The sequence below is a fragment of the Crassostrea angulata genome, chromosome 1 (assembly GCF_025612915.1).
Source record: "Crassostrea angulata isolate pt1a10 chromosome 1, ASM2561291v2, whole genome shotgun sequence".
NCBI lineage: Eukaryota > Metazoa > Mollusca > Bivalvia > Ostreida > Ostreidae > Magallana > Magallana angulata.
The window spans coordinates 45,579,610-45,651,698 of record NC_069111.1 but is presented as its reverse complement, the minus strand read 5'-3'; the positions used below and the strand labels follow the sequence as shown (position 1 = coordinate 45,651,698).

Genomic DNA, 72,089 nt, shown 5'->3' with positions numbered 1-72,089 from the left:
CATGTAATGTAAGCACCTTTTTAAGTATGTATCCCTGCATGCCCCAGACTGCAAGTTAGTTTTATCACCTGGTTCGTCACACCTGTATTGAGATGCCCCACACGATGTCAACATACTCATGGAAAAAACCAACGTTTACGTTTTCCTGAAAAAAAATCCCTTTCACTTTATTTATTTGATAGTAAATATAGGTTTTAAAGAAAAGGGTCCTAAAATATTTTTATATGCAGTAGATGCGTCACGTCACCCATATTTATTGCGAAGTAAATACAGAAAAATAATAAGAAAAGGTATATTTAAATCCATATCTATCTATCTTGTGCCATGTTGTCCCCGATATAAAATTATACAGTCTGTTTATCACGGGAAATGTTGATCGATTTCGAAATACATAAATTTTTTAAACAATACCGGAGATATTTTGGGAAATTACAGTAAATGCGTTTCATCCATTGAAAATATATGCTCATTTGCGGGGAAAAGAAATGTACATGTATTTCAAGACAATGAATTTTTTTTTAAAAAGTCAAAATAAAACATTAATTAATAAATTACAACATGTAGTATTTCAGTTGATCTTTAAAAAAATGAAAAATAATGAAAGACAGTTCTCCATTTTCGTTACTGTATTGAACTTAGCATTTGCAATAGATTGTTATTGTTAAATTATTCGGAAAATTGAAATTCATAAAGATTGTATTTTTTCTTTTATTTAGACCATTGTATTTTTTCTTATATTTAGACAATTGAATTTTTTCTTTTATTTAGACCATTGTATTTTTTCTTATATTTAGACCATTGTGGTTTCTTATATTTAGACATATCGTTAAAAAAAGAACTATCGTGAAGTGTTTTCTTTGTTTTTGCAAACTTGTATAACCATTATTTGTTATAACCAGGTTGTTTTATTGTTTAATTGCATATGCCCCCGAGGGCCCTTGATTGGTGAATAAACATATCTTATAAAATAATTTTTTACTCCTCTCTATCTATTTACAAGATAGGTAAATTGAATTTCACTGGTTGGCTTTCAGGTGAATATAACCAATAAGATCCCGGGCGCTGATTGAGTTAAATCCTGACACTCACTTATTTACTGGGATATGAAGGTAAGCCATCCCTCGCACGTAAACATCATGTACTTTAGAGAAAACTCAAGTGCGATTTACAAATAAGGACAGAAAATTAGATGTCAGCTTATTCATGAACATTAATCGGCTATGGCTCTTAAAGACTTGACTGTAAAGTACAGTGCAGTACTAGTGCAATTTTGCCAAATTATCTTCCAATAAGTAACTCTATAATCCCTAAAAACAACAGCAGCCAACATCCGAATTGTCTGTCTGTCTGTCTGTCTGTCTCTGTCTCTGTCTCTCTCCTGTGACTTTTTATCTTTGAAGAAGTTCGGCACCATCCTTCAAGGTCCTTTTTGATACCAATATAATTTATGAAGAGCTTTTCTACACAAGCCTGCTAGCTTATAACTCATCAATATGCAATGATAATACATGTACCTCGCGTAGTTGGACACGCCTGCTACATGTAACATATGAATATTACACATTGTAGGGTGTATTGTTTTAGTGCAAAGATAATAAATCGGATTGTCAGGCAAATCTTTATAAAAAGCTGCTTTGAGTCTTCTTCAGTATAGGTAAACTAAAAAATATATTATCTCTATTACACCTATCTGACGCAACACAAATACATGTAAATCATATATTCGGAATAATGGCACTGTATTTATGAAAAATATCTTTCATCAAAAAGTCGTTAAATAAATAAAGTCATAAAGAATTTATCGCAAAAGGAAACAGTTTTTAATTTTTTGATAATTATTTCCGGATAAAACACATTAAACTTTGTCAAGTTTCAACTTTGGTAAATATAGTTCATCTAAAACATATATATATATATATATATATATATATATATATATATATATATATATATATATATATATATATATATATATATGCGCTTTGCAAAAACATTTAGAGGTTTAAACTCATAAAAAATACATAACAACAGAAATCATTGGGTGAAAGACAACCAATGATGAATAATGTAACATATCCTGTCTAATAAGAACCTGTGGTATTATAATAATTTTATTTACCGAAGCATGGCAGATATGGTTTATTGCGTAGTAATTATTTTTTTTTTAACATATTTTCGGCAGTTGTTACCAAAAATAATTTTGTCTTGAAATTAGTTTGAAATAATTCAACCTGAGCACAAATCAAGATTTCGGTCCTTGATTAAAGCAAAGAACTGAGTACCGTGATATCAACTTGATTCCAAGTAGCAACCAGTTCTGGAGTCAATCTAACGAAAAAAAATTGGACACAGGTTAAATGATTAGACCAATGAAATTATTCCTACATATACGTGACATTAAAATTTTAAATCCATTATGGTAAATGAACATTTTAGGTTAAAAATTAATGAAAGGTTTCAATTAAAATCGATATTTTTTTAAATTCAAATAAGCATGTTTATATATTTGATATTAAGTCTTTGATTTTTCTCTCAAAAAACAAACCTCATTGTACAAACAAAGAACTCTAATTAAGAATTAAAAATCCTAAAATCTTATCAACTTGAATTTTAAGGAAATTTCAACAGAACTTGACGGTGATGGGCTCTAAAGAGGTGCTTTAGGGTGACCACAACTCAAGCCAAGGTCGATAACTCTTGACCTTGAGGTTGGTCAGTCCTGACCCTCTTGGTCTACTACAGTGTGGAATGCACCGTGTCATTCCGGTCACTTCATAATAATACTACTTGACACTTTACAATGCCCCATGGCCGTGGTTGTTTGTCGTCTAAGGACGCTGGATGGTCAGCGAATAAGAACCATTTTATCAAGAGCTTGGACTTTGGGCCACTCAACCATGGCTCTTTGAAATCAACAAGATTAGTCTTGCTTTTGAGCCTGAAATCGCGTCATTTTTAACTTGTTTTGACGCAAGAAATAGATAGCTATAGTCCAACCAAAAGTCCAAGGTCTTGTTAAAATGGTTCTAGCCATCACAATTACCTTAAAATTTTAGATATAGGATTCCTCTAGCGAAAAACTGTCATTCAGCAAAGAAAAATTCCAAATAATTAATTGAGCTTTAAAAATTGAATGTTTTCCATGTATATTTTTGTATAGAGCACTTCGTCTCAAAAGGATTAATTCTAGGGATGGCAGTCACTGACCGTTTATCGATTACTCGGTCGGAACGATGGTAACCGGTTACAAAATCAGTAATCGGTTAGTCGTATAAGGTAAAAAAAAAAAGTGTATATTTTTAAAGCAATTTCAAAATAAAATTTAATTTTTCGTCTTTTCGAGATTATTGTCATAGCAAGTTGAACTGGAGATCGTTAAGACCACAGGGCTAAGCTCTTGGAGAGAAATTGGACAGTATGTGTCCATTTCAATAATTATTAGAACCATTTTAGCAAGAGATTGGCCTTGTGTAGTTGTGTCAAACAGCAATGTGACGTAGGCCTGTCTATTTCATTGCTGGCCTCTCAGCCATTGCTCTTTGAAATCAACAAGATTTGTCTGACTTTTGCGCTAAGACTACACAATCGGTGTACATTGCCCTTAAAACCGCCTCATTTGAACTTGTTTTGACGCAAGAAATAAAGAGCTATGCCCAACTGAAAGTCCAAGCTCTTGTTAAAATGGATCTAAAACAACGTGTCACTGCCTTGTCTGTTCAGCTTTTCAAAAATCATTAACGAAGGATACTAATATCTTTCTTGTACCGACGATCAATGTGTTTATTTCATGTTTTTACCTTTTACAGACGACATCAATTCATCACATACATGTAGAAAATGCAATTGTCTAAAGCGGACACATACATTGTACATGCTACTTCGATCCGGAAGGATTATTATTTTAAATGGGGATCTATTACATGTAATGGCCAGACTTTGTTTTGAGAAGTCAATCTAACTGCACTGTGAAATTTCGGCATGTGGGCAGTGAAGCTACCTCATGACCGTTTGCTCGTGATCGTTGTGTAGGATTTCTTTTGAATATTTATGAGTTTATTTTCATTATATAATATTTTAATTAGCACATAAACAGAGTTTTTCATCGTGGTTTCTGTGGTTTTTTTGTAATTTATTAAAACTATTAACACGTTTCTTAAAAAAAAAAAAATCAGCGTATTTTGAAACGAGTAACCGGTTGAATCGAATTACGATTAACCGATTAGCAATTCTTTATTTACATGAACAAATATAAGTTTTTTCTAATTAGCTTTTTATCGTACATTACTTTATTTTTTGTTTAATAATCTAATCATGGTTTAAAACTTTTCTTACGTGCAATAATTTTAAAAATTGCTTTGTTTTTCTCTCTCTATCTAACATACCATAACTTTTTTACTGCATTCTGAAATACATGTACGTGTAATATGCGTTAACTTCAGTTTTTATACTGACACAAACAGTTAACCTGACTGTGACCTTGAGTTCAATGCATGACCTTGAAGTCTACCATTTATTGATACATGGGTATATCATCCGATCTCAATGGTTGTCATATGTCCATCCGTTTTTGTTTAAGAGCTTCATCAAATTTTAGATACAAAATGAACACAAAATTAGAAAAAAACGTGTTCCTACTTTCCGATCTCGTGGGAGTAAATAAAATGACGCTGTTTTTTTTTAACAAGGTTGACCGCAAATGTCATAAACGAAATGCCATGATCTACTCATGTATTACCATGTTAATGATGCAAGTTCTTAGTCAGATAGTAACAAATTATTTAGTGATAACTGTTCTAAGACTACAAACAAACCCACTCAGATTGTGTCTGTTTGTTTGTCCGTTGCTTTGTTTCCTTGTTGTATATATACAAACTTATTAGTTGTAAAATTTCCGTGTCATTTTTTGCCCACGTAAAGAGACAAAAGTTCGTCAAAAGTTCGTCAAAATAAACGGATTATAGTCAAAAGTCCACCACGCAGCCTTTTGCAATTAAAATCAATGACATTTTAAATCAAACTTAGACACAACATTCAACACCAAACAAACACAGGTGAAATCTAGGTGCAATGGATTTCACCGTTATCAAACTGACCCCAACCAGGTAAAAATTGACAGACACTTCGATAAAGACGGAACGTGTACCGAGTGGCCCACGAGCTAGACCTACGGGTGCCATCAGGTGCAACTGTCCAGTACCACTACAGCGGGGTCACACTGTAGGCCCTACATGTATTTTCATACGGCTGCCATCAAGTGCAACTGTTCAGGTCCAATACTACACTGTCGTATTATAGACCATAATTGTATGTCTGGAGGTTTCCGTGGTTACTTTGAAAATACAGACAAATTTTACGGTATATGGCAAAATTCTGATGTAAAATTTTAAACGGAAAATATTCTATTCTACAAAAGTTTTAATTGCCCCCCCTCCCCCACTTATTGCTATCAAATGGACACAGTTTGCAAAAAGGACTGTTTTTGTATCTATCTGTAAGGCTGTATCTTGCACCTTTCAGTTTGTACGTTAAGCTTTTTTCGAAGAAATTTCAGGTAATCATTTTGCGCTAATCTATTTACTGAAAAATTGCCTTTGAGATTTACATCTTAAATTTTCATACATACCATAGAACTACAATAAAATATTTTGGCAATCGCTTTTCTTTCATTGCTGAAATTGTGTCGGCATGGTATGTAGTCATGATGTTAGAGTCAACTAACAAATTATTATTTTCGTTTCTACAAATTTCTCAGAAATTCTCGGGTAGTGTCTTTAAAAATTCATTGAACTTCTGGAATGCCCCATTATACACGAGTGCTGTTACCCCTTCCCGCTATCATATCCAAACTTGGCCTTCCACCTGTGTTGACATGCACTAGGTGCAAATACCTGGCAATGTGTTTTAAGAATATTTTGTTCTATGTTTAACCCCATTTACACACGTGGCAATACCGTCATATCGAGGTCAGATAACGGGTCTCAGTTTCTACGTAGTTGCTCGATGAATTTCAACTGTCTAATTTATACGGAAAACATGAGTTTGTCCGAATGAGTTTCAATACTTTTGGGTTCATAGAGAGTACTTGGAAGTTTAGGTGATTAAAGTTTATTTTCAGTCTCTTTGATAAATCAAACTAAGTATACGACGACTGCATTATCGTCAAGCAAAAAGGCACTTGCTTTTTCGATAAATTTTATCCCATACTATAGATTACTACGTATAATGGTCCAAACGGTAGGCATGCATAGCAAAGGATCCTGCATCGTTCCGTCCGATGCCCAGTGCTGCAGTCGTTGCTGGCACGATAAATTAGGATGACCTAACTCTTTCTTTTAGTCTCAGTCTTGGTATCATTGATAAATTTTACATTTTGTAGCCATTGCATCAAACTGGTAACGTTCCGACTAGTATTTCCAGACTAGTCCATCGAGCCTGGGGAGATACATGCACATGTATAGGTGAAGCGTAGCGCATCAGAAACCCTACACCACAGAAATGTTCACTACTACGATCGAAGACAACAGACATTTATTGTACACGTAAATTAAGCAATTTTTTTCTAGTGATTTACATCTACAGCATGTATATTTGTATAAAATCAGAGTATTTCCATCAACTGAAAATAGACGCTATATTCTTGAGCAAACCGATTGTTGTTCACTTTGCTAACATAATCAGAATAAACCAATTTTAGATGGCTCGAAAGTATTGGCTATTTGAGGGGTATAATTGACGAAGAACTCTTTTTAAGATACAGGAAATGATTTGAATGTGAATGCTTATTTCTTAAAAAACTGAATATTAGTTTATGGTAAAAAGAAAAATCCTCTCTGAAAACTTAAGGCAGATCTGACGGGTAGCTTGTTAACTACACTGCCTCCCTACAACCATTTGTCCGCGAATGAGTACCAGTTTTCTTGAACTGTTTGAAACTGCTTTTAACTTATATTACCTACCGGTATTGTTTAAATATAATTTATCATCAAATGATTTTTTCTTTTTGTTTTAAGCGTTCTTCATGATTTGTCGGAATCATAACAAGAGGCCAATTGGCCTTAATGGTCACCTGAGTAGCATATCACCCATACACAAACTTGTCGAGGAGTCTCATGCATTTAATTAGTTTTCATTCTGGAGTAGAAAAATTATAAATCTGTAATGACGACCACCTCCCTGCCTGAAAGCTTTCAAAAAAACCCTATGAAACATATAATTTTGGTGAAAAACTTAAAGATTTGGTCTATAAAATCATGAATTCAGGTTTTTTTTTTTCAGGTGTGTAGGAGTAAAGAAGATAATTTTTAAACATTATATGCATTAACACCTATACACCCATTTTTACCCTGCCCTAGAGTCAAAACCCATACTCCAGGGGACATGAAATTTTAAATTTTAGTAGAGGATTTTTAAACATTATATGCATTAACACTATATCCCCCCCCCCAATGTCCTGAACCAGGGGCCATGAATTTCACACTTTTGGTAGAGGAGTTAGTGGACATCATAACATTGTATTCAGTTTTTTGCCCACATGTGTGGGAGTAAAGGAGATGAAGAGTTTTTAAAGATTTAATACATTTTAACTGTATGGCCATATTGGCCCCACCCTAGAGCCCTATACCCTGATACAGGGGTCATGAATTTCACAATTCTGGTAGAGGGCTTCATTGGCATTATAACCAGGCATTTAGTTTTTATCAAATATATATGGGAGTAGAGAAGAAGATTTTCTAAGATTGAATACATTTAACTATATGGCCATATTGGCCCCACCCTAGAGCCTGAACCCCTGACACAGAGTTCATGAATTTTACAATTTTGGTAGAGGGCTTCATGGACATCGTAATCATGCATTTAGTTTTAACAAATATATCTGGAAGTAGAGAAGAAGATTTTCTAAGATTTAATACATTTAACTCTATAACTATATTCTATAACTATATTGGCCCCACCCAAGAGCCAGTACCCCTGACCCAGGAGCCATGAATTTCACAATTTTGGTAGAGGGGTTCATGGACATTATAACCATGCAACCAGTTTTTTCCTCACATGTGTTGGAATAGAGAAGATCATTGAAAATTTGGCTTTTTTTTTGCATATTTGGCCCCATCTGTGGTTCCCCAGGGAGGGTAGAGCCATGAATTTCACAATTTAGATTCCTCTTACCATAGAGATGTCTCATATCAAAAATGGAAACAATTTGACTTGTAGTTTAAAAGAGGAAGTTAAAAATGTAAAATTGTTAACGGACGACGACGGACGAAAACTGATAGCAATAGGTCACCTGATCTGAGTATACTCAGGTGATCTAAAAATTGAATTGTCCATAATGTATACTTAAATTTAGCGTGAACTTTTATGCCCCTCCCCCTTAAAAAAATACAACTGACATGAGGAAAATTATTTCATTGTTATTTTCCAGCTGTTTCTATTATCTTTCGTCGAAATCTTGTTTTTCAGGGAAATTATTAATAATACAATAAGCCTGGCAAAATACCTTGATAATCAACTGCCGCAATATACGCTTATTGCCTTATCGTTAAGATTTATCTAAGATGTTGCTTCTGTCATTTTTAATAGTTCTCTGCCAAAAAATGAAAATGAAAATTACATCATTTTAGTGTGCAATTTTTAGGATTTGAGCTCATGTTCACATTTTATATTTAGAAAGATAAAGCCGATCAAAAACCGTATTTCGCACATACTGTAGAAAGGCTTTCATCGTTTTAGTTTCGGTATAATATCTGATGGTCTTAATGTACACTTAATGAGCCCTTGTAAAATTTAACATCAAGTGCGTAACGTGTAGATCATGATTTATTGTGATAGAATTGCATAATCTAAATTTGTAAACTTAATAAATTAGTCATTAAGCGTCACATTATACACAGGGGAGTTTTTAAAAAAGATAATTATGGTGATTATGTCTGTTTTATATCGTTTGTACGATAGAGACATAGAACCTTCCTATTTACATGCTAAATAATTTTCTAGCAGGCAGTTTTTTTTAATAGTATTACCTATGCTACATAAACATGTATTTGCAATGACAAAAAAAAAAAAAAAATTCTTTTATCAAAAAATTTACCCCCCCCCCCAAAAAAAAAAAAACCCCGAGTAAATCTGGCGTGGGCACTTATTTGCATAAAATGCAAGGTTCAGTTATTTATAAACTAATAAAGTCAACCAAGCGTGTTGGTCCTGATGTTATATACATTTTGTAGATCGCATGTCTTCGAAACATGCATTGCAGCATAATGTAAAAATATAAATGACGTCTTTACATAAATAATTTGTATGTAACCATATAACATATAAAATAGAATTTCGATCATGATACAGCCCTATTCAGTTACTTTTATTTCCTCAATTTATGCTTAAAGAAGCTTTTATTTATGCTTAATTTGTGAATAAAGTTAAAATTAATTAAAAGTATAAAACGTTAAGAATCAAAACATGAAACGTTAAAATCAAAATCACGGAATATGAATTATTTTGAAGTAGTTATTGATTATTTTTAAGTAATGAAACACAACACAGGTGAACTACTATTGCCAAATGTAAAAAATGAAGAAAAAAGTTGATGATGTAAACTTCTGTCTCGCACTTGTAAACCTTACATTGTACATTTCGACAGACTGTTAAAAGTTGTATTTCTAAAAACAATCTTCTATTTCAAAAGACAATTATAAGTCATATCGATTCGATTTTGCTTAACTTTCCAATATCATGCATGATGTTAACGTTTAAATTGAAACGGAAAAAAGCATTAATTTAAGTACTTTCTAATGCAAGTATTCACAGACGAAAAGCTTCAGAAATAAGAAAACTTTTGAATCGATGCATTTTGTAGCTTTGTTGTTGGTTTGTTTGTTTGTTTTTTTGGGGGGGGGAGGGGGGGGGGGTTATGGTGGGGGCCTTGATTTATGTTTTAGAGTAAAAAGTAAATTAATTTTGCAAAATTGTAAGGTGGTATTCAAATCTGCACTAAAATTGCATTAAAACAAATAATACAATAAAAAAAAATTAAAAATAATCGAAAACTATAATCAACAATACCGAATATTTATAAGCATATTTTTACTGACAAGTAATCACTATAATACAATCTATTAACATACTCCTGTTCTTAAATATAATGTATGTCATGCATTCAAATGATATATATTAAATATTATACAATTATTTAATGCTTGAGCAGTCAATAGACCAGAATATTTTTCCCGAGGTGTAGGGAACAGCTCAGTATGATCTATTGCCCGAGGCCAACGGCCGAGGGCAATAGATCATACTGAGCTGTTCCTTGCACCAAGGGAAAAAATTATGGTCTATTGACTGTTCAAGCATTAAATAATTGTTTTATTACCTTATTCCTTTTTTAGTTTTCTGGGTTTACATTTTGCATATTGCAGATGGTTTTAATGCCATTTTGCAATATACTAAGATTTTTTTTCATCTTTTACATGCACCAAACTTGTTGCATGCATTACAACATCTCAGTTTAATATTAGTTACACAAAGAAGGAGGAGTCTTCAACCCATTAGATTTTAAATAGTCTTTTACCTTATATGAGGCTTTAAAACTGTTGATTATTTGACACTCCATTTTGATAACATTGAATTTGGTTTCACCAAGTACTAAAAAACAGCGTTTATGTAAAGGAATATACATTCCCTGAGAAAGGATGTAAGATTATAATATACACGCGTTCTGATATACGTTACCGGTCCAATAGATCACCGACTATTGACCGGCGGTCCAATAGATCGCAGTCTATTGACCGGTGGTCTAATAGATCGCAGTCTATTGACCGGCAGTTCAGAATAGACGAAAATATTGAATTTGTAATAGAACAACAAAATCCCTTTGATTAGGTAATAATTATAAATATGACATAACTATTTAAACATACAGGAATAAAGGACAATCACGTTACACATAAAAAGAACCTGAAAAATACAGATATTATTCGCTCTGTCTTATCAATCAGTTGATATACCCCAAAGGGCTGAAGACGAAGAAAGACAACTGTGTTCAGACATACCGTATCGGTTCAAGCGTCTATATATTAATCGAAACTGACAATAGTTTTACATCCTCAAATATGAACATGTGTAAACTTAGTCAGGAAGAATAATTTGATAAATCATAAGAAGTTTATACACTCTTTGGTGTCAAGCACAAGGGTGCTTAAATACATGTGTAACAATTACAATTGTGTAAGAATTACAATTTTATAGTTACAAAGACAGAAAATATACATGCTTGGTGATGCGGTCAACTTGTTTAAAAGTTATTGCTGCCATAAAAGTTGCAGAAAAACACACGTGCACTGAAAATTTCTTACTTACTTACTTACTGCCCGTCACACCTTTGGCGTATAGGGCAGTGACGAGGGTTCTCTATCCTTGTCTGCCACTGGCTAGCTATTGGATTGTGCCCCAGCTTCTCTTTTGTTCTTTTATTTCGGCTTCAACTGCCCGTTGCCTTCCTTTCTTCCGTTTTCCCTCTGATGTCCAGAAGAGATCTGTCTCTATAATGCTGTCCGAGTCCATTCTAAGTACATGGCCAAACCAAGTCCAACGTCTTCTAAAGATGATTGTGGCCATGTCCTCCTGCTGACACCTGTCAAGAAGGTCCTGATTTGAGATGGTATTGGGCCAAATAAGTCTTAAGGTATACGTTTACTCAGAATGAAAAAAATTTCCACTGATGATAATGAAGAACCATCTGTTGTGTGTAAAAGACCTATCACGGTAGTGCTATTTTTCACGTTCAAATATTAAAAAAGGAGGTCAATGACTTTCTTTTTGAGATAACGGCCATTGAATATTTTTTGAAAATTTAAGAAAAGTCCCTACAAATTTTACACTATGATTGGGATTTTCTTAATTGTGAAAATAATAATAATTGTTAAACTCTTTTAAAAATGAAACACAGTTTATGAATGGCAGTGACACTTAACAGACACAAAGCATTAAGCTTTCATTCACAATTTTTATAAATAATCCAGTCCTAATTTCCTCTAACAGTTTTTAAATTCCTACCCTTTTTTGATTCAATTTTTTAAAAAACTGAATGATGATAATACTAAAACATTTATAGCATTAAACTAGGTATATTGACCTTACTCTGCAGGCATAAACGTTATATGAGGTCAATGATCAAAATTTTGAGATATGGTGTATTTCATCGTTTTAAAGCATTTTTCGATATTTTTGTAATGTGTGTAATTCGAATATATAAACGAAAAAGTGAGATAAAACCAACAGAAAATATGCAAAATTATGTTGACTAACAAATAAAATCTTAACTTTGAATATTACAGTACTACTAAAAAATATGTCAGTGAAAAACAAAATATAAAAATATTAGTCCGAATTTCCTCCGTTTTGCTAAAAGTCCAACTTTGTTTGAGCCTAATTCCATAATATATTAAAAATATCGAATGGTATGTCAAAAATAATTCATTTCATAAATATTTTTAGTGTTTAGAACAAATTTTACTTATGACATTGAACTTTATAACAATCGGAATTTGAGAACTCAAACCCTGAGTAAGCAACGTCCTTGAGATCCTTCTCAGGGACTCATGGAAGGTTGACAGTTCGCTCAAATCAGTCTCTGTCATTCTCCAGCACTCTGATCCGTACAAAAGGATAGGTAGAATGCAGCTTTTGTATAGTTTTAGTTTTGTTCTAATGGTGTATTGACCATTTCTCCAAACAGTTTGTAGGTGTTAAATGCTGCTCTTGCCTTGGATAATCTGAAAATTAATGAAAATTAATTAACTAAATAGTATAAGCATGCAAAATAAGAACCCTTCTTTTTTATACTTGCACTTACAGTACAAATATATTTACATTAATTCCAACGCAACTGAAAAAAACATGCTTATGAATATTAATTATTATAAAGAATTCATTTTGATATAATTTTATTTTCAATATTCTTTATACTTGACTCAATACACATAGCTAACTTTAGTGTAAGTTTTATATATATAAATAACGCTACGTTTCCACCATCACGATTCGCGGTGCGATTGAAATTCCGGTTTTAATCTTGGAGTTATCGTAGTATCGTATCAATTCTCACTAGATCTTGAGTTTTGTCGTGGTAATTTTGTTGATTGTAGAGAATGTTTTCACTGTCAAAAAATGTTCTACGATCAACACGATTGAATTTATGATCATTGTATCAGATCGCATTGCATCGTAACAGCGCAAAATGTCGCATTGAATCGTGCTAGTATGATTTTTTGGATCAATCTAAAATAAAACAAGCACAATGCTGCTCTGCGTTCAGTTGCGATATGTCAATATGGTCAGTCGGGCTATATTAATATATCCATCGGGGTTCAATCGTAGCTCAAATCGTGATCACCTTCCATCTTTATCGTGAAAAGAATCGCCGTCATCATCTTGCCCTATCGCACTGCCCTGTTCGTCCTGAACATATCGAAATGAATACAAACGCATAGTACCCGCGTACGCAAGCTACCCAAATCGGGGGCTTGAGTCGTGATGTTCGGACCAGACCAAGATCTAATCGGCAATTTTATCTGGACAATTTTACCAGAACGCACATGTTATCGTTTCCAACGGGCAATGAGATCGTGATAGATCACACGTCACTTAAAATTGATATATTCATTTTGACGGATTCAGAACTCAACGAATCGCAGCAGAAAGTATCGACTCGCATCATATCGTATTCATTTCTAAAGTCCAGAGAAGTCCTACGGTGAGTTACGATTTGTCAATTGCAGTAGATTGCAAGACAGTCGAATCTAGCAATAAAGATTACAAACTATGATACGTAATGTTCAGCGTTCGTCGCAGCATGTATGTGTTGTCACGATAAAGATCCTTCACGATTAGGAAACTTCATTTGCAAGGAGAATTTTACTTAAAGTGAAACATCTCAATCGTATTACCCTCTACTTTCCTCCAGGAAAGATTATTTGTAGAAGACAATGAAAATGATGAAAGATGGGTGTGAATTTAGTTTATGAAAAGATCGATATGTAAAATTATAAGGAAGATTATGGTAACGAAACATAATTTGAAAATAAGTCTGAAACGTAAGATTTGGTATTACTTGTGACTTAAAATTTCGTAAGTAAAATTATTTTAATAAAAGATTATTATGGATATTAAATTTAAAATGGATTACATAGTATCTTCATTGACTTGAGAAAAAAAATTAAAATATATGGAATATGAAGAAAGAATATACTTCATTTTGCATATCAGTTGGATGTTGGAGGAAAAATCCAGACTGTTTAAGTAGTTGTTCAGTAGCGATACATCTTATTTTCTTAAAGTTAACATTTCTTCAGGTTGTTGACCAATTGATGATGGGTTCCTGCGTATGGTTTACAATTCTAGTCTCATCAGGCAAAACCTCAGTTATATTACATGGAATGTCCATTGCCGACAGAGAAAATGTCTTAGTTTTAAGTGTACAACATAAAACATGTAAGCATTTTGGTATAAAATAAGACGGGTCAGCATCATGCAAGTGTCGGAAAGAATAACTGAAATATATAAAAGATGATTGAACGAAAATAACAGCGAATTATCAAACGGACATAATCAACCTCATCAAATATCACACAGCACTTCCAGGAGGACCATCAAAAGAGAAATATAAAAGAGGGTGAATCCATTTCGGATGGCATGATTGCAAGAAACAAAATCCAGCTGCCAAAAGACAATGCTGTTACAGTATGTGAGCATTGTTTTGCCTCAGACGCAAAGCATTGGTAAAACGCGTCGCGTAATTGCTTTTATATCCCTTTAGTTGGCACCTAGCAAATAATACACGGCAACATGGCGGCCGTGACGTCATTTTTAATATATACTATATTACTATTGGCAAAGTGGTATCTCATTTTTTTTTTAAGAAAAAGTTGAAGTCAACTATTTTAAAGAAAGTTACTCCCCCCCCCCCCCCCCCCTAAAAATGACAAACAATAGGGGAAAAGCCAAACAAACAAACCAAACAAAATGACATTTCTTTGGCTATCATTGATTGGGACGTCGTCTTGTTTTTAAATGTTGCCTGACTAAGATATCTGAGAAACGCAGGTGATACTTGATGAAAGGATAATTCCCATAAATCTCCTGGCCAGTTCTCAATGGTACAGTTGTACTAATTGAAAAGGTATGGATTTTAATTATGCGAAGATCTTCCCAATTTGATACCATGCTACTGGGATACTGTGATATTGTGTTACTATAAGCCAATATTGCAGTTTAAGAAACATTTGTTTTTGATACACACATAAGACACAAGGAATATAACTTTTATACAAATCCACAAAATATAAATCATTAGCTACACACTATAACAGAAGTTTGAAACATAAAAACTAAGCAATTTTACACCATCAAATTAAATTTCGTGTTTTTAGGACAAATTTGGCGTTATTTAAAACAAATTAGCTATCATCCATTTATATTTTATTTCCTCTACACTGAGGTAATGACAATCGGGCAACAAGCTACATAATTACATTTTAAAACATAACAGGTTAGAATATTGGTTAGCCACAAAGAATCTGCACACAATGATCTGTTGTAACATTTACTCACAGGAAACCATTGCATCAGCGTATAAATAACACACCAACACACACACAAACCACAATACCATGTTACGCAACGTATGGTTTACGTGCAATTATAAAGCTGTGATTAAAAAATCTACGTCAATTTACATTTATGAAATACGATTTAACGGGTGCACGGTGGTTGACGTCAAACGATTGTTTACGAGGTACTTTGCTACACTCGAGGCTTAGTGGGGGCTATACAGTTTCAAGGATTAAGATACTTAACGTTTCCGACTATCCATGATATTTGTAAAACTGACCCTATTGGTGGCCAGTACATGAGCATTGTATTCCTTTATGTTTAACTAAAATGCACATTGTAATCTTGAACGTTAATTATGGTTGCCAAATAATTTTAAATTAGTGTTTTTGTTAATCAGTTGATAATCACTTTAATAAAGGCACCTTTTTTGGACAGAGCTTAACCCTATCCGATTTTCTATTACCAAAATGTCGATGTATTTTTGCATGAATACAGTCTCCATAGACCGGGAAAGTCGTTTTTTAGTGATCTTCACTTTTTATGAATTTTAGCTGATAAGAATTCGGTTTATATTTTAAGTATTACGAGTGTGCACTTTATAAAATTGCGATCTTCTGTGAATGCAGCCACGATGGGGCTCTGGGCGCCAACATACACAACACTGGGCTGTATGTCAGAACTGAAATTAAGCTTTATAAAAGGTGGTGGTATATGATTGTTTGAATAAACATGCCAAAAAAATAAAAACATGTACAAGTGAGACAATCACATGCATAATAATCAAGTCAACGAACAAAAATGAAATGTATCGCGTGAAAGAAGAATATTAATTCTTGTTTTTATGCGACTTTGTGACACCGTAACATTAAGGTACATGGACATCTAGGTACAGCAGTGTATGCGGTTAAGTCCATATTGAAGATACGTCGAGACGCCAGTGTGACCACTCACTCGGTGGATGTATATCATTTTAATCTATCTAAAACAAACAAAGGGGGACATTCATATAGTAATACCATATAATTTTTTTCTTTTTAATAAATTAAAACTTCTCGGAAAATACAATAAATCTTGGTTAAATTTAGATGGTTGATTTATGTCGAGAGCAGAATATAATCGTTCGAAAAACGCATTTGCTATCCTGAAACTAGTTTTAAATATTTAAAGTGTGCAAAACTTGAACACCATATGGACTCTGAATTATTCATGTATTGGGGCAAATATGTTAAAAGAAGTTGCAGTGCAAAAAATAATTCACTTCAAGTGAACAAATGAACCTCGAGTAGATATACAGCTAATTTATTATAATTTCTTATCTCTTTTTTTTACATAATAGATAATTTTTAATGTCACTTAATTTGATAACACGACGTCTTCCAACCTTGGTCATTATACTTCTAAAAAAAGTCAGCTTATTCATTCTTTATTCACTTTAGGCTTTTCAGGCCATCAGTATTCATGTTTATACAACACATATACCATACAAATATGCCAGTAGAACAGGAGAATAGAGAATATACTTAAATATATGTAACAAATCATTTCGTAATATTAAACTATAATTTATAATTTCCAAGATTATTCATAATTTGGACATATTTTTTCTAGCTTACTCGTAATTCCACATGTCAGATTTTAATTCATAGTAGTAAAAAAAAATATTTATTTGGCCTATACATCACATATCGACATATATATGCAGTAAGCCAAGGAGCTGTATTAAGGGCCCACGAGTGTTTTAATTGATATGGAGATAGGAGATTAAATGACCACTTATAAGCGAGCTTGTCGGAAGAGATTGGAGGCTTATTGGCCGTGGCTCAGACTGGCAGAGGAAGTGTCAAACACAGTAACACATCCACGCCGTAATATGAACGCACACAGTTATTATACGATTAAGTCAGCTTGTATCATTTTACAAAATAGTATTTGATTCATAACTGCAATAAACCTTAATCAATGCGGTAAGCCTGATGGTCAAGGACATCTGGCGTGCACGCGCCTCGTTTACAACATTTGAATAGAATATTCTTTAATTTTATTATAATATTCGTGATAATAAAACCCCTAAGAATATAAGATTTATTTTTTGTAGATAAGAATTTAAAGTACATGTAGATATTAACTAAAACTTACGCACAACGCCAATGGTCAATATACAAAATTATGAAATAATGTTCTTTATATATATATTATATATAGATATATATGCGTTTTTTAAAAAAATTTCCATAAATGTGCATAATCAGCTGTTACAATAATCCGGATAATTCCAGGACAAAATCATTTTGTATAAACCGGAATAATACATGTGTGTTTTTGTTACATTTACAAAAAATAACATGTTTTTTCATATGTTGATCAAAATGTCGTACTACATGTATATGTGCCATTCCTGAAATTATCAGTTACATGTATGTCCACATGTTATAAGCCATACATAAAACTTAAAATTTTGATACTGATTTTGTAGACTGGTGCATGAGTTGATGACGTCAAACGGTGTAACCAAGGGCCGGTCAACAGTTCATGCACTCATGCGCGTTCATGTAATGGCTTCAAACTGATTTCCTGTTTATTGAAATTGCCGTTTTCTAGTTGGCAAAATTTGTGAGATCGTGAGTTTGTCGAGTCCAAAATTTGCTGAAATAGAGCGAGAGCTTCAACTGCGTAGATAGGGACACTGGAGAAATTGTTACACGTTTACATATCAGTAACCTTTTAAAATCAAAATTTGTATTTGGCAATTTAAACATGTAGAAAAAATATATTAAATTTTTTTTTGATATTAAGTACATATTAGTATCTAAAATCTAAGGTTGTGGAAACAACAGTAAGTCCCATACGGTCTTATTCAGGGGAAAAAATTACACAACTCACATTATATTGAATATTTTTGAATAAACATGAATTTTTAATGCTTTCATTTTTAGGTTGAAATGATAATATAGGAAACAATATTTATTTAATACCATATTTAATATTTTGTCAATAAAATATTTTTTACAACGTTACATTTTGAAGGAAAATAAATATTTATAATGATTATTTTTGAAAAATTTATTTCACAAAATGTATAAGGTTCAATTATAAAATAATAATAAGTAATTCCATGTTTTGAAACTCGAAAAAATGGAGAATTTATTCATGTAGTTTATGATTCATAATTGTATTATTCATTTATTTTCATATCAAAATTATTCGCTACGACTCATTTACACAAAGATTCAAAAAATTAAATTTAAAAAAGCAATTACTGTTTTACAATAAACCCTTTAAAAAACTTAACACAAATTAAAATAACAAAAAAAAAACCGTCATTAAGTTAAAATTGAAAATGTAAGCCGTGTTTATAAGAGAAAAATACCAAACAATAATGACAAAAACCCTTAGATAAAAGATTCATTGTAAAACATAAAGTGACAGTGGTTTCATGATAAATATTGATATTGCACATGTATATATCCCCTTTTTCAACTTGAGAGGTAGGTCGACGAACCTTGTATTTGAAAAAAAAATGAAAAAAGTAACATCTTATAACATAGTATTAATTAATCGGAATTAATTAACTTGCATTTACAATTACCAATCTGTTTAACAGATAAATCACGCATATATACAAATCAGCAAAATCAATCTACAGTTCATGTACTTGACTCGCAGCAATCAATTGAAGGTTATTGGCCGGAAGAGCTGACACCTCACTACAACCACAGTATAACCTTTACATTATGTCACACCCCTCCAGCGGGACCAAATTCGACTTTGTGCAGACTCCAGCAGAAATTGTTATCCTTTGATTTTTTTTTCGATGAGAGTGACTGGTGTAGAGGGAAAATGTATAATCTAGAAATTTTTGAAAGTATACGGCTATGTTTAGCTTTTTTACGTAACCATGAATGTATATACATGTAGTAGGGATGGCAATCGATTGCAGAATTGCTTTTCGCTTAATTGAAATTCGTTTTGACTGATTCCCCGTAACTCTTTTTAAAAAATGTTATCATTATTTTTAATAACTTATAAATAACACAGAAAGTATGATAGAAATATTCTGTTTCTGTATAAATCAAAATATATTACAAAAATTGTAACGCATTATAATTATAAAAAACCTTATACAACAATTGCGGACAAACAGTCATGAAATATTTTCACTGCTTTAATACATTTCTCAGTTTTTAAAAAACAGTCATTTTAACTTCTCAAAACAACATCTGACCATGACAAGTAATAGATCTCCATTTGAAATAATTTATCCTTTCGGATCGAAGTAACATGTAACTATGTGCCCACTTTAGACACTTGCATTTTCAATGTAATAAATAAATGTCTTGTGTAAAAGCAACGACTTGTAATGTTGTTTTGATAATTATCATGATTAAGACATACTGACCAATTTCTGATTTCCAGTGCTCTGTAATTGAGGACAACGAGATCACAGCCCCTTTTCCTGTGATGACGGGAGTCGAACACGGATAATGGGTGTCAGGTTTCTTGTTCCTCCTCATCATAGACTGGGTAATGCAACATACAGTAAAAGAACAGAGAACGCGAATTCCCTGGAACTTCACCACTATGTTGGAAGACCTTGACTTTTGCTGACGACATTGCCCTTCTGTCATCAACAATGAACCATCTCCAGTTCACGACAACAAAGCATGAGGACAACTCGATCAGCAAAAGTGGGGATGAAACTGAATGCCAAGAAATGGAAACTGCTGAAGCTGAACACAAAGTGCAGAAGAAGTTGACAGCTTCACATACCTTGGCGCCAATGTCACCAAAACAGAGGGAGCATGGCTGACATCAAGAAGAGAATAGCAATGGCCGGCAAATCCTTCAGGTGGCTACACAATATCTGGAAGGCCACGGATATAGGTAGAAACACCAAAGTCACCCTCTTTAAGAGCCTGGTCCTTTCCATATTGCTGTATATATGGATGTGAGACTTAGAAGCTAACCAAGACCGAGGAAAAGAGGATAGTACCTTAGAGGATCCTAAAGATAAGATGGCAGCAACATATCCGTAACAAGACAGTTCTGGAGATGGCAGAGGCAGAAAACACCAGTTGTGAGGTTAGGCGAAGGAGTTGGAACTGGATCAGTCAAATTAAAATAAAAAAGGAAACGAATGAGTGTGCTGCGGCACTCGTGTGGACGCCTGAGGGGAGAAGGAAGAGGGACCGACCAAAAACAACATTGCGACAGATGGTGGAGGTTGAACGGAACAATGCCTGGTGGAGCTACTAGGACGCGGCACGCCGTGCAGCCTCAGACCGACATCAATGGAAAGACAATGTCTAAACCTTATGCGCCTATGCTTTTAACAGGGGTTTTTTTCATGACAGTAAAGTAAATTAAGACAGTACGATGCAGCACATTTGTCTTGTTAATACTTGCATAGTATTCAGATCTTTGTGGGTCTTTGCTTTGTTGTTCTTTTTTAAATAAGTAAATTACACAGTGCATCAGTTTAAATGAGGAGTCTTTATTTACTAAAATAACTAGATATATATATATATCTAGGCCGCCATGTTCGTGATATAGCGAGAAAAATCAAACATGAGGGCACCTGAAATAACTTGGGAAAGTACATTTCGAATTTGAAGTTAAAAGAAAACATGGGAATTGACGTAAAAACAACGGTTAAAGTCATAATTATAATGACTTGTACATTTAGTAAATACTAAATAAAAGATAACAATCGCATTTATTTGAATTCATTCCCTGTATAAGATTTGAATTTGATTTGAACATATTTTATTGTATTTAATTAAGATACATACAAATAGTTAGGACACAAGTTCTGAAAACTTACGAGGTCTTTACCATTAAAATAAAAAAATTGTACAAAATTTACAACTGTTATAACATGATATATATTTGTAATTACAAAAAAGCAAAATAAGTGATATCTACGTACGAGAATAAGAAACATGCACACTGTGTAAGTATATAAACTCAGTATATCATGATTATCTTGCCTTTATTGTAAATGAAAAGTCTTGCATCGATGGCGCCATATCCACTAATGTGTATATAAAATAAAATATTTGTTCAAACTTATTTTCACAATAAAACCTTGGTATAAATTTTAGGCATGAAAACAGTGGGAAAAAAATGATAAAAATGCCAATATTTCTTGGTCAATTTTAATAGTGTTGATGTGTAATAACCAACATTGTCGAGGGTGTTTTATGCGGTCATTTTCTCGAAGAATTACGTGTGAGTAAATGGGGCAGAGGCATTGTAAAATTTATTTCATTAATTCATGATGAGACAGATCTGTGTTTATTAATTAAAATTATTTCTAAACTGCAATTTTCTCCAAAAAATGTGCTTTTTAAACAACAATCTGTAGAAACGTAACTCTTCTTCGTTATACCAAAAACAGTCCAGAGTATTGACTGAAGGTGAAAAATTAACCCTCCTTAATATTTGGATGGGTTCGTTTGCAATATACATGCAATTATTAGCATGATCTATAAGAAACGGGGAGTAGTTCTGTTTTCATAGTGTCAAAATTACGTCAAATCTATTAATAAAATGAAATTAGGTTAAAAGACATGGGAAAATTGTTTCCCCATATTGTTCCTTTTTCAACCAATGAAAACCCGGGAAAAAAAACAGGATTCAGAATTATAATGAAATATGCTGTAATAGCAACAACGGTTTTACCAATTTGAACGTTCGTGGAGCAAATGTGATAATAAACTCTGTCCTGTCTGAACTGCATGTAATACATAAGCAGCTTACTAACCATGTTTTATGCCTGATGTACACGTGCCACAATGCTATGCCGGAAATAAATAGTTAAACTCTATAGTTACAACTTCTCAACTCTCGATATGTGAAACATTTGTCAGCTTGCTTACTTATACCTCGGTCTGTATTCACAGACATTTAATTAAGTGCTTAATATTACTACTACGTTAAATAAACTACGAAATATTAAGCATTTGTTTACAACCGTTTTCAAATGTTCAACAACAATCAATATAAAATAGAGCAGTTATGAAAAATGCCCCGAGGGCTTGCACTTTATGTGAGAGCATTATTACGCCGTATACGCTTTCGTTCAACCTGTTTATCACAATAAAAAAAAAATTGTTACATTAATTAGATTTACAATCAAGAATTACAATGTAAATTGAAGCCGTTTTGTATGAAAACATTTGCTTATTCACGTCTTGTTTCAACGACACCGTGCATGCTGACAGGTGAAATCAAATATAACATACGTGTAATTGTTTATTTTAATTTTCAAAACAAAGTTACCATCCAAGGCAAGACTAGGGTCACTTCGTCTCCTTCGCTTCTCCTTCTAAAATGATCTAAACATTACATTACAAAATTTTGCTTTTTTTGCAGAAAGTCAAGTGTTCTCGATTAGCATCGTACTTTATGCCAAATCCTTTATATTTATGTATTGATCGACGTAAATAATATTTAAACTCGTTATCTTAATGCAAGGAAGTGAGTTTAATTCTAAATATGTCGCTGCAAATGTATGCCAATGACGTTGTATTTTGATTGGCTCTGTAGATTAAGGTATTCCATTATTTTTAGCCAGTGATTGACAAAATCTATTCTTTGTAGTTATAAGTCGTTCTAAAATACGCATTTTCCTGAACTTTAGGGAAATCAGAGATACCATTTAATCATATTCAGGATAGATCTTGAATACTGGTTCAGCTTAGGTTAGATCCGACAAGTTTTTAGATACACATCATGTTTCCTTGTCAATTTTTTCTGTATCTGATGATCTGAAATGTTGATTTTTTGCCACAAGACTTTAAGACAAAACCTTAAGAGCGTTGACGATGTATTGATTTGCACATAAGTATCGTTCTGCGCAAAAAGAGAAAATTATAGAGAAAACAGGAAGGGTTATACAAATGTATACAGGTGGTTATCACTTTTAACATCTTAACATTTCTTGTTTATATGAGAAAGTATTACAGCTTTTCATTACATCATTTATATAATTCATTACATCATTTATCAATTTTTCTTCATCCAACATGTTTATTTTCATTTACTCAATAAAAAAATACAATAATTATGTTAAGAAAATCGACATTTCATAAGTAAAAATTGTCATGCGGTTTTTTTCTTACAATTATAATATCTTGTCCAAAGCCACTTAGCGTATTTCATCCAAACATGAAACAAACCCTAGTATCGTAAAAGATTTCAGTAACAAAAATGATATATATTAGATGTAAATATACCAAAAAAAAAAAAAAAAAAAAAAAAATGAAAGTTAACGTACGTATTATAAAAAGTTTTAGTTCAATCAGATCTTGATTCATGGACGTAAAGAAGAGTCGTTGTTAAATATTTATTTGAAAATATTTTGTTTATGATTAACAAGAAACTTTTTGGGGGTTGGGTTGTCATACAAAGATACAACATACAATTCAGGATAAACTTAATTCATATTATTATATGTAAATCATATATCGAATATGCCTTATCTTCAAGAGAATATTTTTCTTCAAAAACTTTTTCATCTTTATCAGTTAAAAATATCAAAAATTATATCTGTATTCCGTTTTGTCTTTGGAATTGTTCGAAATATATTAATAGACTGTTTAACAATTAATGATAATTTTTATTTTAACTCTTTTTTGTGTATTTTTTTTTATATTTTGTGATACTACAATCTGTATTGCAATATTTTAAAACTGAGTAATTTAAAATACATAATATACCATCTTTCGATTCCATTTTTTAAAAAGTCTATTTTATATAACGTCATCTTTTTAAAATCTAAAATAAAAAGTTATGTTTTAGTTTACTTAATTTTGTTAATTAGCCCTAAGAAGATTTCAAAAGATATTTAGATTTAATTCAAATTAATAAAAGTGATTTCACAACTTTGATGCGATAAGATTAAAAAAAAGTTGTCATCTTTTGATAAATTATCAAGGACGCTTTTGTGTGTGACGAATCAGGTAGAATCCTGTTCAAAAAATATGTATCAGAGGAATGGAAGAGTATATAAAAATTGGTCCGGTATATAATAAAGCTGTTGAAGGAAACGTCATCAGTATGAAAAGACAGAGAGAACCAGTGACAGAATTAATGTGGTGATTGTCTTGAGTCAGATTAAGCCGTGTACATTTAAAGGAATGCGTCTTACATATTGTGCTTCAGATGCAATGCACTGTCAAGTCAATTGTCCGGAAATGTCCGCTCTCCTATGACAAGAGGGCATGTTGAAGTTTTCCGGTCAGCTCACGTGGTTACATACCGTTATTTAAAATCAATCATAAGTAATAATTGTCACATTCCTCGCGCATCTCTACCCTGGACAACATCGTGGAAATGTCGTCTGTTGCAATCGCAGCCTCATCTCCAGATCCAAGATTCGTTCAGTCGATTCTCATGGAGGACACACATTTACCTGGAGGAGGTGCTAATTGTCACGTGACCTACAGCACAGTGAAAACCGAAATCATGTCATCAGAAGAAAGACCTCTAAGTTACGAGAACTCCAGTCCTTGTTACACTCTTCTTCAGCCGATGCAGCAAAATCCCAGTCCTGTTTTGTTTTCTGGACCTTCTGAGGTTCAGGTTCAAAGACGCTTTGATCGGTCCCCGCCACCCCTCATTTTCGATGACCCAAGGAGCTATCAGAATTCAACAAGGATATTTGAAGAACCAGGGTTGAAAGTGGACACTCACTTTGGCGATATTTCTCCTACTTTACCCCCACAACATTCTGGATTCCCTCCCCAAACTCAGCCGGTACAACAATCGGAAAACTTCGAAGAATCTGTTCTGAAGGCATTACAAGAGGAAATCGACCATATTTGTCACATTCTTGAAATATGTCCAGGTACACAAAATTAACTTATATATACCTAAAAGGAAAAATGTGGGTTTTTTCCATAATTTATAATGTGTCTTTAAATAGTTGTATTGCTTTATTTCTAAATTTAGTAATTATCTATTAAAGACCCAACAAAATGGACGAATCAAGAAGTAAACAAATGGATCGTGTGGTACGGGGACCAGTTTGGTGCCCCTCAGGGAATTACGGACAGGTTCCGCATGTCGGGGGAGGAGCTTTGTCGCCTCACCCTGGAGGATTTCAAACAGAAATCCAAGGATGCTGGCCCGAACTTCCACGCTCAGCTTGATGTTTGGAAAAATGGTGAGTTGCTTTAAAATTCTGAGATACAAGTACTGACTTCAAAATCAGAATCATATTACTTTGAATGCTGGTATATATTTTTATTATTAGCTAAATAAGAAAATACATCTAATGTAGAAAGTTAAATTTAAATAAAGAGAAAAGTGTAAAAATAACAATTGCAAAAAGTCTGAAATGATTAGCAGATAACCCCATTTTAAAAAGTACAAGTACTTTAATAAATAATTTAGTTTAATATTTTTATCTTTCTCTCTCCTCCCATCCCTCCCTCTTCCCTTCTCTCCCTCTTCCCTCTCTCTCTCTCTCTCTCTGGTCAGTTTTCTAGCCACTTAATAAACACAAACCAATTTCTCTTTAACAGCCTGTAAATTAAGCGCACGAAGAGAGCAGCACTCTGGACCCCCTCCCTCCAACTACTACTACAACAGTTATCGCCACAACAGTGTGTCCTCGCCCACTATCAGCGAATGCAGCGAGACCTCGGGGGCCATGATGAGAAGGGACGACTATATCTTTCACCAGTCGGCCGGCTCCGACTACCCCTCCCCTCCCGTCATGCAGCAGCCCGTGGGCTTCCATCCGGAGTATCCATCCCAAAACGAGGCTATTCCCTCCTATTCTGATTACTACAGCTACACGGATTACAATTTTTACGATAACAACTCTGATACGCCCTTCACACAAACTGGTAAATTTTATGATGTATATCTGGGTAAAAGTAGTTTATATATAAATTTATTTATTCCCATAAGCCTCTAACTGTAAAGTTTAATGGTCAAAAATGCAAAAATAAGGTAGACAATAAGACGTCAACTATCTTGCTTATAGATGATCTGCCGGGCTATCCAGTGGAATGCCAACAGAAGCAAACAATCCATCTTTGGCGGTTCCTGAAGGAACTACTTCTTCAGCCGGAGAGATACGACAGATACATCCGCTGGGTAAACCGACAGGAAGGAATCTTCAAGATTGAGGACTCCCCGAAAGTGGCCAAACTCTGGGGTAAAAGGAAAAACCGACCCGCCATGAACTATGACAAATTGAGTCGCTCAATACGACAGTATTATCGCAAAGGAATTATTAAAAAGACTGCTAATTCCAAACGTCTCGTCTACCAATTCTGTCCCGCCTATCTGTGATTTTTAATGATATCAAACGAACAGCATAATACTAGTTCTGGTTGTGATAGAAGTCAATGTTCCTGTGATAATTCCAGCTCGCCCCCTATGAGTTATCCCACCACATATCAGAGTGACAGAGTCCACGCCGCGGTGTTACACTCACTCCCACCGTGGGGAATCTGAATAGATAACTGTGTATTAAATACAATATTACTTAACAGTCGCGTTGATGAAATAAATCAATGCATTGTGTATGCCGACGAGAAGTATCTGACTTAAAAAAAAATGCACGGCAATACTTGAGGACTTGAAACTTATGTACTGATCTCATGATTGTTTTTTGTTATGTATTTCAAACTATAATAAAAGAAATATATATTAAATGATCATTTTTGTTTCTTTTCTAGGATTAATATTTCCCCTGTACCCCCCCCCCCCCCAACAATTATTTTATTTTGCTACTAATTTGAATCATCAATTCATGAACACTTATTTAGCATAATTTATTTTTTTTTCATTTTTAATCACCTATTTGAATTAAATCAGGACACACGAGACACCCCTCAATTTTATATAATTTTCCTTTATCTGTTATTCCTTATATATTAACATGTAAACCTGTTAATTTCTAAGAATTCAAAGTACATTATCAAGCTATTTTGTCGCAAGAATATTGATAATTTTCGTCATTATAGCATGCAAAATGCATTTGAATGCTTATAAACAAAGTCATGGTATATATTTTTAATTGAACACTTAATATCTAAATAAAAAATGTATCATATAACATGACATTATGGAATTACTTAATGAAAATCTTCACATTGTTGAGATAAGAAAAAATAGGAAAAATGGAAGATAAGTCGCGTCTGACCTTAACATACAATATACACCAAAGAAACTGAAATATTGCAAACTTTGATATTTTCATTCCTGAATATCTTAATAAAAAATATAGCCTTCGAGTGTACACAAACCAACCATATTTTACATTAAGACTATGATCTGTCAACGGAAATTTGATTGGTTACCAATAGAACAGTCGATACTGTAATGAGTCTTCCTAATGCTGGCATATGTTTGACCTTTGTATGGAGTAGGTTAAGAGTAACCAACTTAATTATTTAAAAGAAAAAGGTCTATAGTTGGCATTTCCATTAAATTGCATAAAATGTATAACAAATAATTGATTTCAAACATTATTGCAGCACACATCTACTGCTAATTCTGACAGTGTGCTAAAATACTACATTTTGTGTGAAATTAATTAATATCTATGGCAAAAATTGTCCAATGTAAATAATCAAAATAAAACAAGTTTTAAAATTTTACTTTGAGATGGAGACAAAATTGAGAAACGGCATGGTTTTGTTCACCTCGATGACCGAAATTTCAAACGACATACTATTCGGTCACTTAATTAATTCGGTGTTACTCGGGTTCGGAGCCCATTCTTCCAAAAATGATGACGATATCAATCCTAGAGTCATTCCTTCTTCTAGCTCTCAACCCCGGGACTAACACGGCCTTATGTATTACATAATATACACTCCTTAAATACTTTTTAAAATGTTTAATCACCGAGCGAAGGTCTCAAATTTTCACCCCCGTCACTGCTACCGAGGCGGCACAAAAACAGCACAGGGTTGAGACAATCATTTACTTTTTAAAAAAAAATCTAGCCGGATCTGGACATTATTGTCTACTATAACAAATAACAACCTAATATTTATAATTAAATTTGTCATTTCATCCGGACATGTGTGGTTTTTTTTTAAATAAAAGAAGTCAGAATTATTGTAAAGTTGATTTAATTTTTCTAATAAAACCGCAAGTTCTACATGCATGTACCTATATGTATAACATATCAGTGGGTTAGTATCGTAGGCGATGTTCCATTTTCGACCCTATTTTCTAATTTATTCAAGAAATTTATAGATAATTTATTCAAGAAACTAGCCCACGCTTTTGATTTTATTACTGCGTTACTAATAGTGACCTCAACTCTTTAAATATTATACAATGTTTAGCTTCAAATATTATGTTTTAACATACACATCCCTTTTCACTGAATATTAATTTGAGCTAAAAATTAAGTTAATGTAAAATTTAAGGCTACGTGGGCACGCTAGTGACTGATATTAAACAATAAATGAAGATATTTTTGTAGAACAAATCTCTAAAATTAATAGCAACACGTATTTTATTAAATTTCTAATGGTTAAAGTAATGTATTAGAAATGAATTTTATAGATAATTGTTTAAAACGTATACTAATATCCGCATATTTACAAATATAAACATTTGAAAATTCGTATATAAGCGAAACTAAATTAATCGATAATTTTATTATAAAAAAAATGATTTTTGCGATTATTAAGGTTATCATTTTGAAATTCCTTTAAAATTCAGCCATAGATTTGGAAGAAAATCACAATTTATTTTTAAGGGTAATTAAAATCAACTGTTTTGGAAAATACTTATGACGTATGACATTATCGGTTTTATATGAAAAATGTATGATTACCAATGCTGTAAAAACGAACCGATCGTGGCCATTAAAAAGAAAATATATTTAATTATCTATAGAAAGACAGTTTTATTGAACTTTAAGCTAAAAGATAATCTATACGATTTTTATTCACTAAACGATAGTTTATGGCTAAAATAATAAATTTTTTTTTTTTTTTTTTTAGATTTTAAGGAAGATCTGGAGACTCCATGTTGAGTTACCTTATACCTGAGTTTTTGCTTTGATACATACATGTACATGTATTTATAATATTTTTTTTCTTTTGTTATTATGATTTTTTATAAATATAAATGATGAGCATACAACAAGATACTTGTAGATGAATACAGGTGGAACAATTTAAGCAGTATACAATATATGGATAGATTAAACGATTTAATATATTGGAAACATTCTTGTTCCAATAAGCTGAATAACTGATATTAAAGAAATTAACACAGTGTTCATGCAACTGAATCGTGTCCAACTTAACACGCAATGTTTACTTGGCAGAAATCGCGATATCGTTCATGTACCTAGCATCTCTTCACACTCGCTCGCGTAAGATGGTCAACCAACTTCAGGACGTCCGCGAGTGAGGCGGACCTTTGGCATGTTTGCGGGAAACAACGAAATTAGAACAAACCGTGATTCTACCGAATGATTCAGTTAAACAAAGAAAAGAGAGAATGATCTTAATTGGCAATTATCTATGTAAACTATCAATATTTGTAGCTACCCATCTCCGAAACAAATATGTATGTATTCAGTAGATCTGACGGTTAGTTTGTTGACCACCCTGCCTGCTTAATCGTACTACAAACCTGCAAATACAAATATATGTACAACGTAATATGTAAAATCAAAGGTAGCCATTGGTCTTATATTTATATATTAGAGAAGTTTGTCCAATATAATTAGTTTTGAAAAAAAAAACGAAGGTAAAACTCGGGTTTTAAAGAGTTGTTAAAATTAACTGACCTGTAAGAGACCTTGGGTGTTAAAGAAAAAATACATGTAACTTTTGTTTAATTCATTTACGACTGCTACATTACAAATACCGCAAAATTGCAATTGACGAGATCGAACGTAGATTTCTTACAAAGATTTACATGTAAATCTCGCACTTCTTCTTTAACATTATGACTTGTGTTTATTTCATGCATGTGTCATTTTCAAAGCAAAATATAGACTTTTTATCTATAAATGTCTTTTTCAGTCTTACAAAATAAAGGGGGTGTTTCAAAAGAGGAGACTTGAAACTTTTTCATTCTTGTGAATGAATGTAGTTTGAACCTTGGGATATTTATGAATATCCTATAACAAAGGAAAATATACTGCATCAATATCTTGGAGCAGAGTATAGGTGAATGTAATTCAGGACGCAGCTCAATCTATATATATATATACAGTGTGTCATCTTTACATTTAAGGCATTCTACAAATTAAGACACCCAAAATATAACTATCCATGTCTTAATTATTTTCCATCATAAGGGTAAATTAAAGCCTTCACTACATGTACCGATGACTCAAGAAAAAACTCAATAACTACAGTATATAGTCACATTTATCACAACAAATAATCATTAAATCACTTCTTCAAATAACATTCATTTCACCTTAATGTACAAAAGAATCCGTGCAAGAATTTAATATCTGTAAAATTATCTTGCAAAATTTTGACTTCCATAATTATAGATACAAACATCAAATTTATTTGCCATTTTCAAGGAATTAATCACATTCCATCTAGAGGCTATTCACAGTTCTTCTAGTTCAAACTTGGGTCTCAATCTTTCTTGTACATATTGTAATATGCACTGTGTGAATTAAAAACCTTGTCTCCTGTTGGCTAAAACTCAGGCTATCATATCATATTCCATTTAATATATGTGCACAATGGCGGATTTAGAACCCTGTAGCACCATTCAATATAATTATGTCCCCATTTAATGGATGCATTTCTACAGTTCTGAACTCAGTCACATGATTCCACTAGAACTAATATCATTCAATGCCCCCAACCCCCATCCCCAATTGTTAGTCTAGAATTACCTTAAAATTAATCTCTCTCTCTCTCTCTCTCTTTCTCTCTCTTTCTGAAAGATTGGGTCTGCCAATTTGATATCTGGACACAGTCTAATTCTTAGATCAGCCCATTTTACAACTTGGTGCATTCCGGAACTTAGGCCTGCCCACTCTATAACTAGGCGTTGTCTAGAACTCAGGCCGGCCCCACTGGTGGGTTTGGATCTCCTCCTCTAGCTCCTGTTTACGGATCAGCTCCCAGTACAGACCCTTCTTTTTCCTTAGCTCATCATGACTCCCTTGCTACAGCACAGAAAGAGAGAAAAGTAAATATTGTTTTAAAGTTGGCTGCATGTAAATATCAGTAACAGAAGTTAATAAACCATTTTTCTGTATTCAATTTCATGTACATGAAGTACCCGGTAAATTTCATTTAATGACTTATTTTTAATTAAAAAAACATCTACATTTTTGAATTACATTTTTAAGCTATGAACCTTACAAAATCAATATGAGAAAACCCCCTGTTATATGGTGAGAACTAACATATTACATAATTACAGGTATTGAGGTATTGTATTAGGTATTGAGGTACTGTATCAAAGTACTGAGTGTATTTGTGAGGGTGACTTACTTCAACTATCTGACCATTTGACACAACTGCTATAATGTCAGCATCTCGTATAGTACTCAGTCTGTGTGCAATGATTAAAACGGTTCTACCTAGAAAAAAAAATCCATTGGAAATATAATATATATTATTTTTCTCTCAATTCTTTGAGCTAACAAGAGCAATGGAGACTAACTCCAACATACCTTTGACAACATTATCTAGGGCTGCCTGCACTATCTGCTCTGACTCTGCATCCAGTGCACTGAAAACAGACCAAAACATCTTAATCATCAACTCACTGATTACTGTAAATACAGGTATTTTGAGTGATGGAAATGACAGGGGAAAACAAATGATATTAACTTAGAGAGGAGGATCATGCTTCTGTATCTTATACCGTAAACAACTTTTTAGTGTTGACTTTATTCCACAATTTATCAGTTATGAGCTTTTTTGCAGCAACTAATTTTACATGACAGAGACTATGTACATTGTGGTTATACTTTAATAGACAGATAAGAGATGCATCTAATGACTGGTTTGACAGCAAGAAGTATTTGTGACTAGGAAGTTCTTGCCAGCTTCTTGAAATTTCTTACACACAATTATAAGTTTGTTTACAGTACAAGATAATATAATTACCATATTTAAACAAGAGGCCAATTGGCCTTAACGGTCACCTGAGTAGCATATAACCCATACACAAACTTGTTGAGGAGTCTCATATTTATATGCATTTAATTAATTAGGTTTCATTCTGGAGTAGAGAAATTATAAATTTGTAATGACGACCACATCCCTGCCTGAAATCTTTCACAAAGAACTGTGAAACCTATAATTTTGGTGAAAAACTTAAAGATCTGGTCTACAAAACCATGAATTCAGTTTTTCTTTCAGGTTTGTGGAAGTAAAGAAGATTTTTTAACATTATATGCATTAACACCTACAAATCTATTTTGGCCCTAGCTGCCCTAGAGTCAAAACCCATCCTCCAAGGGACATGAAAATTAAAATTTCAGTAGGGGACTTCCTGGTAAACAAAATTATAAGTAAGTTTTTTATACAGATGTGTGAGAATAGAGAAGAAAATTTTTAAACATTATATGCATTAACACTATTATTACTTATTAGGTTAGTTACTGACTCACTACGGAAATATATTGGGTTGATCAATCTCATAGATGGCGAGGCGAAGCCGAGCCTTCTATGAGATTGATCAACCCAATATATTTCCGTAGTGAGTCAGTAACTAACCTAATAAGTGTTTTGTTTTCTGGAGGACTATCAAGAGACATATTTATTCACAAATAGCGATGATCTACGCAAAGCCATGTACAAGATGCCTTACATCTCGTCCAATTTAAGTCATTTAAACTCTTCAAAATTTTTATCTCACCTTTCAAATACTCTTTCAAAATCTTTGCTTTACCCATGTTCACTTACAATGTTTTGTTGCTATTCAATTTCAAATGTTTTCTCCCTTTCCTCTGCAGAGATTTGAGCAAATTTCGACGCTGCCATTTTGTTCTGCTCCAGACAAAACAATGTGACGTCAATATTCTAAGGGCAACTACTCTAATTTTAAAGAATTTCAAAGGGCAACAACCCTATATACTTTAAGAACTTATGAGTAAGCGAAGCGTCGACCAATGACGGCCATATTGCCTAATATTATTTCTCACAGAACAAATATAGAGATATATGAGGCAATCACGTGCTATGTTTAAACCAATGAAAATGTGACATTTCAGTCCAAGGGAAAACAAATTGCCATATTGCCCCCCCCCCCCCCCCCCCCATATCCTGAACCCCGACCCAGGGGCCAATTTCACAATTTAGGTAGAGGAGTAAGTGGACATCATAACCATGTATTAAGTTTTTTGCCCACATGTGTAGGAGCAGAGAAGAAGATTTTTAAGATTTAAAACATTCTTACTATATGGCCATACTGGCCCCACCCTAGAGCATGAACCCCTGACACAGGGGTCATGAATTTCACAATTTTGGTAGAGGGCTTCATGGACATCATAATCTTGCATTTAGTTTTTAACAAATATATATGGGAGCAGAGAAGAAGATTTTCTAAGACTTAATACATGTTTACTATATGGCTGTATTGGCCCCACCCTAGAGCCTGAACCCCTGACACATGGGTCATGAATTTCACAATTTTGGTAGAGGGCTTCTTGGACATCATAACCATGCAAACAGTTTTTTCCTCACATGTGTGGGAGTAGAGAAGAAGATTTTTGAAAATTTGGCTTTTTTTTGCATATTTGGCCCCACTTGTGGTGCCCCAGATGAGGCAGAGCCACGAATTTCACAATTGAGATTCCTCTTACCATGGAGATGCCTCATACCAAAAATGGTAGCAATTAGCCTTATAGTTTTTAAGAAGAAGTTAAAAATGTAAAATAGTAAATGCACGACGCACAACGCACGACGACAGAAGAAAACGGAGAGCAATAGGTCACCTGAGTTTACTCAGGTGACCTAAAAAACTCAATACAGTGATGAAATATAACATTATAAGACTATGGTACAGTGGTTCCAAATATGGTACTATCATAATGGTACTGTGTGTTTTATATGTTGATGGGGTGTAATGAGTAAGTTAGGGAAGCAGTACAATGTACGTGTGTTGATCTTAGCCAGTCAGTGATACTAGGAGATCTAGAGGTGGTACCTTGTGGCCTCGTCCAGCACCAGTATGGAGGGGTTCTTGATGAGGGCCCGGGCTATGGCGATTCTCTGTTTCTGTCCCCCAGAGACCGTAACCCCTCGCTCACCAAGGACGGTATCGTACCCCTCAGGAAAAGACCGGATAAAGCCATCAGCATTAGCCATAGAGGCAGCCTCAATCACCTAATACAATAGAGAAATAGTCAATACAATGAATGAAGTCATAAGCATTAGCCATAGTGGCCGCCTCCATTACCTATAGTATAATACAGAAACAGTCAATACTTTTATTTTAGATTTGATTAAAGCTTTCATATGATATGAAACTAAAAGATATAAAGTTCATGTAGATCAAACCAGGTTTAATATCATATACATCAGGTATAAACTGATCAAAATAACCATCATATACCAGGTACTTGACAAGATATTACTAAGGATTATTTTCAACTTTCTTAGAATTAGTGCATGCATATACAGTATCCTAAAAAACATTAAACATGCATGGTTACATGTATATTGCAACATATACAAAAGGAACATGAGTAAAAAGCACATTTTGGGTTCAGACACCAGTTCTGAACCGGTAAGTCACATGATAATCAGTCTAGTTCGTACCTCAACATCCGTGGCATCTGGTCGGCCATATCTGATGTTCTCCATGACAGAAGTGGCAAACAGCACTGGTTCCTACAGGGGAAAATATGAAGAACATGTATATGAATAGCAAGGGAAACTCACTACAGCATATGAAAAATAACAACAAATAGGGGTGTACAAAAGCGGAGAGCAATTTAAAGGAGCTTGAAGAAAGGGGCTGCTAATTCTGAATATACAGCATTCTTTAGCATTTTCTCACTTGATTTCAACTTATTATCTGATATCAGATTATTCTGACATCTGTAATAAATAATGCACTGTATATATGTAAAACATCAGTATATTCATCAGATGGTTAATGTTGGATGACATGACTACTGCGTACCTGATTAATAAATCCTATAGCTTTACCCCTCAACCATGTGGGGTCCAGTTCTTTCAAACTGACTCCATCTATTCTAATATTTCCTTCATCAATGTCATAAAATCTTTCCAGCAAAGCAGCCAAAGTAGATTTACCTAGGATGAGGGAAATAAAAGGTCAACAGACTGAGATAACATGTACGTGAAAGTGGGACAGGAAAGATAACTCATAAATCGACTTAATGAATTACCTCCCCCTGAGAGTCCGACCAATGCTACCACAGTTCCTCTAGGAACCTTCAGACTGAAGTCCTTTAAAACTTTCTATAATACAGACAAACAGGCAGGAAATAGACAGATAATTATTAAAACTTTTTAATTTGGAATGATCAATCAATCACATAATCGATATACAAGAGAACATAAAACATGATTGTATTAACAAATGTACATGTTCTATAGACATTTTCTCTCATTGTGAATATAAAAAAATTATTTATTATTACAAAATTAAAACTTGGATTTAATTAATTAAAAACTAACTGAAGTCTTCTAATTTGCAAAGAGAAACCTCCAAGCCTAACCAAACAACTCGAGACTACAGTGTACCTGTCCTGCTCGTGTTGGGTAGGAGAAGTTGACATGCTCAAACTCGACATCTCCGTACATGGCATAGTAAGGTATTATCTTACCACCTTTGATTGGAATTTTGGGCTCATTATTAATAAACTGCAAAAATATTAAGTAGATATCAAAAATCATAAAAATGTTATATCAAACTCTCATTTATCAGTACCTCATTATTGTAGAAAAATATCATTTTCAATATTCAATAAAATTAAATATTTTACATCTTATGGACAAAAATGCATGTACAACTTACCTCAAAAGCTCTAGCACCTGCACTCATTCCTTTAACAACATTCCCAAACAAAAATGACATTTGTGCTAAAGACCTGTCAAGAAAAGAAAAGAAAAATATATACCAAAACATATACCAGTATGCAATACTGAAGCAAGATCATGGATAGTCATATTGATCTAGAGTAAAGAAAATTCTAGATACCTTTCAATGGTCTGTGAGGCCACCAGGAAAGACATCAGGTCACCCGCAGTTATTTCCCCTCCTGACATTAGGTATCCTCCCGCAAACAGGGTCCCCAGGACAATACCTTGGAGAAATGGTTAATGTTTTAAAAATCCAAGATAAATTTTATACTTCAGTTTATAAATGCTATAGATATAAACCAGATTTACCATTCAAAGCTACATTTGAGAGGCCCTGGAAAGCTCCAATGCCTAAACCCAGATTAATGTTCATCTTTTTTGATAGCTCCACCTGCTGACTGAATATTCTATAAAGAAACACAAGTTGAATAAATTGCAAAATCACCACACCAAAACTTCATAAATATTGCTTGAAACATAAATATTGCTTGAAACTACATGTACATGTTCCAATGGATAAGAACACATAAATGTTCTAAAATATTTCTACCCATCACAAATCCTGCACCACATACACAGTAAAACATGGTTATAAGAAAACATGGTTATAGCAAACACTCTTTTACATGTAATGAATTGACGCTTACAGTGAATTCATTTTCTTTAACTGAGATATAATTACATGTTGTAAACTTGACGGATATAACAAATTATGCTTATAACAAAATAAATTCACCATTTCCTGGCACTTCATTGTAAATGTGGTTTACCGTATTAACAAATTTTGCTAATGTGATATTTTTAATGACAACAAATTTTAGACTGGTAGGTATCAACATTGTTAGTTTGTAAATTGGTAATTCTCTTCTTTCTTTATGGAAAAGAGTAAGAACCCTACTCATTTTCCTTTGTTTCCATGGCAAAAGCTCTCACAGTGCGGACATTCCCCAGAGCTTCGTCAGCCACTGCTGTACTCTTAGCAACCTGAAAGAACATACATTAATATTAAATCATATTTCTAGTAGTGTATCAACTATGATACACCTGTATCGCCATAAGGGTTAAGTTACCTGTCTCAATTCATTGTCAAAAGGCTGTACTGCATTCAAACATAAAAAGGTAATTAAATTACCCATCAATTTTGGTTGTATTTAGATGGTACCAAGTACATGTTACATGTATAATATAATATAAATAGTGCCTGTTTGGGAGGGTAACAGTTGAAATTGACATCCCGAGAAAACCATTGTCAACCGACGCGAAGCGGAGGTTGACAATGGTTTTCGAGGGGTGTCAATTTCAACTGTTATCCTCCCAAACAGGCACTATTTATTTTGTTATACTGAATGTCTTAATTTCTAAGAAAATTTTACTGCTTTTATATAGGAATAACGTGAATTCTACAGCGAACCATACGCGCATAAGTTTCGCGCATGTAACATTTTTTAATGTTACCCGTTGCTAAGTGCGTTGCTAACGCTGAGGGTAATAGACAATATTATTAACTGCGTCTTAACCAATCAGATTTCAGTATTTAACATGAAAGTATAACAAGATAATCTGGACCATATGCATGTTTTGATGTTTTATGGTATGATTTATCTGCATAATAACACGATTCTTGCTATTTGGTGGCATATAAAAAAGAAAGGCTAAACTTCTTCTAGTCGTAAAGCATCAAACTCAAACAAATATCTCAATTAAACTTATTTCCTCTTGGTGATCAATATAGCATTGAATGATTTATTTTTGACGTCGTCGTGACAATAACTGGCGTCAGTTAAGCACACAAACTGAATAAGGCGCGTTAGCGCGTTATGACAATTTGTCTGCTTACTGACGGCAGTTATTCTCATGATGACGTCAAAAATAAATTATCAATGCTTATATTTTGCATTCCCTTGGTAATTAATCCATGATTTACACATACCTGATCCTGGGCTGCTTTAGACAGAGCCCTTAATCCCGATCCCATCATAGTCCCGACTCCTATTACAGCGGGAATCACAGTCACCATTAGAACCGTCAGTTTGGGGGATATGGCATACAATGTGAACACACAGCCTATTGTCTGAAAACAGACAGATATCACACGTAACCCACAGACACAGGGCGTGGGGTGATATTCAATGTAGATATCCAATTTGTTTATAAACTGTTTGTTTTAAAAGGTAAATTATAAATGCAAGCTTTGTCAAAAAGGTAGTCATACAAAAACAGCCCTTGTTCTTCTATTAAGAAATTTATTACACATATTTAAAGTGAGGTGTAGAACAATTTGTCTAAATAGGAGTCTATATATTGAACATCTGAACACATAAAAAATTGACAAAACAGGAAATGGAATGATGTATCCACTGACCTGTGTGACAGCTCGCAGTCCCTGAGATATACACAGCTTGAAAGAGCTCTTGAAATCCTGGATGTCAGAGGTAAGTCTGTTTGAGTGATCAAAATAAAAACATCACAGACATATCTTACAGGTGTAATCATCAAGGATAAAAAAACAGCAATCAAAGCTTGAAAAAAACAGAAGCGCTAAACTTCAATTTCTCCCACATTTTGGGTACATATGAATTCCTGAAATAACCTTTACTTGACATTCAGTCCTGATTTTTATACATATAAATATTGTTCAAATCAAATTGAACATTCATGTAACCTAATGAAGATCCTCTTGTCTCATCAATCCAAAAGATGAGAAAGCAGATTCCTGCAACGTTTTGCTATACATCTATATATAGAGATTTACTTGTTGATGACAAATCTGTCACTAACCTGTCTACTAACTCGCCAGTTTTATGTGTATCAAAAAACTCCACATCTTGGCGTAGAAGGGAGTCAAAGAGCTTTATTCTCATCTGAGCTGCTACATTTTCACCAACAGTTGATAGTAAGGATATATAGATAAAAGTCAAAAGGCCCTGTGAAAGAAATATATATTATATTACATTATATAAAGTCAGCTGAATCATTTATTTTTGAAAATATTACTTTCAATGTTGAATACATTATGGCTAAGGTTGAGAATGTGTAGTCTTAATTAATATCTTGAGTTAAACTTTCATTAGAAAACTACAATTTTCAGTGTTTCAAATATTTTTAAGAGCAAATTCTCAGATTTTGTGAATACAGCGTAAAGCTGTAGCATCTTTCTCGCAAAAATGAGCCAGAGATAAAAAATGAGCCACAGATCAAACACCATGGTACAAAAAATTAAGATATACATGTATATTTATTAAATACAGTTAATACATCACTGAATATAGTTTAAAAGGCTACATAAGGATGTCTTCCAGGGGAGTATGTACCATTATACTTTACCTGTAGACTATAAAACATCATTAGTTTGATGGCAGGTATCCTGAGGTTATTGATGAAGTCAGTGGTGGTCTCTTTAGTCATGTTGGACACCACATTAACTAAATCTCCCAGCAGAAGGGGAATCTTGATGTTAACTAATGCAGCAGCCACTGCAGCCTATAAATAGGAGTCGTGTGAACTAACTCATGTGTAAATTTATCAGTGTAATACTATGTCATATGCACATCAAGTGATGACATATCGCTGCTGTCATTCTCTGATTTTTTATTAGTTAATAAAGATTTAATGAGAGATGTTTGTGAGAGGAATGAATGACAGAGGAGAGCTTGGCAACAATTGTAAATATGTTTTATTTGTTCAAGTAAACTTGTATATATAAAATATGTGGTTGTTCAATGTGACAAAATAATCAGAGGGCTCAAATCTTTCATAGACTATTTTAAAACACGATTGTATCCATGTTATCAAATCTGTGAATTTGACTAGATGTAAATAACCACAGGGGCCAAGCCCGTTTTAACATTAATTTCAATGTAACCATAACTTTATTTATGGTTACATTGAAATAAATGTTAAAACGGGCTTGGCCCCTGTGTAAATAACCAAGAAAATTTATGCTAACAAGAAATTATTAAACCCCAGAATCCTTGTAAGGTAAAAATTTTTATGTTTTCATATTTTTATGATAAATACCAAGCCCTTTTGTTGTTTTAGTATTTGTGAGAGAAGATTGTTCTCTATTCCTTTGCATTAGCAGTGATTTAAGAATCCCCCTTTGTGGCCCCACTCTTCTCCAGGAAATCATGATTTATCAAACTTAAATCTGCACAACCTTTGCTTTTAAACAAGTTTTAGTTTTTCTTGATTTTAAATTTTAAAGATTTTTCATTATATCTTTTTATATATAAATTTCACCCCCCCCCCCAATTATGGCCCCACCCAACCGCTAGGATTATAATTTGAACAAACTGGAATAGATCTACACGAGGAAGCTTCCACACAAATTTGAGCTTATCTGGCCAAATAGTTTTTGAGAAGAAGACTTTAATCTCTATATATTCTTATGTAAAACTTTATCCCCCCCCCCCATTATGGCCTCACCCATCCCATGGGGACCACGATTTAAACAAACTTGAATCTACACTACCTTCGGATGATTCCACACTTAAGGCTATTCTGGCCAAATGGTTTTTAAGAAGATTTTAAAGACTTTTTCTATATATAACTAGTATATGTATATTCATACGTACACAATGTGGCCCCACTCAACCCCAAGGGACCATTATTTGAACAAACTTGATTCTACACTACCTGAGGATGCTTCCATACACATTTGAGCTTTTCTGGCTAAATCGTTTTTGGGAAGATTTTGGAACAATACCACCATTTTTTCAATAAATCCTAATTATCTCCCCTTTATAGAGGATATGACCCTTCATCTGAACAAACTTGAATCCCCCAACCAGTGATGTTTTGTGCCAAGTTTGGTTGAAATTGGCCCAGTGGTTCTGAATAAGAAGATAAAAATGTGAATAGTTTATGACAACAACAACAACCCAAACAACAATGCCAACAATGACAGACAAGGGACAAACCTTGATCAGAAAAGCTCACTTGAGCCTTTGACCCAGGTGAGCTTAAAAATCAATCAGTAATGATGATGTCAATTAAAAAACAATGATTGAAAATCAACCAGTAATGATGATGTCAATTGAATTAACTTCTAAATGATAATATGAAGTCCTATAATAGGCAAAGAACTTACTATCACTGCTGCCAGTAAATACCACATCTCCGGGACCAACATCTGGAAGAACTGTTTCCAGTCAAACTTTGTGTTGGAGCCCCCTCCCCCATCGTCCTTAACAAGACGTGAATGTTTGACCTTGGGTGCACAGAGGGCGGTCTTAGGGTGCAATTTGAATGTTATTAGTCCATATCCAACGGGGAGAGAGAGGGCATACTTTATACACTGCCCATGTTTAGGAGACCACTTTAATTTGATGCTGTTTAGAAAGGTCCCAGTTTTCTGTATCCAGGAAGGGTGGATTTTCAGTGAAGACAGCGGCACTTGGTGTAGAAATCTACAATTAAAAAAAGAGTTTTTTTTTAACTTTTTGAAATTTTTTCTTCAAAAACTTCTAAGCTTGTGTTGAAATCTCTAAAATGTGTTTATAAAAATTGAGCTGTACAATATACTATCTTTGCATCAGCTATGGTTTGCAACAATAATTCTTACAGTACACATAATAATTGCCACAGTATACCAGTCAGACTGGTTCTATCACTATAGGGCCAGAAAGATCGGTTGGTCATTGAAGAAGCAAGGAATGTGACAATCCCAATTTTGTCTGTTGTTATTCCTCCCATCTGATCCCATTACATTTGGTGTGATGAGATGTTTGAACTATGTGGGGGAAGATCATACATGTATAAGGGGAGAATTATGAGGGTCAGACCAGTTAAATTACTGATGCCAGATAGCCCAGTTAGTTGAGATATACAGGTGTATATCAAAGATTCAGGGAGCCTGGTTTAAAATCCCTGTCTGATTTGTCATAAACTTAGTATAGAAACATATACAGCACCCATCAGACCCAACCTAACATATTAAAGTACTTTCAGGGTAAGCTCGGGGTTTACTTCGGGTTTATTAGAGGAGACCCAGAGCTAACCCTGAGTAAACCTAAAGTAAACCCAGAGTAGACACAGAGACTCAGAGTAAATTAAACCCCGATCTGAAGTACCGGTAGACCCCTTAAAGCAGATGCTACATGTGTATTTGAAACATAAAAGGGGTGGGAATTACAGGTGGTAAGATGGCAAGATGAAAGACTGCTGGTCTGCTTCACACTTCAGTGCATAAAGTGGACCCCTGACGCAAACCCCGAGTGAACCCAAAGTAAATCCTAGGTAGACCCAAACTAAACCCAGACTAGTGGATGCAAATTTTCAAAAAAAGCAGACCCAGAGTAAACCCTGAGAGTAAACTCAGAGTTTAGTTGGGGTCTGGTCAGGTGTTAGGTTGGGTTTGATTGGTACTGTATACATACTTGCATAAACTCAATATTTCTTCCATTAAACAAGATGAAGGATTCTGTCTGTACAAATCTTTATATATCTTTTATAATATCTTTCCTGGAATCAATTAGTTCTAATAAAATTGTCTTTTCCAATGCCGTAATATTGGGAGATTTGCACGATTTCGACATCCTCCTCTTTGTAAGTTTGGATCAGATAAGTCTAGTTCAGATTTAAAGCGTGCAATGGAATCACTACTCAGGTAACTCCAACTCACCTGGCATTTAAACCCGGCTTACGTGATCCGCGGATCTGAATCTGAGCTGTACTTACCTAAACTACAGATGCGCAACCGGCCATTTAGGTTTACATAAGTATTCGAACTGAATCATATGAAATTATTGGTAAGACTATGGAAATTGAAAAACTGTTATGTTAGTCCGAGATTCTTCTGACTCTACCCCCACTTTTATAATGTAATCTGTGTGGGGGAGACACATGTCACAATATAAAAGCGGGTTTAGAGTCAGAGGAATCTCGGATTACTGTGCACGATGACAGTTGATTTCTATGTATAGTATTCTTGTATCTAGTATTATTGATGAGGTCCGCATTACCTTAAAAGACATGGAGTTTTTAATCTGAAAAATAAGGCCATTATCTCAGACTGTCTTCCAATATGTAATTCAAGTTATCTAAATGTCCAAAAGGGTCAATATGAAACATTTCATGTGGGCAGCCATTGATACAGAGTCAGGTGGTTGTTATTTTCGAATCATGAATTCTGGTGTAACTTCCTAACATGTTAAAGTGTAAAAGACGAAAAAACTTCACACGATAAATTATAAGTGAAAGCATAAGTATTTTAAAATAACGTTATAAACCATATTTGTTGAAAAATGTTTACATTGGTTACTGCTCTATGAATTTTACTTCCGGTTGAAACCGAAAGCGGAAAGATGTCTAAATTGTCCCCGCGATCTTCCAGGAAAACAAACCAAAGTGATGCCACAGACGGATTAAAGCAGACTACAATGGGGAACTTCCTAATGGGCTCAAAAAAGGAAAAGAAACCGAGCGTATGTATTTGTTGATTAATGACGTTGACACTAATTTTAGTCAGTATTGCCCCACAGATCAATGGTCAATTTTAACCAGACATTTGGGTCAATGTGATCAGATAATTTACAAGATATCACTTGTCTGTGTTATCGCTTGTATAGTATTTTGAGTGTCATTTATTGAAGGTATACCCTCTTAACATGAATAATGTTATCATTGTTATCTGTTTCTTGTCGGCATTTGATAGAAAAGAAACTAAATGGATTTCAAATATTGCAATTCCCAAACACTTTTTATTTTGATCTGTTGGTACTGTCTATTTTGGTTTTTTTAATCATGCACACTTTATAATAGGCCAAACCTTAGATGAAATACTTTAGTAGATTCAGTTACGTGACATTCCTACAAGTACTAGCTCTGGTCAGTGGTTCAACCCTTTGGCTCGATCGGACTGTAGCATGCTGTATTCCAGAGGATCAGGGTTCAAACCCCAGTGGAGACAATAAGTGTCTTTATTACAATATCATCCTTGTTTTATTGGGTATCTATAATATTTTGAAGAAATAATACGTGACTAGACTGGGATTCAGCCCAGACCTCTCAATCTTTGGTTAGATGCACTCAACCGTGAATGAGCTATCTGGCACTGAGCCAAGGTTCTTTCTCCTAGCAAAAGTCAATTATAATCTGTCAGTTCCAAGGGTTTTCAAGGTACCAATGTAATGGGATGGGAGAAATATTGATGGATCAGATTGGGATTTGAACCTGGGCCCCCTAAAGCTCAAGTACATTGTATGGTGCTTTACCTTCTATTTGAGCCATCTTGTGCCTACATGTCTGCAATGACCATCTTTGGTATAAGATTTAGAAAAGAGAGATACGTTTTATACTTGTGCATGTTGAAAACAGGGTAAATTACATTATGTACATTATTCATTCTCAGTGTAGTCTAAAAAAGCTATATTAGCAACAACACTTCCTACAGGAAGATATTATTCAATAACAACTAATTAGAGTCATCATGCACTTTGGTACCATTTTTTTTTTTTTAATAGATAAAAGTCTGAATACATGGAATAGGTTTAAATTATTTTGAATGTAAATAAACCCTGTTTTATTTCACCTCAATCTCTTCTGTCAGAAATACTGTAAACCAACTATTATTCACGACCACTTTATTTCGCGATTTATCCGAGATGAACTGGTTCGCGGCGACTAATTTCCGCGACTAAACCTTATCAACACCTGTTTCTTTTATTGTCGCGAGAAAAATTCGCGACAGTGAGGCCCTCGCAAACCTCATGAAAAATAAAAGTTGGTTTACAGTAACTCTGCTTTGAAGACAAGGTTGCGAAACATGAATTTCTCATACCCTCCTGATTTATTTTTGCCCATTTCACCCTCAATGTCTATGGGCAAATTTAAGACTGGGTAAAATTGAATGTCTTTAATTATCTCTCTTTAAACAAAACTGTGTCTGGGGGAATTAAAGACAGAGCAAAACTGTTTGCAATGTAGAAGGGCAAAATATTAATAACACAAGGTGAAAGTAGAACCGTTTTAACAAGAGCTTGGACTTTGGGTAGTTGTGTCAAACAGCAATGTGACGTAGGCCTGTCTATTTCATTGCTGGCCACTCAGCCAAAGTTCTGTGAAATGAACAAGATTTGTCTGGCTTTTGAGCTAAGTCTACGCAATCGGTGTATATTTCGCTTGAAACCGCGTCAATTAACTTGTTTTGACGCAAGAAATAGATAGCTACGCTCAACCGAAAGTCCAAGGTCTTGTTAAAATGGTTCTAACTCTGTAAACAGCAATTATTTGATAGAACATGTAATATTCTCTAGAAAATAAAATTTAATTGACCAGGTTTATTTACATTAACATGACTATTAAGGAACATAAGTACTCATTTTTGGGAGTTGATTTTAATCAACTCTCCTATGCAGTTACTCAGACAAACCGAAAGTGAAACAGTGTTTGGACCTCAGCCTAAATCATTGCTGCTGACAAGAATTAGTTCTTGAAAATAATTGATAAATTCGATGTAATGTATGCTAAAGCATTGTTTTTCAAGGAAACTTATTTATAAATACCTTGAAAATAGTCAGATTTTAAATAGTACGAGCAATTTAAATATTTTTTGTAGTCGTATGTATTCCAGAGTTCAATATAGTCTCGTTCAACTCGACGCTCGGCTGTCTCCGTAAATCCTTGTGGGAGATTTACGGTGTCAGCCGAGCGTTTGGTTGAACGAGACTAGAGTTCAATATTGCTTGGATCCATACAATTTTCGAGAAATATTTCTATTACTGATACATAGTTTGATTGAATTAATTTTATCTTTAAATGTTATTTAACATGATTTATATGGAGGTTTCTCGACATTCTTGTCGAAAAAGTCCAAAAAGTCATATTATAAAAATTTGGGTGATTCAAATTAGAAACTACACGTACTTGTCATGCAAAATAACATATCATTGATTTTAAAATAAATAAACATTGACAAAATCAACTCCTGTCTGTTCTTCAGTACTTTGATTTGACAATGCATTAGACAAAGTTCATAAAGCTTGCCATGAGAAAAATATGTATATTTATTTTTTTTTTAAATCTATTTGATGCATGATTTGAATTAGTATTGGTATGGATGAAGTTCTGAATCTCATATCCGTATGATTTTGGGTGTGTACTGATGACAAAAAAAAATATAATTAATAATAAGATCATGATTGCCATGATTGCAGAAGCTACTACTTTGTGTATTATGTGGGTGTTCTAGAACATGTATTAGTGAATTAATTAATGAATCTCCTGTTTTGTATTTTAAGGTCTCTTCCTGGTACATTTGTACATGTTCTAATTTTAGGGTTAAAAGAGCTAAAAGTGGATTACCTTGTCATGCCTGCATGAACAAAGTCTTTAATTGTCCAGGAAATAAAGACAGATAGTGGATTAGCATGAATATACATGTATTTTACACTGGTATTATTGAAACTGTCAAAAAAAAAAAATTAAGTTACAAAAGCAAAAGGAACATGTACATGTAGTTTCCATTTTGATCAAAGATCAGTTACTGTATCAAATTTTACAACTCATAAAAAGGCCTGAAACGCCTGAAATGAATGAATATTAAAACATTATTAAGTATTTACAGTCATTATTTTAGAGCAAAAATATTAATATTTAAAATCAAATAATATACCGCTAAAATAGTATGCACATTTCCAAAAAATTTCTCCATAAAAAATTTAAAAAAGGGGGGTGTAGTATTTGCTTCAGGTAACTTTACTGTTTGATTACCAGTAAGCGTTATTTTATTTTATTGTCTCGATCACAGTACCTACATGTACATGTTTATGTTTCAGAATCTTTGTATTTACCTGTACATGTACTAAGGGCTGTACAATTCAAAATTGACCTAGAGGTGAACTTGTTAATACCGGGCCTTTGGCAATCACAGCAATTATTAAGTGAATTCCCCACAATAAACAGTTAATTGTTTTTGAAGATTGTAGAGATGGAATACACAACCCCCTTTTCTTTAATGACCTGAATCAATTTTATCATCAGAATTCAATTTAGCATGTACATTGTACAAATTTATCATGTTTATAATATATATATACATATTAATTCAGGTCAGCAGAAGAATATTAACCAGTTTTCAATGCATTATGTCGTTGCAGATGAAGAAAAAGAAAAGTGTCCTGGACGATGACAAAACATATTTTTCAGGCTACCGACACAATGATTTAGAACAATACAGACGTGGATACCCAGTAAGTAGCTCACTTCATGTATTCTTGTATTTATATTGAACTATTTTTTAGTTCTTCTAATAAACTATCCTATGTGATTAAGGTTGGTAGGTATATACATGTATAAGGAATTCATCATTGGAAACCAACCACATGTACTGTATACAGGGAAATATTTGCCCCCGTTTTATTTTCGCCCTTGTTGTCAGAGGGTGAATTTAAGACTGGGCGAATTTTATGTTGCAAATAATATCTCTGTTTACACATTGTCAACTGCATCTGGGCGAATTCAAGACTGGGTGAAATTGCTTGCAAGTGTAAAAGGGTGAAAATTACATGGGGCGAAAATAACCCTTTATACAGTATTGTCAATTATTATTACCCTGAACATATGTCCTTGACCTTAGGTCATTTTATGAAGTTCAAAATCATTCATACATTTCTGCATGGCTTTTGTTTTACTGATAGTTTTGTTATGACATGATCGAGTCATAAGCCAGATATAATTATTCCCACACAGACATTTTTCGAAATGAGAAAATAGTATAGTTATAAATTGATATAACTATATTTACATTTTTCAGTGTCTGTCTGGGATTACACTGCAAATCGATTTTGTATCATACAGTCCAATAAATTCAACTGACGTATTGTTGGGGCGCAAGCAGTTAGGATTTGCATAGATTAAAAAAAATGTCAGAAAGTCAAATAAATATGTCAATATTCTAATATCTAATTGTACAATTACTAATATTATATAAATATAAGTAAGAAGAAATTTTTCTTTGAATACATGTATTATGAGATGATAATTTTTGTCAGGGCTTGATAAATTCTATCTTTGGGCTTTATTGGATTTGCAATAACGCCCCAACCAAAATTACATGTATAACCTTATAATACTAAAAGAATGAATCCTTAATTATTCCTTGATTGATAAGTAAAATTATGTACATTTATGGTGTTGTATTGATTTTTTTTTTCATGTCAAATGTTCATTTCAGGGCAAAAAGGATTACAAGGACCTAAAAGACAATTTGAAGTTTTACAAGAATGAATTAAAATCATATCCTGATGGTAAGATTGATAATAACTTCAAATTCTGTGTGATAATATTAAATATAAGATGGTGAAATAAATGCAGTATAAAATTTTTGATAGTTTATGATGTGACCATTTCATGCACTGTCATCGTATTGAAACATGTACATGTAATAAAAATGATAATAATTATTGGAACACCCAGCAATATCCTTGCTGACATTTCTGTGGACATATCTTTTATTTTGACCAGAGTTAGTGTAAAACAATTTGAAATACTCATTTGTATTTTCCAAAGACATTTAGATTTACTACTAATTTCCAGGGTAGTGTCTCCAGTAAAATACTGGGTTATATTTTAGAAATGTGTTTTGTAGGTTTAGAGCCTCAAGATATATATTGTGACATCAAATATCAGTACATGTAGCATGTTGTTCATATCTAGATTTACTTCAGAATTGCAATATCAAGAACTCAAATATCAAGAAAAAAGTAAAAAAGTTACAGCTATAAAGAACTGTTATTCATTTCATGTATAGCATAATCCTTGCATTAATCGATTGAAAATTACTTTATATAACAAATACAATGTGAGGACTATCAAGTGAGAATATATGTAAAAGTATTATTATAATATTAAAATTTAAAACAAATTTTGTACCTACATGTATATATAATAATGATGATACACAGTCATGTATAATAAAGTAAAAGAAATATGTCAGGAAATGATTGAAATAAATGTAATTTTATTTCAATTTTGATATCAATATTCTGGTGAAATTACAAAGATAAAATAATAAGTAAATAATAATAAATTAATAAAATGGAAGTGAACTTTTTTATGTGCATTAATTACACTGCAACTTACATGACAATGACATACAGAAGGGTTTTGTTTCCCACGACACAAACTTGATGGTATTTTAAAATTGTTCATGAGCCTGAAAGATTGTAAATGAGCTTTGATTTGTATTACATGTATTGGCGTTTTATTTCAGGTGACTACATAGAAAATTTTTATAAGGACTGGTGGGGAGACTACGAGAGACTGGAGCGGCATCATGGCTATATTCAGTGGTAACTATGGAGTCCAAGTCACAGTGGACTAATTCATAGAGACTATAATTTCAATTTCAACTTCAATTTCTCTATTGACCAATTAATAATATAAGGGCCCTCAAGGGGCAACATGAAGATTGTACATAAAACATTCAATGTTCATAAAACAATCAATTAACATATACAAGAGGAAAAGAGCTGGATGGTTGAAAGTGCTAGGACAGACATGAACATTTAATTAGTGTATATATAGGGACTCAATATCAGGACTAAGGAAAAAGGCCAATGGGCTGACATAAAATTTTAAAGGCATGCAGTGTGAAAATGCCTGTTGCATGTATATGATTAAGATTTTATTTTTTTTAAATTCAATTTGGTAAAATGATTATTAATTATAATAAAATCAATTTGTTTGGTACCGTAATTCTACTACATGTGTACAATAATTGCAGAAATCAAAGAATTATGCTTTTCCAATAAATGATGAATGTCATCAAAAGGTTATCAGATAAAAAAACATTCAAGTATGTCAACCTTGAACAGTTAAGATGTATATTATAAAATACATAATACGTAACTATTAATGAAAAATATATCAATATCCCATGTCGCAATACTGTAAACATATTACATTTGGCTGTGTAATCTTTTTAGTGTTTTTGGCGGAAAACAGCATCTGCTAAATCAAGTACATCGCTAAATGTTAAATATATAAGTAGATAAATAGGTACATTTAGAAATGCGCTAAATCAAATCCATGCAAACTTGTTGAAATATCATATTTCGCCAAATATTGTATGCGCTAAATATAGTACGATTACAGTATTTTGCCTCAAACAGTTATTGTAAGAGCCTGCTGGGGCTCTTCAAATGACCTGCGCTCCCTAATGTACACTGTATATTTGCAGAAGATTCAATACAAGCTGCTTGCCATTTATTTTACAGGTTGTTTCCGATCAGAGAGTCAGGGATGAACTTCCATGCTCAGGAGCTCCAATGTCATGAAATCAATGTGTGTACAGAATTTTTCTTTCTGCATCTACTTGTATACTTATAAAACATGATGTGATGATCTTGTGGTTATTAGAGCATGTACTACAAAATTGAAAGTTATTTGCATAGGAATATTGATTACAATGTTTTACAAACATTAAAAATAAATTTAAGAGTATATTAAATGTATTTTAATTTATAAACAACTGTAAAAAAATAAATAAATAATAAATCGGAATATATGTAATTAAATTTTGTGACTTTATGAAATTGATATGAATTTATGTTTATATCTACAGGGAATAATGGACGACCCTAAAGCTTTTGAGCGAGTGTTGAAGTCTTATGAAATGATGTTGGACTTCTACGGCATGGAATTAGATAAAAAAACTGGAAGAATTACTAGGGCTGAGAACTGGAAGAGTCGATTCCAACATCTGAATAGGTAATACTACAGAATATTTAAGAAGATAACTATCCAAACTTTTTACATTTCATTTGGAAATTTTACTTGATGATTTGTGCAACACATTTTACCTTCAGCAATTGGAAATTATTCTGAATGAGATCCTTTTAATACTCTGTAAAAAAAAACCCACCAAAAAACAAAACCTTGAAACACATCTTTATACAACAGTTACCTTTCTTTCCTTATTGATTCCTGAGCTTGAACATGCAAGTCATATCTTATATTAAATTGATAGAGACACAAGAAAATTTTAATTTTATAGTTTAAACAGGAGTTTATCTCCCTTGGTTTTTTTGGTTGATCGAGGTGTAGGGGTGTATTCCCTTCAAAGACTCATGCAGTTTTCAGTTTAAACATCCAAAATTAAGGGACATAGTTTGGTTAATAAGAGTATTCTTGCTTCATGTGAGGTATCAATAATGCATATTTATAAACCATTGATGTTTTGTGAGTGATTTGCTCATGAGCATTTACCCATCTGTTGGTAACATCAACAGTCTATCGGGTCAAGATCTTTATTGTTTATCCAACACGAGGAATGAATAATTAAGAATGAAATTGTCTTGATAATTGTTAAAGTTGACTGAATTACTTGTAAGCTATCTAAGTTGCAAAAAGGTAACAACTTTTTTTCACTTGATGGAAAAAGCACATCTATAATTATATCAATTTCATTCATCACATGATATTAAGCATTATTTTCATAGAGAAAAAAAATGATAATTCATTTTTTTTTCATTTACTAATTATTCCTGTGTTAGGTTAAAAAGTTAAAAATAATATCAGACATCAAGTTTTAATTATGTATTTCTGCCTAATGCAGATGGAATATTTATCAGATGAATATTCACATAAGCTGATTCATTTATGCCGTAACACGCATGATGTTGACTTTAAAAAAGCAAAATCACAGAACCCTGTGTAGTCAGCTTATGTAATAAATTATGCTCTACTTTCAAAAAGTTGTCATCTTAACATAAGAAATGAAATTGAGTTGCTGATCTAGTTTCTAAACCCAAAATTGAATTTTGAGGCCTCTTGTATCTCGCTATAGTCTAGAAGTTTGATTTACTGTCAATTTATTAAAGAAAATTCTTGCTCCCTCAGATTTGGCCTTGTATATGCATTGGCAATAAATTATCGCCAATCTGTTTCTTATTCCTCCTTTCAGAGATTGCATACCTTTTTGAGACTTGTAACTGCACAAAAATGAGTACACAGGTTTTCGACTGGTTTTTAAATTGACAACATTGGCCTCTTAAAAAAGCAATAAACAGAAAAATCGATCCTGCTCATTTTCACCTTAGTCATTTATCAAAGTTGCAATTCATTTTGAAGAAATTTGATAAAACGTGGATTGAATAGTGCATTATGTAACTACCATTTACAAGTATTATGTTGTAAATTGCGATCAAAGACGTCAATTACCTAAACAGGTTTCAGATAGTCTTAGAGAATTTGACCTAAGGCGACCCTGAAAATTGAGTGGAATTCTGGGAATTTGGCCTATGGATCAGGAACTACGTTCAATACTCGGTTTCATTTTCTGGATTAAGAAGTTTTTTCGTGCAACTACCATGCACAGAGCAACAATGTTGTACAAATGCTGCATAGTTCTCATGATCCACTTGCCCAAAGTTCAATAAAGGCAAATCACATAATCAAGTTTATCCACGATACTCAGCTATTTGTCAATCAAAATTCGGACTCTTAATCTTGGTTTGAGGCAAGTTCCCGGCAACCTTATAGTATCAATGCTAAATAGTTTTCCACTTCTCACTCTGTGACCATAAATACTGGTACATCCAGATTTTGTAGGTGCTGGAATGTAGAAATTTGATAACAAATCCTTTTATTAGCCCCCCATTTTTTCATTTTGATTCCTGAGTAAAGGTTAGAAAACTGTGAAAAGTAAATGAATAAAATAAAAGTAATTTTTATGAGAAGTTAGATAAGGTCGCAGTGACATACATGTAAATCACCCAAAGCCTTGGGTCTTTTTTCTATTCTTTACTCTAAACCATGGTCCTAAATGCTTAAAAATGTGTGAAAATGCTGATAAAATTGTGAACAGTTGCAAGTTCATGAATATGTAGGTACCAGGTATTTTCTAACAAGCCCTGGTATTTTCACTGTCGTATAATTGCAGAATTTACAAATATAAATTATTTTGAAATTTTAAAGAAAACGTGCATTACACCAACAATTGCATGTTGAATGTATACATGGCTCTTGTGAAATGTACATTGTATAAGTAACTAATTGCTTTGCCTTTGGCATACAGATGTTAACGGAGCCAATCAAGAACTTAATTTAACTTAATCAGTTACGAATTAGGTGCATAGTTTCAAAACCCAGCACCATAAACACTTCGGTGCTTGCCTTTCAGCATGTTGTAAAGTGCACAGTGATAAGATAATATGTATACATGTAGATCTTTGGAAAGAGAAACAATATCTTTCGAATTTCGGTTTCTACGCACAGTACATGAAACTCAATTTTGAATTTATGATAGCGATGCACATAGCCACATTACTTTAATAATCTGTGGACTTTGTAAAGCCCCTGCCTTTAGAAATCAGATTATTTGTTCCTTAGCTGTCAAAACATTGCACAAGTAAGCTAGCTTTAAACCCCCCGCATTACGTGATTGGACCATATATTTATCCTGCATTCGTTCCGATTGGTCTGGATGTCAGAGTGTACATTCCTGAGGTATGAAGAAGGGCTCAAAATTCCAAATTTCAAAATGAATATGTTTTCATTAGAAGTCTTAACCAATGCTTGTACAAGAACTAATTTTTTAATACATACATGTATAAGTGGTAATTGCTTACTAGATGGATAGTTTAATTAAGAACTTCATCTATATTAGTATTAATACTGGTATATAAAAAGCTACACATGTTTATTAGCAAATTAGCTGTACAATTTTTCAGATTCAAAAACTAATTTCCTTAAATGTAAAAATGTTCATAAAAGAATGGACACTGAATTACATCATATCAGTGGGAGTTAACACTTAGTTTACTCAGCCCTATAGTTTAAGAATGTTTATCATCTGACTAAACTCAAACTGTTCTACCAACTCTGGAAACAGGTAGTTAGGGTAAAAATCAAAATATTCAACCTAAAAAAGAATTGGATTGCTAGCTATTTATACTGATTTGATGCATTATTTGAGAAGTAGAAGCAGTTACTATACTAGTTGCGGTGGCTATAGGGGTAGTGTATATAGTTTATAATGGCTTTACGTTTCAGACAGTAGAAATGCATTCTAATAGTACATGTATTGGCAGTATAAGATATGAAATATGCTAAATAGTAACTATTTAGATTAAATAGTTGTAATAGTGCTCAGTGGTAGTATGTAGTAGTATCATAGTAGTTAATAACAAGGTAATGCAATGTAATAGTATATTGTATTGTTTGTATAGTTAGTGGCAGTCGTGGTCAAGTGAAGTAGTAGTAGTATAGTAGTAGTAATGTAGAAACAGGGTCAGCACTATTATAGTAGTAAAATACAATTAAGTTATATTAAGTACATGTACTAACAGTGGTGGTATGAATAGATAAAAATTGGTAGAGAATACTTTGTATTGGTAAAGTTAACCGTATTACTGGTACAAGAACTGATTGTACCTTGTAGTAATAATAGTACAGATAGCTATATTGACAAGTGGTCGTAGTAACATATTTTTCTGAAATCTGAAGACCCTATAATTTATCAACACTTGCAGTCCTTTTACGGAACGCCTTTTAAAATTGACATAGATCTTGCACCGATTGTCCTGCACAGTTTCGCATGTCTCAAAGCGTTTAAAAGGTAAACAGGGTGCACGAATAATATGCCTTTATGCTGGGAAGATATTCTCTATCGTACAGATTGATTATTGATAACATGGCCATTATGAAGTAAACCTATAATTTAGGTGTTTGCCCGTTTAAGCTCCAGCCATGATTTTAACACCCTCTAAAGAAACTGTCTTCTAGATCAAGATATTTCTTGTGTCTTGAAAATTCCAGCGTTTCTTTAGAATAAATTACGTACCACCCAATCATTTAGAAATTTAACCTCGTTCTGAAACCCAGCATTTCACAGACATATTGCCCAGTGTCATGGCTGTTGGTATGCCCTTTGATTTATGTACTTTTGATGTTTCATTTTTTAAGTGCAAAATACAAGCAACTTCATTGCCTCGTTTTGAGACCTTGGAAGAGTCTGCTTTGAAGTTTTACGCCCTAACGTGACAATAACCAAACTAAGTGTTATATAAGGACTTCTGCGCAGACAATCACCTCCTCAATGTAGGGTGGATCTTTTTTCATGCTTGCCAAACACACAGGTGCATAAACGCCTGCTTTCCCTCGTGTTGACTTTTAATTAACATTTTTTGTGGTTCGTCATGTCTCTAGGTGCAATGAAGTACCGTGTAAAAATGTCCGAAAACTTCAAGATTTGTATTGCATGTAATAGTTAATGTTCAATTCCAACATACCACACATGCTTCTATTGCGACAAGAACGATCTCAGAAACTATTGTCACTTCTCCGCCCAATGTACAATGTAGTTTATATATAATCATCTAAATAATATGATTTAAGTTTTCTTCCCTATGATGGTGGTAGTGAGTTGCAAGTTTGCTAGTGAGTTGTGAAATTAATTGTTAAGTTAAAAATAAATGTAGCACAGTATTGAAGAATAATTTATTTTCATGTGCCTGATAACGCGGCGAGTGTCGGTTTCCTTAGCCCCTTGTAAAGGTGTAAATTCAATATTTGTCCGTGATTAGAGGTATCTCAGTGCCACACGCGCAGTGACAAATGCACGGCCGTCTGCGCCAACGATAAACTTTCTCCCTCCTTTTACATAGAGGGTTTTGTCGAGGTTCTCCTCTGGCTCCAGACCCCGCTAAGAGACGTTCGAATTAGGCGCCATTTTTGAAAGTGTCCTTGTGAAATACACGATAATAGTGAGTTACTGTGACATCCGATGTTTATTGATCTGTTCGAGAGAAAGAAAGTTATCAACTAGAACTAATTTCAGTAACTGTTTTATTCCTTAGTCAATGGTTAACGTCCAATTACCGAGGAATCATTTGACAAGGAAATACGTCATAATGCTAATTTACGCATGCTTAAAAGATTACAAGATAACTTTATAAGTTTGAAGCTCAGTGAAACTGTTTGCACACTTTTAAATCTTGGTGTGGAAGTTTGACATCATGATTCATAGTGAAAGATTTATTAGTAGCTCTTATATTTCAGTAAATATTGAACTAATAAAATAGTACGACTTTGCATATTTAGCAATATTTTTTTTTAATAAAAAACTAAGATCGAATAGATCGAACTCAGTCGGTGTTTGCAAAATGTGCATTATCTTTTGAACATTATACTTTTCACTTTCTATGCACTTTCATACCACTAATTGCATAACTTATAAAATGACCCATGCGAAACGCGTAACTAGGGGAGAAGGATAAAATGTGTATAGCTCCAACTATTTCCAACAACTTCCAGTGTATTGGCTTTGACGACCAATCTGTTTAAATGGTTGTGGAAAGCCCACACAGTTTTGCATGACATAAACATTTCAAAGACGCAGAGATGGCAACAAAACTTTGTGTAAAGCCAAACGGATACCGAAACACGAACAAACTAGCTTATCAACCCAGATAAAACTGCAATTTGCACCTCTTTGATGACTAACCTTCTTTGTATAAAAAGTCAACCTCAGTTATCGCAAGAAATCGTGTCTGGGTAATCATTGCCTGACCTCTGTAGCTAGAATAGGTGCAATGATTCACAACTATACTGTGATATGACCACCTTTACTTTTACATGGAGTGGTTAGGACAATGACCCCCACCCCACCCCGTTTTAATGTGTACTTTTGTAGCTGACCAAACATGTAAGTGTACATGATATTCTTGATAAACTCAAAATAAAACAGGATATCAAATACCAAAGAATGCATGTATGTTTTTTGACTTTTAAATTTTAGATACATTTGTTGTCCACTATTATTAAATTAATATAGTGTAATTATTTAGTGCAATGCTTTGACTTTAAGTTCAGATAAAACGATGCAAAAAATATTCTTATCATACTTAAACGATTTGTTCTTGAATGTTTGAAAGGATTTCGTCCTTATATGTTATTTAATCTCAATATACAAAAGTTGCATCAAAAGAAATGACAAGAAGGCACTTTGTACACACGAACGTAACACGCACATACCAAGCATTGCATAAGTAGGATGCCTTTTTGGTTACTCATAGATCAATAAGATAAGTCTTCTAATCCCGAAGTGTTCGTATTCAATAATAGCTATCTGATTTGTTTGTTTAGGTAGTGCAGGATTTACTAGCGCTGCAATACTTTGTGGGGGAGAGAACTGGAGAGCCATCGAACGTGTTCAAACAAACACTTCTCGAATTCTTCCGTAGAAATATATGTACTTAGTGCATACCTATAGATTTCCTTTACTTTCGGCCGCTTGTGCACTATTTTTGTGTACTAGATCAGCAAATTGACAGTGTTTTTCTAGTTAGATCCCAAATTTTCTCAGACAGTTAAAATACTGTGTATATTCTTAGAGTTATTTTCAATGTCAAAATACATGTAAAAAAACTATATCAAGAAAAGTTACATGTATGTAAATGTAAATAGTTAAATGAAAATATGTGGCGGACTAATCAGTTACACTTCTAATTAACTAAAAATTAAGGGCGCTTCCATGAATCAAATGATGTTTCTACATGTGAGTTTCACTTGTCTTTTGTAGGTCATATCATAACTATTTACGGATAACCAGAATCCTGAAGTTCCTTGGCGAGTTTGGCTATGAGAACTACAAGCGTCCTTTTGTAGAGTTTGTTCTGGAAGAAGCAATGGAACATGGAACTTTAATCAACACACTGGAGAGCTGTGTGAGGTACTGGCTAGAAACCATTAAATCCGAGAAAGACCGGGAGGAACTTAAAGACTATGTCCGAAAAATAGAGTCGGGTTACAATTCCCCGGATGTTGAAGCAGATGACCCAGAATTGGTTTCGAGTAGAAAAGTGGATAAAATGATTGAAAAATCAAATGAAAATCAAAAAGAGTTTTCTAAAAAGAACGGTTCTGAGGAAGATTTAGATGAAGCTTCAAACGCGGAATGGAAAAGAAAAGAGGAGGAAATGAAAAAGAATTCACAGAAAGAAGGAAAGGAAAAGTCAGATAGCGAAGCTTTAGAGCCCGAGAAAAAGAATAAGGCTGATACCGGTGGTACCGGCGAAAAGCTGGCTAGGTCAGACAAAGAGCAAAAGGATGTGGATAGACTGTTAAAAGATGAGGAAGAAAGAATGAGAGCCTCTAATGCTAGAAGGGAAACAGCTATGGAAGAAGAAATGGAAACAGCAACGGAAAGAGGCAATGCAGGGACGGGAATTAATCCTTCCGAGATAGATAGAAAAGAAACGCCTATGGAAGAAGGGAAAGATACTACAATGGAAAGAGACTGTGCAGGGACTCGAATAAATCATTCCGAGGTGGACACAAGTCGTCTGACTGGTGAGGACCAACGTGATTCTTAGAGGACACTTGAGAATTCTCCAAGTCCAGTGTGAAATCATTGTACGCGCATTGTTACAACGCACTTTGAAAAAAAAATATATTCAAATTGCGTTGATTTGGTCTCAGAATTAAGGCAGTTTGAAAAAAAAATTAAAGTGCGTAATTTTTTCGAAGTGCGTTACCACGGCGCATATATCATAAGAAAAAAAAGAATCGATATTGTCATGCAGCATTTGTACAGTAATATCATGTGTAGGAAATTCATTAAGAGATACTGATTATTAATTGCACAACTTGTGGATGAGTAGAGAATGAGAAAATAAATTCGATTCAAAATAAGTACAATGGAGACCTACTAGCAATGTTACCAAACTTAGAATGTTCTTTGAACGCGTCACACTTTTTTAAATACTATGTTCTCAACTGTGAAAAGGATGATGTGTAGTTATATCACATATACTTTATGTCTGTGTGTAAATCAATTATTTAACTGTTCTTCGTAAGTAGTGTTGTTAACTTCACAAAACGCAGATAAAGATAGTATTTTGTAAGTACATGTAAATATTTGCCTTGCCACTTGGAGAAACGATAATTTTTTTTATATTGCCCGATGCTGAGTACCGTCATCTATTTATACTGTTCCAGAAAATATTTTATTTAAGGTGGTATGGAGCACCATGAGATCTCAATGTAGGTGAAAGTCTAACATATTTAAAATTCTTTTAAATTAACCTCTTTGCGGGTTTCAAACTCATGTCGTACATAGAACAGTAGCATACGCTTTAACTGATTGCGTAACACTGTTTGATATACATTAAAATTGTGAAAGAAAATCTCAATATATGAAGTAAATGTAAATTTTATAATTGCTTATTTCGTTAAAGTACTTGTCTCCTAACTCCTTCTTCCATTGGACTTCAGTAAGCGGGATCTGCCCAATGGGCGCCTCCATCCTTTACTGGTTTTGTAGAATTGTACGTGACTGCATGAGCTGTTTGGCGGTAAATTGTTAATAAAACAGCATACTTTATAGGAGGTGGAGGGTGTTTGGGGTTAAGATCACTATATCGTGACTATTCGGTGTAAGAAAGTGACCCTGCCCTACAGTAATGTTGTGCCCTGCCTCTAGGTAAACAATGATGAAGAATTTGTTTCTACATGAAGTTAGACCAAGAATTAGCTCCAAAAACGTCAAACTGAAATTGTGTTGTTTGATTTGGAGGCAATAATACAAGCTCTCGGAGATGGGGTTAATGGTTGAGGTCAACAGGCCCTAGCGACCTGAAGGAACAAAGGCATGAGATTAAATGGTAACGTACACATATTTGTTTGATTAAAGGTAATGTTTTGATAAGTTTACGCAATTTTCTACAACGAAATCCAGTTAACGCCGTGTGTATGTAGGGACTTGTCACAATTTTAAAAGACTTTCGGACCGATTTAGAAGGCTTGATAAATATTTGACCAATTTAAAAAAAAAAAATCATTTTTGGCTTTCAACCTGCTCCGAAATCTTCACATACTATCCCACGAAGGCACCCCAAAGACACGTACGCTAGTTCAGTAAAACTGCATTCTACACTGTTAGTGAAGAAATATAAAAGGCCCATAGGCCACATCGCTCATCTGAACGCCATTTCGAACTTTGATCAAGTAATATAACGAGCTTTACATATTTTTCTACTTTTATCTAATATTTTAATTTCATCTTAATTCGTTGCATGAACACTTATTTTCGCGTAATATCGAATAGCATGGTGTATCAATTGATTATATTATTTCATATGACAATTTTCGTACACAAGGTGTTATACTATGATTTAAACTTAAAATTTCTTCTAATAAAAATATTCAATTTTATTTTACCGAATAATACGCTATATTTTCATTGATAGTATACTAGTACATTGTATGCATTTCTTTTTTAAAAAGTATATTTCATTTGTGGCCTCTTTTGGATCCCCTGGCCAGGGTTAACGGTGAGAATAAGCTCAAAAACCATTATGACCCTGAATGAAAACACTTATGAAGATGATTATAAAGATACATGTACTAAACTGATATTCTCAAACATCATTTTTTTTGGGGGGGGGGGGGGGGGGGGGGCAAAGTCCAACCAAGACCAATTGATAATTGCAATGCCAGATACTGGCGGAAAAACTTGCGTACATGCAACATATAGATACTTTTGATTTTTTGTAATTTCTCAATAAATTGTGAAGAATCGGAACGATTTTTGGGGACGGAAAAAATCAGTTAATTTAAATTTGTTTCAAGTACATAAATCGTCATACACTCGTTAAAATTCATCTAGAAAAGAAATAACTAAATTTAAAAACATTTATATGACATAAACCGTTAAGGTGAAGATGCTATGTAATCAAACAAATGATGCATATTTTATCTTATTGTATTTCATTTATAACTACATTTTAATCCAAATTGTTAATATTTTTTGCAGTTAATGTGAATTAACCTTTATCATCAATAATAATATATCATCAGATTCTTAGAGTTCATTTGGTTCATTGCTGTAGGAGTTTCTCAATCTCCTGCTGGATCTGTTCGGCCGTTAGGGTGCTGTTAGGATCTCCATTTTTTGCTTTAGAGTCTCTCTTCTCTGCTTCACCGTCCTTGCTGGCTGTATCCTCTCGTTTGTTCAGCCCGTCTTCCTTGGGTGTTAGATCCTGTAGCTCGTCTATCAGTTTGTTCAGGTTTCCGGCATTGTGTCCCTCTGCTTTTGATGCTGATCTTGACGTTTTGTCATCGCTTTCTTCTGATACATCTTCCTCTTTATTGCTAACTTCGCTGTCATCTGCCTCCGCCTCTCTGCTTGAAATTTCATCGTCATCTGAATCTGCGTTCCTTATTTCAATATTGTTGTTTTTATCATCTTGAAAATCGATAACATTGTAATCATCTGCACTAGCATCACGTTTTGTTTCATCTTCAATATCCTCATCATTGACATCCTCCTCCTCGTTAACTTCATCATCGACGTTCCGCGGGGCTCTGTTAATCAACTGAGAAGAGGTATCTCTTTTCTGAACGTTGGTTGATCTTTTAGACTGTGCTGTAACATCTATATCTGTGTCCAAATCATCATCATCTACATCTACTGTGGCCGTTTCTCTTTTTTTGTCATCTTCCCTTTTATTTAAATCATCCTCATCATCATCATCTCGTTTCTCTTCGTCATCCTCATCATCATCTTTTTTTTCCAATTCATCATCATCATCATCTTCCCGTTTATCTTGATCATCATCATCGTCATCATCATCCCTTTTCTCTAGATCCTCATCATCGTCATCATCATCATCATCATCCCGTTTTTCCAAATCCTCGTCATCATCATCATCATCCCGTTTTTCCAAATCCTCATCATCATCGTCATCATCATCCCGTTTCTCTAAATCATCATCGTCATCATCATCCCGTTTCTCTGAATCATCATCGTCATCATCATCCCGTTTCTCTAAATCCTCCTCCTCCTCCTCATCATCATCATCATCATCATCCCGTTTCTCTAAATCCTCATCATCGTCATCATCATCCCGTTTTTCTAAATCCTCATCATCGTCATCATCATCCCGTTTCTCTAAATCCTCATCATCGTCATCATCATCCCGTTTCTCTAAATCCTCATCATCGTCATCATCATCCCGTTTCTCTAAATCCTCATCATCATCGTCATCATCCCGTTTCTCTAAATCATCATCATCATCGTCATCATCCCGTTTCTCTAAATCATCATCATCACCCGCTCCCCTCTTGTTGGCCTTTTCAGCCTCCTCAATGCTATCCTCTATCTTCTCGTCTTCCCGTTTATCTAGGTCCAATTCGTTTTCTTTCTCAGTATTGGTATTTGTGTCTCTTTTCACTGCTTCATCCAACTTTTGATCTTCCTTAAAAAAACAAAGAGCATAGATTTACACCACAGAACATCTGTAAGTATTTAGGCAATTTTATAGATTCAAAGTTGCTCCCAGCCTTAGATTTGAATTTCTGTGTTTGCTGGCTGAGAATGGTTTTTTCTCGATGCCTTGGAAATATAGACTACACCCCATGTTTAGGAATCTACGCATTTTTTTTAGCGTACAGCCGTACATCAGGACTATGAATAATTCTAGTCATTAGTCAAAAGGAGTATGTCAATATCATTGCGTTTGGTTTCATTATTTTTATTTTACTTTTCCTAGTTGTCAGTATACTCTTAATATTTTCTTTTCTAAAGATTCAATACATGACATGCCGACAACAATTTTCATGTACATGTAGTCAAACAAATTCTCTGTTTTGAAACGCCCCCTCTATCGCTTCGGGTTTCAATACACATCCATAAATACAAATTATTGCATTGCAAACGACATGAAAAGTACCTGGATGAAAATGTTGAAAAAGTGTGCAATAAGTCTGGAGAAAAATTATTTCGAAAGAATAAAAGATGTTAGATTTTCCCATTTTAAATTCCCTTAAGGTCAAGATCTAGTAAATGATTCCAGACTGTCTTTTCGGTGCTAGAACCATTTTGACGTCATAATTTATTTGATGAAAATGATCGTTTAAAACATGATTTTTCATTTTGTTTACCAAAGAAATAAGCACCGGTACACCCTATAATGGCATATGAAACAAAGATATTGTTATGAAGCATCATTAAAAGAGTTCATATCTTGAATTTCATAAACCTGTAGGCACCTTTCATTTACTAGATCTTGACCTTAAGAAACGTATTTTTGCTCTTGTGATTGTGAATTTCTCCGGGTATAAGAAGGAAACTTCTTAGAATATTTGCCATATAGGACTATATCTCGAATTGAATAGTAATTGAAAAGTAAGGGTATTTATTGGGGAAAAAATCAACAACAGGTGATGTAAACGAGTAACTATTTACAGAACAATCTATAACAGGCTCCATAGCGTGAATACTAAAGTCCATATCCGATTTATTTTAAACAATCAGTTTTTAACTTAATAAATCGAGGTCAATCACTCTAAACCTTGAAATAGTCTAGGTAGAATGACTTATTTAGGACGTTGTTAAGGTAGTCCTATACTCGGCACTAAATGGGCTCAATCTTTAAAAGCTTAGCTTTAAATGATAAATATACATTCTAGCAATACATATACAAAAGAAAATATGTATGTTTACATGCTAGTTTGTTTGTTATCACCTCTCAGATGGGTGTACCCCCGAGCGAAAATTATGGACAGTTATGAAATTTGCCAGACGTCCGTTTTTCCTAAAAATAATTACCAATTTTGGGAAAATTAGAACTGAACATACAAAATAGAGTATAAATATTTATTTAAACCATATCTCATCAATAATTTTGCGCAAATTTTTGTTAATAAGTACGCTTTATGGACCTGATGTATCAAAAGAGAATACAAAAAATGCAATGCTAGTATCGCGTTTGGTAATTTTTTTACTATTTTATGGACTCAAACTTAAATTCATGGTGTTTATTCTATAGATTGACATCTTAGAAAAAAGATTTGGTAAAATAAATTATATGTTGACGGATAACTTTTCACGCTATAAGCTCTAAACCAAGTAGACCCTGACGAAAAAATCCGTAAAAATCACATTTTCTGCCTAGATCTGTCAACAATGATAGATATCATTTAAAGATTAATTAATTGACGATTGATTAAATTCGAAATAGCTTCTGTCTCTAAATATAAACCGGTTTTAGTAAAAGATAGAGAAAAATTCGGGGGGGGGGGGGATGGTCAAAATAAAGAAGATATATTAAGCATACCTGAGATCCTGGTTAATCAGAAACTTCGTCTTTCATTTTACTTTAACAGAATCGAATTTCTCAACATTAATAAGTTCTTTCTTTCATAGAATACATATATATTACCGTTCTAATTGCTTATTATTGCCATTGTTTACAACAGCGATGTAGAGCAAAATCAATACCGGGTATCAAAAACGCTTTGTAAAAGTCGAACCAATATTGTAAAATCCGTATTATGACGTAGTGCGATACTCGGACTACTTTAACTCAGGGTTTGAGTTCTCAAGATCGGATTGTTATAAAGTTCAATATCATGAGTAAAATTTGCTCTATTACACAAAATATGTTAATGAAATGATTAATTATTGACTTTACATTCGATATATATTCGATATATATCTTTTCTATATTATGCAATTATGCTCAAACAAAATAGGACTTCTAGCAAAACAGATGAAAATTTTCAGATTTTGTTTTTCACTGAATTTTTCACTGAATTAGTTTTGGCCATATCTCAAAATTGTATCATTGACCTTAGATAAATTGTATGTCAGCAGAGCTAGATTAAGTTGTTTTAATGTTAATATAAATGTTTAAGCATTGTCATCATTTAGTTTTTTTAGTTAATTCAAAAAGGGACAGGGATTTGAAAACTGATAGAAGAAAAACTGGAATATTTATAAAAATTGCGAATGAAAACTTTGCTTTGTCTCCATTTAGTCAGTGTCATTGCCATTCATAAACTGTATTTCATTTTTAAAAGTGTTTAATTAATTTGTATTATTTTTACAAAATCTCTATCATAGTGTAATTTTTGTAGGTATTTTCTTAAATTGGCCTACTTATATGAAAGTAAAAAATAACACTAGGTTTATAACACACAATACATGGTTTTTTATTATCATCAGTGAAATTTTTTTTTTATTCTGAGTAATCGTAATCCTTATAGGGTTTTTTTTCAACCCACTTTAACAATATCATAATTCTTAAACTATATTTCTTAGAACTTTTAAACGGGGTTTTATTATACTTGCCGGCGATTTGGTATGTTCTGATACGCAGGCAAATTCCCAATATTATTAAAAATACGTTTGAACGTGTTCTTTTAAAAAAAAGCTCATCAGTTTTTTTTTTAAGAAATGAAAAATAAAACATTTTTGAGCAGCCAGCACGCGCAATGCTTATTGTTGCGCTTCATTTGTACGACAAACATCATAAAAATATCTTTAACTATAGTCTGTCCCAAGATATTTTTGCTGCATATTTGAACGACTTTTAATAAAAATACACATATCTGTGACTGAAGTGCAATTAAAATCGATGGAAGGAAAAATTCCCAAGATAACTTCATTCACACATTATCATTTTTCCCTCGTAAAAATTCACAGGAACGAAAACAGATTTCCTACGGAGATTTATAATGGAGAATGTTGACATCTTTTCTCCATTCGGAAATACTCGGGACCCCTCGCGCAATTTTTCACGTTATCATCCGGGCGTCTACATCTCCTTAGCAATGGAAAAACCTCGTAGACTTTATTTTTAGCCGTGTACTGATACCCGACAAGCTAGAGGGGGCGTTTCAAAGGGGAAATCTTGGGATTTTTTCATACTATTGAATGAACATAGTCTGAACCAAGAGGTATTTATAAATATTGAATAATTTAAGAAAGTATGCGGCAAAAATATCTTGGGACAGACTATAATAAAACTATAACCCCCCTTCCTTTCACAATATGCTTGATGGCATTTCCAGTTTTTATTTTGAGTTACTTCCCTTTGACTTTACAGAACATAATTACCTTACTGACATCATCAACAGGAGACAGATCAGAGTTACGGACTTCTCGGACGGAATCTAAAATGAAGAAATAATAGCAGTTATATTCCACTGAGGAACGTGATTAAATTTATACAGCCAGATAAAAGTAAAAAAAAATTAAAACCTGCATATTTCGTAATTTTTTGGAATCCAAAAGTATAAATGTGATTATTCTGGATTAAATGGATGTTCTGCATTTTTTCTCTTTAGAAAAGGGTAACTCTGTATGGTTATATTACGCACAGGATATCACTGTCGGGTCATTGGATTTTAAACATAATTATTTTTAATTTTGCTTTACAATTTACATGATATTCTCTTTAATTCTGTAAATGAAGTCTGATTCAAAAGACATTTCATCACTTATGACAACATCTGTAGTACAGTAAAGAGGTGAAAAAAGAAAACAAAGCAGAAAACGGCAATTAAAAGTACTGAGAGAAGATTACTTAAAAATCATTATTTACAATACCGTATCTTAGAAAAATAACTTTACTGGAACGCCAGTACGTGAAATGTAGTTGAATCGAAACTTCCCAACAAAAATACGTTACTTGACCGGGCCACCATCTTAGGGGAAACTTATAATTATTTCTTTTTTATTTACATTTCAATGAAACCGTCATTTTTCACAGCATTGTTAAAAAAGTGACAAATTTTTGAAAAGAGTAGATTAACATATTTTGAATAAGCCTTATTTTCTATAAAAGTTTTTTGGCATAATATCAAAATATTTTTTCAATCTTCTTTTTCTAATATTTGGAATAATATAACAATCCAAAAGAAGATTTATCGCCTTGCACATTACAAAAGATAATTATATGTAGCATACAGTAGAGCTCTGAACAATCAAAATGCTGTGTTTGAAATACTAATTTTACAAATGATTGAGTTGTCAAAAAACAATTTCAATCAATACAGTGCATGTCAAATCTGCTTCAACCTAACAAAAACAACAACATAAAACCTTTTGAGAATAATTCTTGTTTCAATGAAATATATGGGGAAAACAGTTTGGCACGCAACTGTACGTTTTACAGGGTCTTTCGACTTTGTGTTGGGAAGGGGTCGAAGAGGATGTGGGGTGTAGATGCTATTGCATATTTTGTAAAATCCTAAAAAATATTAAAAGAGTTCCCAGTGTAACTAGTGCTATTTTTTTATAAAGTACATTTGTAATACGAATTTGTTCACTTTTTTATTTATAGGCATATAGAATTTAAAACCATCACACAAGTATTTAAATAACTCAATCTGTTTGTAAAATATTTTCAAATGGGTGAAATTTTTGATAGCAAAACTTTAACATACTGTGTAATACAATAAAAATAATCAAATCCTTGCATTAACTTTGTGTACTAAGACAACATTATGTTGTTATGTCGTCTGCGTAGCGAATCCCTTATCTCACCGTGAAATACATTTGTTCACTTCTTTATTTATAGGCAAATAGAATTTAAAACCATCACACAAGTATTTTAATAACTCAATCTGTTTGTAAAATATTTTTAAATGGGTGAAATTTTTGATAGCAACACTTTAACATACTGTAATACAATAAAAATAATCAAATCTTTGCATTAACTTTGTGTACTAAGACAACATTATGTTGTTATGTCGTCTGCGTTGCGAATCCCTTATCTCACCGTGAAATTCAAGCATTTTACTTACCGTAGGGAGGCAATTGTGGTCCATCGACATTTTCTTTTTCAAGGGGTGCAGCGTAAACTGCAAACAAAATCACACATGCGAACAAATAAGTGAAATTGAATGAGCGACCCATCGTTGAAACACTTCAGCAAGTTTGCAGGACCGATAGAAAATGACGTCACAACGAAAAGTGACGTCATAAAATGTTAACATCTCCCGGACTTAGGATTCACTTATTTTCCTTCTTGGTGACGGATTAGAAATCGCGATTCGTAATAAAACAAGGTTTCTTGGGACCCGATGAAGCCAAAATCTTGAAAAAGGGAAAAAAAGTCAAGTAATTTGTTTGTTTTTTTGCCGTGATTAATAATAAGAAATTAAAAAAATCAAAGACTTTGATTTCTTTTAAAGACTTCAAATATGACTTAATCATAACTGTAAGCGGTTTAAATTTTACCGGCACTACATTTGTTTAATTAATAACTATCAAAGCTGGCAATATAAATCTAGTTACCCAACGTTGAAATTATATCAATTGAAACAAAAGTCATAAGGGTCGGTAAAGATATATAGAAAGTTGCATTTGATACATCATTCGTGATTGACAGATTCACGAGTTTTAACATTTCATTTATGTCAAATTATACAGAAATATTGTACACTTCGTACAATACTATTCAGTCAATAAACGCTGATTTTCTGCGTGCACGAATACGTAATATTAATAATATTCTTAATTATAAAAAAACATAATAGCAGCTGGAAGAGCAATTTTATTTTCTAAGATGGAGATCTTTAGAACGTTTGTTTCGTCTTTTCTCTGGCTTGCGATCACTATCGGAGATAATGGACATTTTTATATCAGCTATCATCTTGTGTCACGCCGGATTATCAAAAGTCCCACTAATTACGGGTTTTACGATTTTTCTTTAATTTAGGTCGTTGCCCGACTTCTGCAGGAAAAAGATTACATTAAGATAAAAAAGTTTTCGTAAGCTTGTGTCATTTTTCGCATAAAGATATCTTAAATCTGATTTCAGTAGTCAATTGTGTTGTTTGAAATGTTAAAGCGAGAGATCATAGAGAATAAAAAGAGTGTGTAATTTTTTCTTTCATTTAGTGATTTATCAAACCTGTCAATCAAAACGTTAAAACTCGGATAACATAACAATTCAAAATATTTCACATAGGTTAATTCAAATTAATGTAAAAGTACACGGTTTAGTCATAAGCCTTATGTAAACAAATTGGCATACGCGTGACCACCCCCCCCCCCCCCCAAAAAAATAAATTAAAATAAAATTCATGTCCCACCATTGAAGAAGATGTTAAAGGCAAAAAATCCGCTATTTTATAAATGTGAAGACTTCCATAAATTTTCATAAGTGAGTTAAATTAACATAATATTTATATCTAATTAAAACTCATGATAAATGCTTTAATATATAAAAAAAATTTGTGGCAAAAATCATATTACTCTACTTAAAAAGCCAGAAAACAAAACGCCGAATTTATTCTCAATTTTTATAACAGTTAAACTCGATCTGCGCCGATGTTTCAGTAAAGTGCCAAAGTTTTCAACTTTTATTATATATATGTATCATTTTCTTTAAACCATGCACAAAACTGCGGGTATACATTTTGACATTAATTATGACACACTTTGATATTCAGAGCGAGCCGAGATCAGGGTTAGGGTGAAACGACTTCGTCACGGTCTTTTAACAGGGATATGAAATTACAAACTTCATAGATTCTTTATTTCAAAATTGCGACCAATTACTTCTAATCCATCATTCGCCATTACACCGTTTTCTGTAGATGAAAGATATACTTTTGACCTAATATATTTTAGATATGTGAGATGGTGCGACTTTTTAACGGCAGAGGGGTATAATTTAGGGATCCGGAGAGCAAAAAGCTGACAATGGACAATGAACTGAGTCATGGTTCAAAACCGATGTTTGCCCAATGTGACGAATCAAAAGTTACATACAAATGATGAAATTTTGCAATGTAATATACAGTAAAGAAATATACGAGAGAATATATAGAAAGATCAAAGACTGTCGAATAACTGAAACAAAATTCATATCTTAGATTTGTGCATTAAGTGTTAGAATGTTTCTAAACAAACGTGTAAAACATATTGATTCTCTTGACATGAAAGAATACCTTGATCTGTTTACCTTTATTTAGAATACTAATACCTGAGATACACATAAGTCACATTCCAATAAAACGGCACTAGTTCGCCCCATTGTTCCTCTCTCGATATTGATAATAAGTATATTTGTTCTATACGTGAATTTGACTTCAGCATTCAGGGCAATAAAACAAAGACAAGTTTACTTTTACTCGTAGTCTCATACTTGCAAATAATGAATTTGTAGAAAGGTGATACCAAGATCAGAGCTAGATGAGCTTGTCTAAGCTTATTGCCCCGGCCCATGTGATTTTACTATGGCCTATGTTGCTTCTCTTTGAGAGAAGAATGCTCTTTAATGTTCGATATTCAAAAACAAATACATAAACCAAGAAAGCCTTTATCACTGTAAAAATACTCGGCAAATATAATATTCAGGGAAAGTTTTACACTTCAGTTATGATTGCAATAGCATTTATTAAGTTACAAAATTGTAAACTATATACTGATTGCATTGTATTGAGTTACAGCAGGCAGGTAGGAACCTTTGAAAGGCACCGAGATTACCGAAGTCTCGAGTAGTCTCCAGTAGATGGCAGCACGATAAAGATCTTCAGTGCTTAGACGGGTCCATTAATTGTCCCCTATCGAACTGATTATTCTACAACAGTTCAAACAAAAAAATCCAAGTGACCTAATACCAACAAGAGATCTGTGGGCTGTAAGGGCCACCTGAGTAAAATGCAGCCCTATGAGGAATCAATATTATGTGTATATTCGATAGATTACATTGTAATGACAAAAAGATATATGTTATGGAAAGGTTGTCAGATCTGAAAAGTTATTCAATTTGTAAACCAGATCTAGAGAGAAAGTATAGGTATAGGTTTCCAGACATTTATTTATGACTTGAGTTGAAATAGATGATTGATATTCAAGATTTGCTCTTAAGTTATTATTCTGAACCGTTAATCCAACAGTATGAGTTTCTTTTATATAACTGTATTCGATGTTGTTGTGTAAATGAACTGTTTATACATGTATATAATTGTTACATATAAAGGGTAATAATGTCTAACGGTACTTCGAATTTGAGCATCATAATAGCTATATTTTTACTGGCGCTTTTCATAAATATAAAATTTAATGTACCACTAAAAATGGTTCTGAATGCATCAACGTGCCTCTGTTTTATGTTTTGCACAGCACGATTAATCCAATTTTCTGTTCGTATTAAGCTCATGTTGTGATATTATAGTCTGCCATTTCTTCGAGAATATCGTCAGCTATGCATTCTCTTTGCTTCTTTCCCATGCGATACCGTGCTATGTGCTCCCTGTATGATATTAAAATCTCTTGCTAATACTTTCAGGTAAAAAAAAATAGAATCTGGATTGGTCATTATAAATTAATTTAAGGTAAACTTTGTGATTCCATTATGTACATGAGCAACACCACAGAGGATACTGTAAATTCCTTTTATTACGCGAGTACTTAATTCCGCGTTCCTGCTGTTTTGTATCAAATCGCGAGAAACTAAAATCGCCAACGCATCTAACATTTATCCATATTTCTTATGGTTCCTTACTCTCAGAAAATAATGGCGAGATTTGATTATCCGCACGGGTGCTTCTCGCGATTTTATGCGGATATAAATTCCTCGCGTTTATTTAGGAATTTACAGTAGCAATCGAAAGCAGTGTTTGTAAATGCATATGAGCGAGATGTATATATTTGCAATCTGTAAAGACTTTGCACTTTAGTAAACTAAACACTTACATTTA

The 72,089-nt window shown here is 33.4% G+C and overlaps 4 protein-coding genes across 4 annotated transcripts; 2 read left to right on the top strand and 2 right to left on the bottom strand.

Moving 5' to 3' along the window:
- The first annotated feature begins 24,640 nt into the window (after nucleotides 1–24,640).
- LOC128188546 (DNA-binding protein D-ETS-4-like) lies at nucleotides 24,641–27,282 on the top strand. The gene is made up of 4 exons (XM_052859657.1): nucleotides 24,641–25,456; nucleotides 25,577–25,774; nucleotides 26,136–26,462; nucleotides 26,603–27,282. Exons 1-4 carry the CDS (start codon nucleotides 24,943–24,945, stop codon nucleotides 26,911–26,913), a joined length of 1,350 nt encoding a protein of 449 aa, XP_052715617.1. The 5' UTR covers nucleotides 24,641–24,942; the 3' UTR covers nucleotides 26,914–27,282.
- A 3,681-nt stretch (nucleotides 27,283–30,963) lies between these two features.
- Nucleotides 30,964–43,766, bottom strand: LOC128181177 (mitochondrial potassium channel ATP-binding subunit-like). The gene is made up of 18 exons (XM_052849483.1): nucleotides 43,607–43,766; nucleotides 41,734–42,052; nucleotides 39,969–40,124; nucleotides 39,423–39,568; nucleotides 39,007–39,082; nucleotides 38,575–38,715; nucleotides 37,543–37,628; nucleotides 36,954–37,051; nucleotides 36,763–36,868; nucleotides 36,580–36,652; nucleotides 36,306–36,425; nucleotides 35,948–36,020; nucleotides 35,719–35,852; nucleotides 35,352–35,423; nucleotides 34,738–34,916; nucleotides 32,255–32,313; nucleotides 32,073–32,161; nucleotides 30,964–31,741 (listed from the first exon to the last, which is right to left on the bottom strand). The coding sequence occupies exons 1-18, from the start codon at nucleotides 43,645–43,647 to the stop codon at nucleotides 31,628–31,630; spliced, it is 2,082 nt and encodes a 693-aa protein (XP_052705443.1). The 5' UTR covers nucleotides 43,648–43,766; the 3' UTR covers nucleotides 30,964–31,627.
- Nucleotides 43,767–43,911: 145 nt separating this feature from the next.
- LOC128181186 (opioid growth factor receptor-like protein 1) lies at nucleotides 43,912–59,285 on the top strand. The gene is made up of 7 exons (XM_052849494.1): nucleotides 43,912–44,068; nucleotides 47,741–47,833; nucleotides 48,817–48,889; nucleotides 49,855–49,933; nucleotides 50,861–50,927; nucleotides 51,208–51,353; nucleotides 58,168–59,285. Exons 1-7 carry the CDS (start codon nucleotides 43,949–43,951, stop codon nucleotides 58,958–58,960), a joined length of 1,371 nt encoding a protein of 456 aa, XP_052705454.1. The 5' UTR covers nucleotides 43,912–43,948; the 3' UTR covers nucleotides 58,961–59,285.
- A 1,816-nt stretch (nucleotides 59,286–61,101) lies between these two features.
- LOC128193153 (protein PFC0760c-like) lies at nucleotides 61,102–68,352 on the bottom strand. The gene is made up of 3 exons (XM_052866438.1): nucleotides 68,181–68,352; nucleotides 66,490–66,545; nucleotides 61,102–62,845 (listed from the first exon to the last, which is right to left on the bottom strand). Exons 1-3 carry the CDS (start codon nucleotides 68,290–68,292, stop codon nucleotides 61,466–61,468), a joined length of 1,548 nt encoding a protein of 515 aa, XP_052722398.1. The 5' UTR covers nucleotides 68,293–68,352; the 3' UTR covers nucleotides 61,102–61,465.
- Between the last annotated feature and the right edge of the window lie 3,737 nt (nucleotides 68,353–72,089).

Bases quoted from the DNA above. Each gene is read 5' to 3' on its own strand.
- LOC128188546 (XM_052859657.1), top strand. From the start codon at position 24,943: ATGTCGTCTGTTGCAATCGCAGCCTCATCTCCAGATCCAAGATTCGTT. The intron at 25,457-25,576 runs GTACACAAAATT...TATCTATTAAAG, and splicing joins CATTCTTGAAATATGTCCAG to ACCCAACAAAATGGACGAAT. The intron at 26,463-26,602 runs GTAAATTTTATG...TCTTGCTTATAG, and splicing joins TACGCCCTTCACACAAACTG to ATGATCTGCCGGGCTATCCA.
- LOC128181177 (XM_052849483.1), bottom strand. From the start codon at position 43,647: ATGGCCTTATTTTTCAGATTAAAAACTCCATGTCTTTTAAG. The intron at 38,716-39,006 runs GTCAGTGGATAC...GTCTGTTTTCAG, and splicing joins GACTGCGAGCTGTCACACAG to ACAATAGGCTGTGTGTTCAC. The intron at 36,653-36,762 runs GTATCTAGAATT...TTTTCTTGACAG, and splicing joins GCCTCACAGACCATTGAAAG to GTCTTTAGCACAAATGTCAT.
- LOC128181186 (XM_052849494.1), top strand. From the start codon at position 43,949: ATGTCTAAATTGTCCCCGCGATCTTCCAGGAAAACAAACCAAAGTGAT. The intron at 44,069-47,740 runs GTATGTATTTGT...ATGTCGTTGCAG, and splicing joins AAAAGGAAAAGAAACCGAGC to ATGAAGAAAAAGAAAAGTGT. The intron at 49,934-50,860 runs GTAACTATGGAG...TTTATTTTACAG, and splicing joins CATCATGGCTATATTCAGTG to GTTGTTTCCGATCAGAGAGT.
- LOC128193153 (XM_052866438.1), bottom strand. From the start codon at position 68,292: ATGGGTCGCTCATTCAATTTCACTTATTTGTTCGCATGTGTGATTTTG. The intron at 66,546-68,180 runs GTAAGTAAAATG...TCTTCATTTTAG, and splicing joins ACCACAATTGCCTCCCTACG to ATTCCGTCCGAGAAGTCCGT. The intron at 62,846-66,489 runs GTAATTATGTTC...TGTTTTTTTAAG, and splicing joins CTGTTGATGATGTCAGTAAG to GAAGATCAAAAGTTGGATGA.